Source organism: Dioscorea cayenensis, chromosome 8 (assembly GCF_009730915.1).
Source record: "Dioscorea cayenensis subsp. rotundata cultivar TDr96_F1 chromosome 8, TDr96_F1_v2_PseudoChromosome.rev07_lg8_w22 25.fasta, whole genome shotgun sequence".
In the NCBI taxonomy this organism is placed as follows: Eukaryota; Viridiplantae; Streptophyta; class Magnoliopsida; order Dioscoreales; family Dioscoreaceae; genus Dioscorea; species Dioscorea cayenensis.
Genome location: NC_052478.1, coordinates 19347010 through 19419098, shown reverse-complemented (window position 1 = coordinate 19419098; position 72089 = coordinate 19347010). Strand labels below are relative to the sequence as shown.

The 72089-nt window shown below is 32.0% G+C and overlaps 2 protein-coding genes across 2 annotated transcripts; both read left to right on the top strand.

The window, feature by feature from the left end:
• Positions 1–36780: 36780 nt before the first annotated feature.
• Positions 36781–53369, top strand: LOC120267352. Its single transcript, XM_039275003.1, has 23 exons — positions 36781–37187; positions 39074–39136; positions 39353–39424; positions 39530–39637; positions 39763–39843; positions 40378–40431; positions 40514–40639; positions 40753–40842; positions 40982–41101; positions 41185–41298; positions 42044–42157; positions 42342–42398; positions 42472–42546; positions 42622–42684; positions 42858–42864; positions 44722–44872; positions 46880–47114; positions 48334–48457; positions 48880–49226; positions 49327–51076; positions 52034–52299; positions 52827–52921; positions 53139–53369. Exons 1-22 carry the CDS (start codon positions 37017–37019, stop codon positions 52896–52898), a joined length of 4260 nt encoding a protein of 1419 aa, XP_039130937.1. The 5' UTR covers positions 36781–37016; the 3' UTR covers positions 52899–52921; positions 53139–53369.
• Positions 53370–53398: 29 nt separating this feature from the next.
• Positions 53399–54613, top strand: LOC120266907 (transcription termination factor MTEF1, chloroplastic). Its single transcript, XM_039274561.1, has one exon. It carries the CDS (start codon positions 53534–53536, stop codon positions 54464–54466), a length of 933 nt encoding a protein of 310 aa, XP_039130495.1. The 5' UTR covers positions 53399–53533; the 3' UTR covers positions 54467–54613.
• The last annotated feature ends 17476 nt before the right edge of the window (positions 54614–72089 follow it).

Genomic DNA, 72089 nt, shown 5'->3' with positions numbered 1-72089 from the left:
CAAATGACCAAATTGTTCAACTTCCAGATCCAGAAATTGAAGATGTCCCAATCATATCTCAGAACCGATCCCAACGTGAACAAAGAGAAGAAAATAGATTGTGGGTTGAATTAAGAGACAAGATTGCCAATGAGATGTGGTTACGTTATACAACTTCTTAGATTGGGCCATTACTATTTTTATTGTAATCTATTATTTTGTGATTATAACTATGTTTATTGTATTAGAGAATAAACAATATTTGATATATTTGATATTCATGTTTATTTTCTTCATGTCAACTTTGGAGAATAATCATTATTTAATCAGTTTAATATTCATGTGTGTGTTAGGATTATACCCTCGAATGCCAACGAGGATACTTGTATTAGGGCATTTCATTTGTATTATACATTCTTATTCTTATTAAATAAACATTTATTTTGATGTTCATACTTGTGATGGCATTATAATTAGTTTTGAATATCATAATCCATGTGTATTAAGTTAAACCTTCTACTCTTTGTGGGATAAAGAGGAGAGCACTAGAAGGGTTTGGTACTTATACACTTAAATAGTTTGCAAATCGGAGAATCTTTAATTGGGAGTTAAAGGTTCGTAATGATTTGTATGACATATACTTTGACAAAGTGTGCTAGTTGAACACTATGGAATAGTGGGAGCATATGTCATAAATACATCATTGGGAATTGGTGTATTCGAATATGACTCGCAACAATAAAATCACATGGGTTTTACTCTGTGATATTCAATGATTGAGATTGTTGGTTATGATCATATGAGTGGACCTTAAACTTGAGGTATCATGATCACAATGTACTCGTGACGTCTAGTCTGTTACTAGAGTTGTTAGGCTTAGTTTACCTTTTGGAAGGGCCGACCTCGAAGTGCGACTATGTCAGACAAGTAACAATTGTGAGTGATCACCAAGAAGGAATTCGTTCTCTCGGAAACAAACAATTCAGTATCCTATGCGATTATAAGTAAGTGAGATTAGAAGACTTTGGCCAAGGCAGTCAAACTAATCGTTTGGGACACGAAGGGCAGTTTAGTGATCTCACCCCACTATAGTTATTTATATATGATCGATTTCAGTGAGTTTGACAATTACCATGGCTCTCACTCAGTTGGGATACAAGAACCAAAGGTGTATACACATATAATAATCATAATCGGAAATGTTCGTAATAATCTACTCATTCGTGTTCGATTGGGTTATGACATGAGGCCACGAGGCTGGCTAGGTGTCACCCACATCCTTTGGTATCCTTCCATTGCCAATCAGAACGAACCTAGGGAGTCACGCTTAAAGAGATAAAGAATCAGTCTCGTTTTGAGTACAGGGGTAAAATTGTCAATTTATAATTTTACTTCATGGGATGAGTGAAATTGTAAATTGGTCTAGGGTTTTGTCTTAAGTTTAAATTTTGATTTAAATTTGATGGAGTCGAATAGATAATCAAAATTATAAGGACTCAAAGACAAAAGTGGTTTTAGTTAGATTATGACTTATATTTCTAATAGAACTTCTATGGTAATGTTTATCATATTATAAAGGTTCATATTTTGAATAGGACTTTATACTTGAATGATGTTTATCATATTATGAAGGTTCATATTTCGAATAGAACTCATAATTGAATAATTTTTATCATGTTTTATAAAATCTCTATAAATATGACTCCTCTCTAACCATAGGATGACTCAATTAATCCTCTAGTGAGAAAATCCCCAAGCTCTCTCTTTTCTTCTCTGCCCTAGCTGCTATTTGGAGAAGAAGAGGATATTGTCTCTTAATTCTAGCATGTGATCTAGAGGCGTGGGACTTTCGTTCGGTGCTAGAAGACCTACGACAATCCGAGTGATAAATTCGGCGCATCAAAGAGAAAAAAAATCATTAAGAGGTAATTTTCTAGGCCTTTTAATTAAATTACGGTGTTCATTAAAACAATTAGAATATATCACAAATTTATTATGCTTCCGCATGCCTTTGATGATGTTATTTGATTTTTGCGATATAACCTAACAATGTGATTATGGTTATTTATATCATACATGATCATCATTGATAATGCAGGATTTTTATAGCTCATAACAAGATGGATGGCACCACAGCGGAGATTGGTAGCTTATTTGGGCACGTGCCAGACGTGGCACACCCAATATGCGCTAGAAAACTGAGTATGATGATTTTCTCATTCATGTACTTGTTAAACAGGTAAAGAAAGGCATGAAATGTGATAAGACTCTCAAGAAACCAGCATTTGTATATGCTTCAAGAACTGTCAATGCTAGGTAAGACAGATTACATAGCTAACAATGTTGAGAATCACTATAGAACATTGTAGGCAAGATTCTGTGAGATAAAGAAAGCAAAAGGATTAAGTGGTGCTGGTTGGAATGATGCAGAGAAGATAATCACCCGTCCCCCAGAAGTGTACAAAACATACACATAGGTAATTTAAATACAAACAAATTTCAATGCTTCCACATATTGATAATAATTGTATTATATATGTTAACTTTGAGTATTGCATGCTCATTCAGCGGCAATAGCATTTATTAACAAGCCACTAAACAACTATGATGGGTTATGCATTATTTGTGGAGATGATAATGCTACTGGATCCTATGCGACCTCTATGTTTGCAAATATTGAAAAGTGATTGGAAGATAAAGACATGGAGTTAGAAGGCGAGCCAAATGAAATACCTGTTAACAATGAAGATAATGGTGACCAAAACATAAGCCCACCAGTTTATAGTAGCTCATCAACTTCGGCTCCCATTAGAACCCAACGAGGGGCAAGAAGAGGTAATGCTCAAGTCGATGGTGCTTTTATAGAAGACTTGATACGTGCAGTTGATAGAATAGGAGCATCAATGGAAAATCCTGCACTTATGACATCCATGATCTACAACAAGGTGTTTGAAGTTAAGGGATTTGAGGATAATCAATTGGAGGTGGTGTTAGACTACCTTGATGCTCATGAGGGGGAAGGTCTGAGGTTTGTGCAGAAAAAGCTTGATATGAGAAAAAGCCTGGATCGAGAGATTCCTTAGTTCTCGCATGGCCTGATATGCTGTGTAATATAGGATGGTTTTATTTATGTTGAACTAGTAGGCATGATGATGTCATAGACAATGCCTATATAAACTTTAACTATCAACTCCTTTGTGTTGTTTCTAATATTTTGTGTTTGAATGACTCAATGGTAACCTATATGCATCCTATTTTTGAATTGTTACTGGATAAATCAATCAATGAATGGATGAATTTATTCATGTTTTTATGATGGTTGTTATGCAGGAAGTGTTGAGCCATGTTGCCATATGTCTCCACTTGGTATTATTTCTTATTGTTTGTGACATGGATATAAAAGATGTTCTAGGGACATTGATGGTCAATGAAACGATGCTCGAGTCATATGTGATCACAAGAGATAGGTTTCTTGTTTCAAATGGGAGTAGAATTATATTCTTGTTTAAAATTGTCTATCATATAATTATTATATTTTCTGTTTATGTGCTGAAAACTAGTGTATGTTTACAAATTCAACACAGAGTTTCGTGGTGTTTTTAGTTATTAGTGCTTGGGTTGTTGCTTTTAAAACCTGGATGTCTCATAAAAAAAAATTATGAAATTTGAGTGATTCCAATATGCTGATGTTTACTCAGATATTTGTTTGCATCTGAATACCATATCACTACAACAAAATTGATGATAAGTGACAAATTTAGTTATGACATATTAGTTTTTTGTCACAAATAAATGACATTAAGTGACAAAAATATGATTTCGTCACGCATTTCATTAGTTCGAGTATTTTATGTGACAATATTTTAAATCGTCATATGATGGTGTCACCAAATATTTGATGTTGTATTTTCTGACTAAATGGAGATGGAGGGAAATTTTTTTAGTGACAACTTAAACATTGGGTGACAATTATATTAAGTCATTAATGCAATATTTTTTTGTGACGAATTCTAAAATGTCTTGCTTGTAAAAAAAATTAATATAATGTCACTAATATTAATATTTACTATCAGTGATAATTTAAATTTGGTCATGTATCTTAATTATTTTTTATGACATATAAATTCGTCACCTAAATATAAGTAATATTGACATTATATTATTCGTCACCTAAATGTAAGTAACATTGGCATTATATTATTGTCCCAGATACATATGGCATTAAAGGATGATATTAGCGAATGTCATCATTTATTAATTAATTTAATGACATTAACCATATGTCACTAATAAATTTTTTTAGTGAAAAATTATTAAATATTATTGTAATATTTCATAATTTGTCTAGATAAACATATAAAGAAAAACAAAAACGTCTAAAAAGACATAAAAATGACCCCGGGGAGTACAAGCATACAGATTTAATTGATCAAATAATTGAATAACATAGTAGTGTCTACGAATAGTTCATCACAACTCATCCTCACAAGCATTTCTCAATTTAGAGGTAAGACTTTCAGAAACCAAGAACCATAGTTACACTATTTTGTGATTTGCACATATATATATATATATAAGAAGCATAAATAAATAATAGCTCATGAGTCACGAGAATCACCAAAGGTGGCAGATATCTTACTAGTTGCTACATTATTTAAAAACTACACATAATGTCAAAGCATGAGATCATCAAAGATAGCATTCATTTGGATGAAGGCACGAATGATGTAGATTGACATGCTTGCTAGGCACTATAGTACAAACACTTTGGGAGCTGATAGCTTTGTTTTATCTGGCATTTCAACAACGAACCCTCCAATAATTGACAAAACATTTCCATCCGCATTTGTGTAAGCATGAGATCATCAAAGATAGCATTCATTTGGATGAAGGCACGAATGATGTAGATTGACATGCTTGCTAGGCACTATAGTACAAACACTTTGGGAGCTGATAGCTTTGTTTTATCTGGCATTTCAACAACCCTCCAATAATTGACAAAACATTTCCATCCGCATTTGTGTAACACCACATCTTCAACCTTCTTAACTTTGCATTGTATTCTATTTCAATCCAAACCAAGCTGCAAACAGAACTTGTCGCAATATCTCAACCCATGTAAGATAATTAAGAGATTAACACCAAAATTTTACATCAAATTCTTGTTCTTTCACCTGCAAAACAAACCACAGTTAGGCAAACTATTCAAATATTTTAAATTATATTTTTAGCCCAAAAAAAAAATGTGAGATAGAATGTTTCTAATCAATTGTTTCAGTATCACAGCAAATCAATAAAGATAAGAAAATTGGATTTGATCAAATCAAAATAAAAAAAAAAGGGATAATCAAGCTTGCTAAGGAAGTAACACAAAAGATTCATTTAGTTTGTATATTTGACTTACAACTAGATTCATGCTGATCTTGAGCTTAAGCATTGCATTCTTTAGTTTTACATTTTAGAAATTATGCAACTAAAAAAGTATTTAAACAATTATAATATATAAATAAATAAATAAATATATATATATATATATATATATATATGACAATTCTTTAGCAAACTTGTGTTAAATTTTTTTTTAATAAAAAAAACAACAAGAAATAGTCCTAAATCTAACATTTAAAATAAAATAACACAAAATCTATAATAAGTCATACATAAGTAGGGACCAAACAGATTTTCATAGCTTCACCTAAATATCATTTTAGATTGATATTAAGATTATCATCAACACAAGGGGAAAAATATATTCCTCTATCATTTTATTCAAGCTAGATCTTTCACCTAAATAATACTTTCCTAAAGCACCAGCTCTATCCATTGCAAACATCTAAAAAGCATACTAAATAAGGCACCACTTTTACTATTTCAAGAATCTAAGGAAAAAAAGGACCATCATTAATAATAAAACTTATAGTCTTCCTATGAATAATGAGAAATAATTTTGTAACAACGAGTCACATGTTCTATTGATATAGACACATACAATGAGAAATAATTCATCCAATAATTCATGTAATTTATGGGTATTAAAACTATTCATGTTTCTCACATATCAAAATAAATCAATCAAAAAGTTTATTTCATCACATGATGCTAAATTTTAATTGATGAAAACCAAAGGACATGGAAAACCTGATTATTACGAGTGATGGAATGAATCACATAAAGATAAATCATCATCATCATCATCATCATCATCATCATCATCATCATCCTATATATGCCATTTAAAACCCAAAATAGAAGAAAAAACAATCAAACCCCATCAAGATAAACACATCACAAGCTCAATGATCATCAAGGAACGTCTAATGAACTCTCGTATCGCTAAAAGTTTTAAAAAACTAACAACTAAATAAACAATTACAGAAAAGGCAATCTCACATTTATCAAACCTAGATTGTTAAAAAAAAATTAAATCCCTCAAAAACCAGGACAACAAGCTTGGGAATAAGGTATTCAAAGAAAACAATTCTGAATCAATTAACAAATTGGGGAAACCTTACTCTAATTAATGGATCAATTAATGGATTAGAAAAGATTTTTGCCAACAAGTTTCAAAAAAGCGAGCTTTAAACTACAAGAGGGAAGGAGAGTAGATCACCAAATGATGCTTGAGAGAGGAGTTGCAGGTGGTGTTCAGGAGTGGTAAAGAGTCAGATCTCACAAATTAACAAATCCAATTAGGAAACCATGTCATATATATAGGCAATTTTTTTTTACAAATAAATAATAATTATATTCCTATTAGGATAAAGAGAGTAAATAAATAATAATTCCATACCTATTTTGATAAAGTGAATTAATATACAATACTTCTATTCCTATTTGGATAAAGAGAGTAAATTGATCTTACCATTGCCCTTATCATATATTTTAGTTATTTATTTTATTGTTTCGGATGATATAGGAATGTGTGGCAATTAAAGGTTCAACTTTACAAATAAAAAACAATAATTGTGGTTTAGTGAACATGGGTTGTTAAGTACAATATTTTTAAAAAAAAAAGTTTTGTGATTGATATAAATTATATATTAAAAACAAAATGAATCAAATACTGTGATGGTAAGTTCTACACTTATCAAGATTTTCAACAGAATCTATCAATACAATATAGAGAGATTCATGTACGAGTGGTAAATTGGTAATATATGAACTAAACATTGAAATTTGTTTAAAATAGATATATCCAAATCGAATAATTTTTTTAAAATTAAATATGAAAATAAAATTTGAAATTATTTTAATATAGTTATATTCAAATAACTTTTTTTAAATTAAATATGAAACTAAAATTTGAAAATAATTTATATATATTTATATTGATGGTATATTTTTTTAGATTGAAACCCCAATTTATTTATATCTTTTTATTAAACCCTAATTTATATTTTTATATAGTTATCTTTCACCTATATTAAGATTGAAGTCCTACAAATATTAATGAAGAATCTTGTCAGGCATATCTCTCTCGACTATTATTCGTTCATAATTTTTTTTGATATTGCAATAGTGTATGCATTCAAATTATATGAGCATGCAAGTTTTATTTTATTATTTATTTTGTAGTTGTAATGGATCCATATATTGTAATGAAATAAGCTGAAGATTTTTTTGAAGATGGTTCAATGGAGGTTGTCTCGCACCCACTAGAAAGTGTAGTAGATGAGGTAGAATATGACCCCATTGAAAATGATGCCATAATGCATGATGAAAAGGAAGTTTAGTTCGAACAAAAAGAAGAAAAAAAGAAATTAATTTCAATCATTGATTTGAACAAGTTCGCTGAGGATGAGTATGAAGATGACAATGTAGAAGAAAAGGAGAAAAAAAAAAAGGGATAAAGAGTATGTTAAAGATTTATCTTGATAACTTCTATTGAATGTTTTATATGTTGGGTCTTTGGTAATTATCATAATATTTTAGTCGTGAACTATGTAATGATTGGCCCATTTGATTTTTAGAGATGGTCTTTTTTTTAGTTTTCCTTTCTTTATCTTTTAACACCTTATTTTACTTAAATTATCTTTTATTCTTTCTCCTTACTTTTTTCTATTATTGATTCCATATTCACACATCATCTCATAATTTCAAATAAACAAAAAAAATTAAGCTAAATTAATTAATTAATTAATTAATTAATTAAAATTATGAATATAAACATATAATAGTCCAAAACCAATATTTTTTGTTATTATAAATATAATTAAGTCAGCATATATTTTTTATTTTAAAAAATTGTTAAATTTATTACAATAATTTGATAAATAATTAAAATAGATTTTAGTTTGCTTAGGGACATACCCAAATATAAACGGCTTCAAAATTGGGATAATCATTTACTTTAGGTAATTTAATAAATAATTAATATAATTTGTGCATAATCATTTACTTTAATTTTTTTAAATTGAATTATAGATAATGACTATAGATAATTATATTTATTTAAATATATTATATTATGTTATATAAGTAAAAAATCGGTTCTATCCTTTTATTTAACGCTAATTTATGGTAGGCATGATTGTAATTATAAAAATTAATACGATCAAATTTACTAATGATTTAGAGATTATTATATATTTTAAAATTTTAATTTATCTAATTGCTTTATGCCTATCATATTACTCAAATATTTCTATAAAAACAAATCTACAAGAAAAACTCTATTATTCATACTAGTTATTTAAGAGTATTGGTTTACACATCGGAGGATTTTGCACTTGTTGAATTTCTAAGGTAATTTTAATTTACTGCATATATTTTTATATATTCATGTAATTCATCTTTGATATTTATTTAATAGTTGATTAAATATCAAGTAATAAAAATTGTTTGCGTTAATTTGATATTTACCAAAGTTGTTTTCGACATATGTCTAAATAATGCAAGTTTTCATATATTTTATTGACATAGGCACAAATTAATGTATTTTTTAAATGTTTAATCACTAAAACAGTTCCCCTATTTTCCTCTCTTCCGTTTTAGTTCCTATACTTTCATTAACTATTAATAAAACAAATAAATAAAAACCAATATTAACTTATTAAATTAGTTAGCTTCTGATTAGGTACCTAGGAAAAAATGTTTTTGATGTTAATCCACAAAGAGGAGTCGCCAGAGATCTTTGCTCACCTCCTGGACGCTGGCTTAACGCCTGATCACCGCCTGATCTCGGTGCTAGCGTTGATACTAAGAATCCACAGCCGGCGTAGACCAAGTGGCCGGCCGTCCAAACTCTCTTCCGACCTGTCCTCGGATTAGGCCTCGCTCCAACCCCAACACGATGGCGTCCAGCTCAACAACGATATTCAACAACAATGCGGCTCAAGGCGGTGGATTTTGAAAGTTTTGGGGAACCCTCTCGTTGCTTCTTAGGTTCCGGGTTAGAGGACGATGATGGCTTTCGGGAGGAAGTAAGGTAGGCTTCCAACGGGGGAAGAGGCTGCTAGCGGGTTAATTGTTATAGAAATATTTGCCATTTTCTTTGATTTTTGCATTAAAATTTTAGTTTGGTGTTTTTAAGCATATATTTGTAAATTTTTTCTTTAGTTTTTATTTTTCTCTTAAAAAAAATTCTAGCTTGCCCTTGTTCTATAGCCATATTAATGATCTCAAAATTTGTGCATTATCTACCATATTAAGCTTTTTAGTGTCTTGAATGGCCAATCCCACAACTTTAAACTTTGATTTCTTCCCTTCCTCTTTGATATGGTTATATACCTTTACGCAAAGCAAACAACACTTGATTATTTTTAAAGAATTTTATAATAACAACATCTTCATTTTAGCTTTATTGGGCACCTAACATGTTTTTACAAAGCAAAACATACTGTACACCCTTGTTATGTGCACCATTTTGTTGACCATTATAATGAAAACAAATAATCTCTATTCTAATACTCATGTAAGTTTGTTGATTTGTACTGCATTCAAGTTATTATTGATTTCAATTGGCTATTTTTTTTAATTAAATAGAATAGTTATAAATGTATATATTTACTATTTTCTCTATTTTTAAAGTTGACACCAAGAAAACAAGGTAAGAAAAGGACAACTATAGAGAAAGTACAATCAAGTAGCACTCATAACCATCAAGTTCATATAACTAATGATCAAGTGGTGCAACCCTCAATTGAATTACATCAAAACAATCAAATTGAATCATCACAAGAAGATTTTGAAGATTCACTTGGTAAAAATTCTAGTATGTTTTTATAAACTGAGTTAACTTAGTTTGTTTTAGACTTTTATTCAAGTGAAAATATTTATCTTTTTTTTATTGATGTAGCTTCTAGCCCCCCTAAAAAAGTAGGGGGGGCCAACTAAGGGTTTGGGACTTGAAAAACTCATAAAAGGAAAAAATAAACTGGCAATAGACATAGCAATAGGTAAGGGGAGACCTACTTTAGAAATTCAGTCAGCTAAGTTATCTTCTGAACTTAGAGTGATTTCTTGACAATTCATTCCCATGCCAACAAAATAGAAAGGTTTGAAGAATGAAGATAAATTTCATGCCTTGGAAAGGCTTAATGTGAGTGATTATTATTTATTATTATTTTAATAATAAAATCTTACATTCAAATCTAATTATTTTTTTCATTTCTTAGACAAAGTTTGAAATGAAATTGGATGATGACTACGTCAAGAAATCAGTAATGTCCATCCTATCAAAGTTGTCCGGAAACCAACGTTTTAGATTGCATCATCACTCTAAAAGTTTTTTGAATGATGAAACGGCACGCCAAAGTAATCCTCCAAAGTTCCATTTGATGCAAGAAAACTAGGAAGATCTCTGTAATTTATTTACTGATCCCAATTAGAAGGTATTATATCTTATCTATTTACTAATTAATATACACCATATGATTTTTTATTTTTTTTTTACTAAAAAAGTTTTATTTAATGTAAAATCTTCTATCGAAGTGGGAGTTCTTGACTTTCTAACTTCCATCCCACTTCTATAAACTAAACAACCCCTAAGTTCAGGCAAGAAGAAGGTTCTGCTTTAAGTGATCCTCAGTCCTATCATGCTATGGTTGGAAGTCTTATTTACTTGACTATCACAAGGCCTAACATTGCCTTCTCTATTGGTCTTGCTAGTCTATTTATGCAAGCACCAAGGAAGCCCCACTTAGAGGCGGTTAAAAGAATTGTGAAATATGTGAATTCCACTCTTGATATTGCACTACTTTATAAGAAAAGGGCTGGTGTTTCCTTAGTTGGCTATTCAGATGCAAATTTAGGAAGTAATTTGGATGATAGAAGATTTACTTCTGGTTATGTGTTTTGTGTGGAGGAACAAGCATCTCGTGGTGTACTAAGAAGCAAGATTCAGTCTCTTTATCTACTACAGAAGTAGAATACAAGGCTGGCTCTAGCTACACAAGATTATGTTTCGCTTTGAAGACTCTTTGGTGATCATCATCTACCTATTCACAAGCCAACAACTATGTTTGGAGATAATCAAAGTGCTTTGCAACTAGTTTTGAATCCTGTGTCTCATGCAAGGACAAAGCATATTGAATTGAAACATCATTTTGTTAGAGAAAAGTTTTAGATGGCACAATTGAAGTAGCTGGGGTGCAAACTCAAGAGAAAGTTACTGATATCTTCACTAAGACAATGTCCATGAGATCCTTAGGGTTGATTCAAGCTAAACTTGGGCTTATTCCCAAATAATCACTTTAAGGGGAAGTGTTAAAATTATTAAAGATGATTTTTTTTAGTAGTTAAAAGTAATTGTGTTACTTTTTTAGACTTAAGTTGGGTTTACAGTTTCCAATAAGTCTTAGATGTTGACTATGTACTTGTAGTATATATATATATAGTCTCCTTTGTTCTATTAGCTTTGTAACTTTACTTTCTCTTCTAATTCACTACAACAAAATTGGATTTTTGTGATATTTGTCATTTGTCGTAAAATAGCCAAAAACCATTGCAATAGCTCTATACTAACTTTTGTAACAAATGTCGATTATATGTTGTAATTGCCATGTCGGTATACTTTTTTGTGACATTTCCATGAAACTTCGGTCCCTATATATTCCAACATTTATTGTGATATCTTCCGAATATTTGTAAACAGTCTCAATATGAATTTTATTCCAACATTTGTATATGGCTTGAGCAACACTTTTTTTATTTTGTGCAATATTTACAAGTGTCACCATAAGTTTTTATCACATTAATTTTGAAATATTGCAATATTTGTAATTGTTGTTATAGATATTATATAGTAACATTTGTTAAAGGTCTCTTGAATTACTTATATTGACCTTTTGTAAATATTAATTTAACAAAATAGAAATTGTGAATCCCAATTTAAGTTGATATTTTTAAATGTTAGTAAAAGTTATTCATCATATCTAATTTTAAAATTAAATTTCATTTATAAATGTCTGTACAAAAATTATTTAGTAACATTTGTTAAGTGTTTTTTAATACTCTTATATCGACATTTCATTATTGTTGTTTTAACCATATAGTATTTGTGGAAAACAACGAAATGCAACATTTGCAAGTGTTGAAAAAATATTGTATAATTTATCGCAATACTAATTTAAATATTATTTATATATAATTTAAATATATATATATGAGATAAAATCTAAATTCTATAAAATTAATTTACATAATTTAATAAAATAGAAATTAAAATTTTTATCAAAAATACAAAAATCCCACCTAGAACTAAAACTCTAATTAAAATACTGTTAACAGGATCTACAAATCTTAAAGTAATAACTTTCAAATATTATAATAAAGCTAACGCTTCAATTCTTCGAATTGTCTTCAAATTTATCATGGTGGTCTACTATCAGCAAAATAAAATATGCAAATACATTAGTTGATATCCAAATCAGTTTAAAAAAATAATAAATAAATAATAAAATTTTAAAATTTAAAATTTTAAAATATAATCACTAATTAAAATAATGTTAACATAATCTACAAATCTCAAAAAAATGGTTTTAAAAAATTATAATAAAGCTAAGTCTTCAATCCTTGGAATTGTCTTTAAATTTATCATGGTGGGCTCTTATCTGTAAAAATAAAATATTAGAAATCCAAATCAATTTAAAAAGAAAAAGTTATAAATAAATAATAAAATTTAAAATTTTGAAAATTTAATTATTAATTAAAATAATATTAACATGATCTACAAATCTCAAAGAAATAGCTTTCAAATATTATAATAAAGCTAAGGCTTCAATCCTTGGAATTATCTTTAAATTTATCATGGCGGTCTCTTATTTGTAAAAATAAAATATACAAATACATTAGTAGATATCAAATTCAATTTTAAAAAAAAATTGACTAATAAATAATAAAATTAAAAATTAAAAAAAATTGTAATTAGAAAATATTAGAAAAATTATAATAGGATCATTATTGTTATAATGGAATTGAGAAGTAGTTAATTGAGAACAAGGACTACTACTATCTCCAATCTACAACAATTTTTATTGTTTATATAGGAAAAAAGAGAAGACTTTTAATTTGAATAAAACCCTAATCTTTATCTCTACCAGCATTAAATTTGGATTTAAATAAAATTTAGGGGAGATAAAGGTCATTTTGAGCTTATCCATGCTTAAAAAAAGGAGAAGGGAATTTTAATATTTTATTCCCAATTCAGATTTAAAAATAAATAAATATATGTAAATTTAAAATTTGAGTTTTAAAAACATATATATCCGGATAATGCTAATCAAATTCAAATAAAAATCCGTATATTTGAAAAAATAAGGAGAGATTTTTTTGGTTAAAAAAAATCAAAACAATATGGTGGGCCCGGATTTTTTTGTTTGATGAGAGGATAATCTTCAAAGGGAAGACGGCCAGGTAAAAAAAAAAAAGAAGGAATGAGCATGGCATGAAGAAGAAGGGAGTTTAAACAATTGATACATCTCTTCTGTCCATGGTGGGCCCGGTCAGAAAAAAAAAATATTTCAGCATGGCATGAAAAAGGAGGCTCTTTCCATGGTGGGACCGAGGTGAAAAAGAGAAGGAGGGCCGGTTTTCCCTTCCATGGCGGGACCGCTAGGATATAAAAAATATATAAAAAATAGCATGGTGATGCATGATTGGAGGATCCTTTCTCCATGGTGGGACCGGGAGTACTAAAAAAAAAGTCAGCATACCCATGCAAGGATGAAAGGCTTTCTCTCTTGATGCGGGACCCGGGTAAAGAAGATGAAGGTATAAAAATTATGCACGTGGGAGCTCTTCTATGCTTTTTCATGCTTCTTCCCAAGTTCTTTCTCTCACTCTAAGAACTCTCTCTTACCTGCTGGACGATCCTCTCTTGATATCCAAATATTGACTCTCTTCTTCGATCCCAGATTCCCAAATTTAATCGGACTATATGTAAAGAAGAAAGGATGCATGTTCTCTCTTATTTTCTCTTTCCATCTCTTTTCTTCCATTGTATTCCCTCTATATCTCTCTTTCTCTCTGAGAATCCATGAAGAGAACCATTGTGGTGGTGTCCGAAGTGTTACTGGCGACCTTGTTTGTTGTTTCAGCATGCTCCTCCTCGTTGCCACCTCTTTGCATACACAAAAAAAGAGATACTGGAATGATGATATTGGTGTTGTTGTGAAGTTCGAAGAAGAGAGTGAATATGATCAGATCCAGGAAAAAAAAAAAGATGAAGAAAAGCAAGAATAGAATAGATAAGATGCTATACAAATGGATGGGATGGATGACGATGCAAAACTCCTTGCGAAGCTCATCGACGTTGTGCCATTTCTCACATGATGCATCTCGTTGTACAAGCTAGACTTCTGTACATGATCAACAACCTTAGCTCCTACATGCACAACAACATTATGAGCCTTGTCATCTTTTTGAAGACCTGCAAAGTAATGGATTCCCAGCCAGCGATCGTCTGACCGTCATTATCCTCCGTCTAAGGCCTCAACAAGAAAGTCCTACTGAGATGCTTGACGATGGTGATGCCCCTTCATAAATCTCGAAGCATGCTTGAGAAGTTCGTCACTCCAAAGAGGTAGATGACCTTATAAAATCTCATACCAAGTATATATATATACAAGTATGTTTTGGTTTTGTTCAACCCATGCAAGATGCCATGAAGAAAAAAATCTTAGATGAAAGTTCATGCAAAATACCTACATTTTGTTGTCAATCCCATGCATAATGCCATAGAAAAAATGTCATCTTGATGAGGTAGATGAAACTCTATAAGAAATGTATAAGATGTGTTCTAGTTGTACACCCCATACCCATGCCATAAAAAATCTTTAAATATTAATGCTAGACCTTTCCCTCTGCATATTTTGTCTCTAAATCATGCGCATAAACAAGAGCATATGCATGTTGTTCGTTTTCACTCACTGTGAACACCATTGTAAAAAAAAAAAAGAAAGAAAAGAAAGAAAAGAAAATTTTTGAGGACACATATGCAAAAATGTGAAAATGTGTAAAAATACGAAAGTTTGAGGGTTTAACTGCAAAAAATAATAAATATAAAAAAATATAAAAATGTGAAAGTTTGGGGGTTTATTTGCAAAATTTGATAAAATATGGAAAAAAAAATGAAAAGTTAGAGGATCTAAATGAAAAAAAAAGAAGAAAAAGAAAGAAAGAAAAAGAAGAAAAAAAGGGTTTTTAGCGATGATAAGGGATATTTTGGTAATTTCACAAGACCTCCCTCCCTTAAGCTTACCGTGATGTCTAATGCATGTCGACTGCTCTCCCTGAGAGGGCCTCTTCATTGCCTCTTAATAGTCACGGAAGTGGATGGGCTATTGAAAACTTTTAAAGACCCTCTTGAAGCTAATTGCGATGTCCAATGCATGGTGACTGCTCTCCTGGAGAGAACCTCTACATTGTCTCTTGACAGTCACATAAGCTGAAAGAGTTGAGGAAGACTTTTGAAGAACTCTCGTGAAGCTCACTCTAATACATGGCGATAGCTTTCTTTGAGAGAACCTCTCCTTTGCCTCTTAACAGTCACGGAAGTGGATGGGCTATTGAAGATCCTGTTAAACTCCCTTTGAGCTCATGGATCCTATTTGAGGCCATTGACTCTCTCAGGAGTGATGAAAAATTCCAACAAAAAAAAACCTTTAAAACTCTCTTTGAGCTCATGGACCCCGTTTAAGGTCATTGACTCTCTTTCGAGTGATGAAAAATTCCAAAACCCATAAAACTCTCTTTGAGCTCATGGACCTTGTTTGAGGTCATTGACTCTCTTTCGAGTGATGAAAAATTCCAAAACCCATAAAACTCTTTTTGAGCTCATTGCCTCTCTTAAGAGTGATGAAAAATTCTAAAAAAAACCATAAAACTCTGCTTGAGCTCATGGACCCTATTTGAGGCCATTGACTCACTTAGGAGTGGTGAAAAATTCCAAAACCCATAAAACTCTTTTTGAGCTCATGGACCCTGTTTGAGACCATTGACTCTCTTAAGAGTGATGGAGAAATTTCAAGATCTTCAAAAGCCAAGAGTTCTAAAACAAAAACAAAAAAAAAAAGAGAGGAAAAAAATCAAATCAAAATCAAGGCATTAAAAAAAATGATGAATCAACAGATGAGCTCAACAACCTCAGAGTTAAAGTGTTGAAGAGTTCACAAGTTAGAAAAAGCTTCACAAGCATGAAAGCATAAGCTTATAAAAAAAAATCAAATCAAGTTCCAAATCAAATCCAAAATGCAAGTTTCAAAGTTCAAGATACAAATTTCAAACAAATCAACAAATAAGCTCAATAACCTTAAAATTAAATTGTAGAAGAGTTCACAAGTTGCAAAAAGCCTCACAAGCCTGGAGGCCGAAGCTTATAAAAAATCAAATCAAGTTCTAAATCAAATCCAAGATGAAAGTTCAAATGTCCAAGTTTCAAGTTTCAAATAAATCAACAAATGAGCTTGACAACCTCGAGACTACAGCGTTGAAGAGTTCACAAGTTACAAAAAGTTTCACAAGCCCAAAAAGCCGGAAGCTTATGAAAAAGTCAAATCAAATTCCAAATCAAATCAAAGTTGCAAATTCCAATATCCAAGTTCCAAGTTTCAACCAAATCAACAAATGAGCTCAACAACATCAAGACTAAAGCGTTGAAGAGTTCACAAGTTGCAGAAGCCTCACAAGCCTGAAAGCCGAAGCTTATAAAAAAAAAATCAAATCAAGTTCCCAAATCAAATCCAAAATGCAAGTTTCAAAGTCCAAGTTCCAAGTTTCAAACAAATCAACAAATGAGCTCGACAACCACAAGACTAAAGCGTTGAAGAGTTCATAAGTTGTAAAAAGTTTCACAAGCCTGAAAGCCAAAGCTTATGAAAAGTCAAATCAAGTTCCAAATCAAATCAAAGAAAGCAAATTCAACAAATGAACCCAACAACCTCAAGGATGAAGAGTTGAAGAGTTCACAAGTTATAAAAAGCTTCACAAGCATGACAGCCGAAGCTTATGAAAGGTCAAACCAAGTTTGTGATTCATCAACCTAGGGAATCCACAGCTTGAAATCCAAATTAAATCTAAGATGCAAATCAAAGATCCAAGTTTCAAATAAATCAACAAATGAGCTCAACAACCTCAAGGATAAAGCGTTGGAGAGTTCACAAGTTGCAAATAGCTTCACAAGCATGAAAGCTGAAGCTTATGAAAAATCAAATCAAGTTCCAAATCAAAAATCTAAGATGCAAAAAGTCAAATGTCAAAGATCCAAGTTTCAAGTTTCAAATGAATCAACAAATGAGCTCAACAACCTCAAAGCTAAAGTATTGAAGAGTTCATAAGTTGCAAAAAGCCTCACAAGTCTGAAAGCCGAAGCTTATAAAAAAATCAAATCAGGTTGTAAATCAAATTCAAGATGCAAACTGAAAAGTCCAAGTTCCAAGTTTCAAACAAGTCAACAAATGAGTTCAACAACCTCAAAGCTAAGGCGTTGAAGAGTTCACAAGTTGCAAAAAAAAGCTCTACAAGCATGATAGCCGAAGCTCATGAAAAGTCAAACCAAGTTTGTGATTCATCAACATAGGGAATCCACAGCTTCAAATCCAAATCAAAATCTAAGATGCAAAATCAAAGATCCAAGTCTCAAATAAATCAACAAATGAGCTCAACGACCTCAAGGATAAAGCATTGGAGAGTTCACAAGTTGTAAAGAGTTTTACAAGCATTAAAGCCGAAGCTTATGAAAAATCAAATCAAGTTCCTAATCAAAATCCAAGATGCAAGTTCAAAGTCCAAGTTCCAAGTTCCAAGTTCCAAATAAATCAACAAATGAGCTCAACAACCTCAAAGTTAAAGTGTTGGAGAGTTCACAAGTTGCAAAAAAGTTTCACAAGCCTGAAGGCTGAAGCTTATGAAAAATCAAATCAAGTTCCAAATCAATTCCAAGATACAAATCCAAATATCCAAGATACAACTTCATAAGTTTCTAAATCATGTTAAGATGCATATTTCAACCGTTGACGAAGACTAGAAGTCAACAAAAGTCAAAGCACGTTTTTCGGAGAAATAGTCGGAAGGGAATGAAATGCTACCATCATTGTTGCGTCAAGATAATTAAATTCCAAACTTCTTGTACTTTCAATGAAGTCTATGAATTCATGAATAAAATTTATTTGTCAAAATCTATTCTTTCTTCACACTTATTTTCTTAATCAGAGTTTCCTGTGACAATGTCCAGGGTAATTAACATTAGGGGCTTGCCCCTAATGGAAGTCATGAACCCACAATCCCTTCAAGTCTATAAAATATTAAAATTTGATTTGTGATCCATGCTTTTTATCCGGTCAATCCTAATTAAAGGCCAGGTGGAAAGAAAGGAGCCCACATTTATATTTAACAAAATCAACATAATACAATAATAAAAATTAAATTAAATTAAATATCAACATATATGATATATTAAAATAAAAAATATACTAATTTGAAATATAAAAAAAAACTATGTGGAGGATATATAATTTGCATAAAGAATACAAATAAACTTTTTTTATTTAAATGGATAGTATATAATTATTACTATAATATGAACCCTTAAAAGAATTTAACTTAGAAAAAAAAGGATAAAATATAAAAGTTCAACAAATCTATCCCTGTGTGGGTCATAACTATAAAGATAACCCTATAAAAAAATAAAAAATTATATAAGGGGCAAATTGTAAAATTTCACCAAAGATAGGAGTGTCTCATAGCAAGAACCTTATAAAAAAAATAAAGAAATTAAAAAACGGAGTTAATTCTAAAACTTCAACAAAACTAGGATTAAATTAAAAAAAAAAAAAAAAAATCTCAAGGGTTGAAGCCTTAGATCCATGCCATGACCACCGCATGATATCATGACCTTTCCATCATCACATCGACAAGGAGAAAAGCCAAAACACATTTTAATTTCTAACAAAAAAGAGGATATTTTGGGAGATCTCATCCCAATTAAATTCAATCTTCTTTTTTTATATAAAAAAAATATTCTCAAACCTTAGGATTAGCTTAATTAAAATTGTCATCTCCAATTCGAAGTTGTTGATGTTTATACTGGTCGATCATAGAATAGAAATTCTGATTCATTCAGATCAAGCTTCCTTCCTATTAATCTGGAAATTTTTTTCGAACACGGGGAAATGATTCAGTTCCAGAGCCAAAGATCGTAGTTCTCGAACGAGCAATCGAAAGGATTCTGGAGCATCTTCGGGGTTAGGTACTGTTCCTCCAACAATTGTAGCACCAAGTACCTCTTGACGAGCTCTAATATGATCAGATTTATAAGTAAGCATCTCTTGTAAAATATGAGCAACACCAAATGAAACTAATTAAAAAATTAATTATCTATCAACATCCATCAAAATAAACAATAAAATAAATATTTAAATAATATTACAAGAAAACAATGGAAAAAATACTATGGAATTAAGAAAATTTGAGATACTTTTTCCTCGGACAAGAATTTTATTTTTGGTCTTTTACATTATTAGGGTTTCTTTCTTGTCGAATAATCTTGTATATATAAGCCACGCGCGTAGGTTTTGGTGCTCATAAATAAATTGCCGCCTAATTTTTGGCACTCTTGAAATTCAAAATATTACTGATTTTATTTTTCCTTAAATACCCTTTTTTATTTCAAATTATCTTTCATATTTTTTGAATATATATATATATATATATATATCTTAACTTAAAATTACGTTTTCAAATATGTTATAACCAATTGATGCAATAAAAGTCATTGAATTATGACCTTTGTTACATAGGTTGTAATAAACGTCTTAGCAAATAATATTGTACCAACATTTCTTTCAACGACTCTAAAATATTCAAAAATATCGCAAAACAAAAACCTATTGTGACTATAATTACAAATGTCATTATAAACGTAGGAACAAATAAAAATATACCAATATTTATTACAACTATGGCTTAAAAGTCATTTTAATGATTTACAGTAACACTTATCAAAAATGTTGTTTCAAAAATGTCATAATAAGTTTTTTTGTTGTAGTGATAAAAGATTGCCCTTTTATCGGTTATTCTTCCCTACTCCTTGAATGCTCATCTCTATAATTTGTAGTTTTTGCTAGAATTCTGATCCTAGTTACAGTAAATTCAGCTAGTTTGTATGTCTCACATGATTATGTGCATCCTTCTAATCCTTTGTAGAATATTCTGAACATGTGAGTGGATTATTTAGGGCTAGTTTCTTATGTGGCCCTCACTTTTTTTATTATTATCAAAAATGACCCTAGGACTATTGTATTTGTCAAAATGACGCTTGGGCTATCAAATCATAGCTTAGTCAACATGTTTAGCCAGAACAAGTCTGCTGACTTGGTATTTTATAATTAAAAAACTATGGTTTTTTTTTTGCATTTTTAACCCTTTATTTTTTTATAATTAATAAATTTATTTATTTGTGGCTTTTTCAACCCATTTATTTAAAAAAAATTATTTATTTTTTAAAATTTATTAATTTTTTAAAATCCTTTTTATTTTTAAATAATATATTATTATTATTATTATTATTATTATTATGGAAATAGCAAGGATTATTTGGAGAAAAAAATTTGGTCATCTCATGTGTTTTTTTTTTAATTTCGTTATCAACTTATAATCATAATTTTATTTCGCATTTACATACGTAAATATTTTTTTTAATTAAAGTTATTATTATTTTAATATACATATATATAAAAACAGATGATATGAAATAAATTTATAAAATAATTCATAAAAGTAGCATATCTTGGTGTGGGAATCTCATCATGGTGAGTAAATATCCTAAATATCACAATCACTTCGTTAGTCTTTTTATAAAATAATTTATTTATTTATTTATTTTTTCCAAGATAGCGGCTAGACCGCTATAAAAGATAGGGACATGCACAAATCTCGACAGAATAAATGGGAGCGAGACCCGTGCATACATGGGCCTCGAAACCACCCACACACGACTACTACTCACACTCCCAAAAATATGCTCCCACCCTTAATTTGAACTCTCGCCACTTGTGAAGGGTTCTAATGAGAACTTGGCTACCAATAAACCATTTGGTCATTGGTTATTTAAATTAAGACATGCTAACACGCGGTGTAATGAAGGCTTGCAAAGTACCCCAAGATGATATATCAGGCAAGGATCATAACCCCACAATAGTAGATCCCCCTGTCATGTAACTCTAGAATAGTGGAGAATACAACTATTCTAGAGCATATTTTTGTTGAAGTGCTAGTTTGAATACTTATAATGTTGTGAGTATTTTTTTTTTTATATAAATGTAACAACTACAGTTAAGGGCAAATAAATACAAAAGTGTATCACTAATATTGCGTTAATGATCCTTTAAGGATTTACCATATAAGAGAGGCTAACATGTGGGGTAATGAAAGCTTACCACGTACACCCAAGATAATATATCAAGAACCATAACCCCCACAAAGGTAAATCCCCATATCATGTAACTCTAGAATAGTAGAGAATATGACTTATGCCATAATGGACCATACTGAGACCTAACATATAGTGAATAAATAATATTCTACAATACTTATCCTATAATAAACAGTGCATAAACAATACCAATAGACAATGGAAATAAGATTTCAAATTTTTACTTTTTTTTTATTTATTTTGTGGTGAGTTATTACTGTATTACTAATGGTTTGTCTTGTGAGAATATAAATACCTCACTTACTACAATGCAAATTACCTTCTGATATTGGATTGATGTTGACTTTGAGTTTATCTTGTAAACTTGAGTGCTTTCTTTAAAAATAATTTCAATCGTTGGGGATTTACTTTTTTTTTTTAATAAAAAATACTTTATTTGCTAAATGCATTTTTTTTCCATGTTATATGTTTGAACCAGTACTTGATGTGTTTTGTAAAGCTAGCAAATTGATGTTCATGAACCAAGTACCTCTAAAAAGAATAAATTATTTTGACCATATTGCTGTCCATAAAATCACATTATTATCCTTGTATTTTTATTTATAAAGATACCCATTATTTTTTTCTGTCCTCATCTTCTCCACTTTTCTGATAGAAAACTTCTGAATTATTATTATTTTGAACAAATTTTCGTTAAAAAACACATTATTATCCTATATCCTTTATATAAATATAAAACCATAATTTTTCTTTTCCAAATTTGATTTTTCCTCATCTTCTCCACTTTGGTTATTAATACATTATTTGAACATGGATTCATATTAAATTTGTAATAAGTAAAATTTGATTGTAATTGTATATATCATTCATGGTAAATTTCACATTTTACAAACACTTCCACATGTACACCAAGTGGTGAGTTTTTTTGTGTGTGTGTGTGGGGTAAAATAATGGCCAAAAGGTCAAACAAAACACCAAAAAAACACAGCAAATTAACTAGATGGTGCTTAATGTAGCAGCATTAGAAAGCAGCATATCAAAATAATGCGGAGGCTCCTTTAAGTTAGTCAAATCAATGGAAGATCTCAGTTGGAGATGAGTGAACCAGTGTGCACAAGTATTTGCTTTTCTGTAGATATAGTTAATTCTCACTTCTTAGTTCTCATTCATCAAATTTCTAATAATATTTATTTGGGAAAGGTGTTGCTACCACTTGATGTGACGAATTGAACAGCCTCTATTACAGGCAATGGGACTGGAGACGTGAGGACAAGTAAACGCAACAACCGCTCGGAAATGAATAACTAGCATTGTGATTAGCAAATGAATGAAAACCATTGTAATTCAGAGAACAATAGTTGTTAAAGAAAGGGATAGCCAATGATCAATTGTCCTGGCAAAAATGGCACACTGACATGGTTGTTACAATGATTGTAGTAATCCCTATAAAAAAGAGTACAAGTAATGAAAAATTAAGGAATCTTTTCATCAAATGATTCAATTTTATATCTTCGTTTCCTTCCCTTCCTTTCTTATCTTCTCCCTCCTTCCTCTTCTCTGCAACCAACTCATCACTGCAAAAGGCTTGACAAAATCCAACCCAAGGATAACTTTTGTCAAACCTGCATGAAGAGCAAACTTCAAATTGCTATATGCACATGAAAACTCAATCATTTTAGTAGAATAACTACTCAAATTATAAGCAAAACATGAAAATAAAATTTCTAGTCAGTCTCATTGCGAAGAATTACCCTTGCCACTACAACACTAGAAACTCTACATAATGCACCGTCTACATTTATTTTAATTCATCCAACATCAGAAGAACCTCAAGAAAGTTGTTCTCTTGGAGGGAATCATTGCTTGCCCAGATGAATATTCATGGAGTAATGATTACCCTCATAGAGATAATCACCATTTTACCCGGTTAATAGAGGGAGATATATATGAAATACCAATTTTACCATCTATATATATAACAATATAGTAACTAAATATAAATATGTTAATATTAAAATAATTAATATTTAATTATAATCATTGCATAATAATTATGTATTAAAAAATATTTATTCCAAATACAAGTCATGAATTGAAATATTAAATTATAATAATTACAATGATTAATAATTAACATAAATTACTTAATTTACATATTTAATTGTAATGATTAAAGTGAAATTGTATTTTTGGTCGAGGTGATATATTTAATTAAATAAAAATAATTAATTTTAATAATTAATTATAATAATTAAAATAAATAATAATATTTTAAATATTTTAAAAATAAAAAATTTATTTTTTATATCAAAAGCATAAAAATAATTTTACCATATACTCTTTAGTTACTTTTTTATTCTTAAAAAAATATTTTTTTCACTCTTTTTTTTTATTTCTATTCGGTGAATCAAACACATCCACGCTAAATAGGCTCAATAGAAAAAACAGATGGTTGTGTTCATGCACCATAGCATTATGCCATTTTCAGGCTAAGAGGCGGTACCAAACACTAATCTCTAATCAAAGTGATTCAAATTTGCTTTTTTTTTTTTTAATAATCAAATTAATTACTAGCAAACAATACATTAATGTTATCATTGAAAAATCTATGAATTTCATATTTTTTGAAAAATAAGTGAATAAACAAATAATACATTAAAATAAAAGAGTTACAAAGAATATAACAAAAAAAAAAGATAAACAGAGGGTCTATTAGGCTTCAAGAAATAAAAATAAAATAAACAGAAAAAAATGATGATACTGAATGTTTACCGAATAACATTTAAAAAAAATGAGCAAATGATTAATCCTATAAGATAACCCGAGTACAGGATTTGTGAATTTCATCAACTTTCATAAAAAAAAAAAGCAACCAAATAACTTATAAAAGGTACTAATAAATTATACTCTTAAACATATAAATCCTGTTGTGGGCCCCACACATTTTTAATTTAATTCATTTAATTTTTGCATGCATAGCTGTTACGGAATAGGAATAGAAATCTTTCTTTTTTATTAAATTTTATTTTTTTTCTTAATCTTTATATTTTATTAGATTTTCAAACCCTAGCCGCCACCTCTTGTTTCTCCCAATTTAGATTTTCGTTTAGACCAAGAAAGAGGGAGAGATCTTGCCTCTTTCCTCTTCTCTTTTTCGTTTGGTGTGTGGTGCTGGCGGCGAGGACGGAGATAGGCCTCTTCGTCAAGGGTTGTGTTGTCATCATTGTGAGATAAGCGTTCTCTTCCTAGATCTAGGGTTAAGTGGTGGAATTTTTATTTCCTAGATCTTGTCGTGGCATCGTTTATTGATCTTGATTAGGGTTATATTTTATGCCTAGTGGATTGGTTATCTCATGTTGATGCTAGCCATTGCACAATGAATTATCAACGTTGATTTGCAAGTTTGATTTGGGAAGAATCAATATATATATATATATATATATTTCTTGATTCTTTCAAATCCATTTTTTTTTTTATTTACTTGTTTATTTATTTTGTTTGTCATTGTTGGGAATTAGTGTGCAGGCTGTGGCGTCCATTATTTTAGCACATATAATATATGAATATATATATTAAGTGTATGGGTTATGATGCTGTGTTCAGTGTTAAAAGATATATTGTTTATATGTTGATATTATATGTTGTTTTTTTGCTTCATGTATATGTTTATAGAAATTAGATTGTTAGATGTAGATGTATTAAGTATTATGATAGTGTAGAAATTAGATCCACTGTATATTCCTGTGTATTTGTAGCATGTTTAGCGTTTTAATACATTGGAATGTACTCTCAAATATAGGGTGTTCTGTGGAAGCCTAATTTCGTGGTGCTTGTAGTTTTGGTGTTAGCTAGTCAGGTAAGTAAACCACATATAAATCTGTATATATATGTATAACCAAATTTCTTATCTTCAGTGATGGTTTACATAATTATCAAATTAATTTGGATTTTACCGTTAAAAAAAAAACATTTTTTTTATATACTATTCAAAAGTTTGTACTGTCTGTTGACCATTACTTTGTAATTTAGTATATTTGTTGTTTTGTTATTTAGGATTTTTCCGTAACTTGGCTCATTTGTTATTTTTTATTTTGTTTTGTTATTTATCTATTTTAGGAAAATGCAGATTCATGATATATATATATATATATATATATATATATATATATATTTAATTGTCTTATTTGTTAAATTCATGAATATTTGCATTTACTTGAAAGACTGAGAAATGATATATTTGTTTTCCAGATTTAAATAATTTTTTTAAAATGTGTGGATTATTCTGTCAATTGACAGTTGATTATTTGATATAATTGGATTAATTTTCACTAAAAAACGGGATCACTGATTTCAGTATTATTGTGTTGACAATAATTTTGGATGTACCAATATATTTTTGTATAGAAACTCGTAGTCCCCAATTAACAATGCAATAACCCTGTCACTGGGGGTTAAACACTGACCGTGTCGACACGTACTTCTGACATAGAAACTATAGTTTCGCACCGTTCCGTCGGTGAAGAATAACGGCTTCTGATATTCTGGCTCGGGTCACCGAGGGTAAACCTATGAGTTCTGAAATCCGACTCGGGTCACCGAGTTTAAATAAATGAGTTATGATATTTTGTTTTGGCATTAGTTGTTGAGGGACATATATGCTTGTTGTTTTGATAAAGGAAATCTGTTGTGATTTATTTTTGATTCCTGAATTTCACTTTGTTGTTTATTCCGCTTTGTTACATATATATACTTTTAGAAATTATTGAACATTTTTATGATCCCGATATTTTTAGTGGTTGCTTACTGGGCTCTCAAGCTCATTAAGTTGTTATCTCTCTCTTTCAGATCAGGAGTAGGGTTGGGTGGTGGACAGCTTAGCGGGGTCGTTGAGCAAGTCGCTGCCTAGTTATATTTCAAGTTAATAAACTTTCTTTGTTGTGAACTTAGAATTTTTGTCTTATGTTTAATGTCTTGTGAGACACTTGTTATTTGTTTTTGTCGTATTTCCGGCATTGTGCCTCTATGTTGTTTTTGAAAGTTAATGTCTTTGTTAGAGGTTATAGTATCTAGTGTGAGACAGGTTTTGAGGCCTTGCGTGCCTACTTGGTCACGACCTTGTAGGTATGCTGTCACACTCACCCCTTCTACTGAGGTAAATGTGGCACCCATCAGTTAAAACTCCCTTTTTAACCGAAAGCCCGACTACCTGTTTTTAAACAAAAATCGGGACCTACAAATCACAATTTACAACTTTACACCAACTACGGGTTCAAATACATAAATACCATGAATACTAATAACTCAAATTTTGCAGGGTACAACCGCTACTAAGATCACGACACCAATAAATAGAAAGAAAGGAAGGGGGACCCACTGCAATCCTCGGATTCAACCCTCGACTAGCTCTATACTCAATCGAGCGATCTAGGGGTCCTCGCTCCTGCAGCTCTGACAGACATTCGAGTTGGTCGGTGAGTGGCTTAATAATTTCAAATACTTAATTACTGATATATATCAAGTATATAAATACCAACCTGCTCAAATAATTTTTCCAACTTTTTCCAAAAATACCGGAATTCTAGCAAAAATACAATCTTTAAAGAACTTTTTGAAACATAAATTCAACATAGATCAACATCAATTGATTTTCTCGGAAAAACACAAATTTTGTAAGAGACGCGCCTCATCACAATTCAAAAAAATAACATAAATTTCAAATTCAAAAATAAAGCAATACCCAACACTCACCCAAAGATAACATGGTCTAGAAAACTCTCTAAACCTTCGCGTGGCACGGCTAGGGTTCGAGCCGTCAAGGAACTCATGTCCCTAACGTTGACCCATCGGTTCACCGGTCGGTGACCCCGGCTACCCGATGAATATCCAATCAGGGCTCTCCGCTCCCACTCGAAGCGGCCCTCGTAGAAATCAATACTCGAGTCCACCATGCCACCTCTAAAGGTCGGCCCGTGGGGACCCACTATCGCAGATAGTCGGGCCCTTAGCCCGCGTCACCGTCCAAACCATCAAGTAAATATAGCAATAATACCATCTGTATAAATCATAACACGGGATCCTTTTTCCAGGGACAAGTATTCACATCACTGAAATAAACATTATTTTCCACAAAGCCAATGCCAAAAAGTATAACCATGCATAATGCCAGTAAAGATCCATGATACCATTCCTATACCAGGAATGAAAACCAATTCTACTAACAATGCCGATAAAACATCTTTAATATGCTCACATGGTTTCGCAAATCACTCCAAATCAAAGCATATATACCCATCAAAAAAATAAATACAAGAATTGAATAATTAAATCACATATACATGTATTTTTCACTATTCACAAATACGTATAATTATACAAAACTGATGTATCAATATGGTTATCATGGCACATCGTAGGAAAATAAATATAAGTATATTTCGACCTTATACGCAATTAAACATGATAAAATGAAATACTTAAACATTTATTTCCAAAATACTAGCCATTAAACAATTATTTCAAAATAATAATAATAATTTATTTATTTAAAATAATAGCCACTACCAACTCACCTGGTGTCCTTGGGTTCCTTGCTAGACCTGGAACTCCCTCCCAAGACTGAACAACACCTAATAGAATAATATAATAAAAATAAATTACATATTTAAACTCAAAAGAAAATACAAAAATAATAATCAACTCTCTATTGGGCCCACTCACTCCAATCGGTTAAAACCCGACCTCGCATAGTCCAATTGGCTTTCAGTTGTATTTAAACCAACTCAGTTTAGACTAAACACAGCTAAACCAATCTGAACCAATCTTAATTCCCCTGAACCAAGCTTAATTGCACTGAACCAAACTCAATTTCACTGAACCATCTTGAACCAATTCAATTCTTATTCAAAATCCATTGAACCAACTTGGTTCAATCCAAAACCCTTAACCTAAAATCAACTGAACCAAACCCAACCCATTTCAACTTGATTTGATCAAGCTCAACTCAACCAAATCAACTCAACTCAACCAAATCAACTTGGCTAACTCAACCAATTCAATCTAACCATCATCATTAACACATTAATCATCATCATCATCAATTTAATTAATCAAACCAAACCCTAATCTCGGTGCTACAGTGATTACTACAGTAATTCCGGCAATCTCATCTCCATTTTCAAGGAATTTCATCACAAATACAAGGTTTTTCCAAACAACTTCAAGTATTCAACATCAATCAACAATAAACCATGCTTTTACCATTCAAAACCAAACTAAACTCATAAAAACAAACTAAAAATTTAGCATGGTTGCTCAAGCTTTTTAATTAAAAATTTATACATCATTTAAAACCAAAAATAAACCTTACCAAGGACTCACATGAACTCTCTCCTACGATCTCCAAGTTCTCCACCTCAAATATCCTATTTTCCTCCGATTTCTTCATTTTTCTTCTCTCTCGGGATCTGTGAGCACAAAAGATGGAGAAGAAGATGAACCATCAAAAATCTAGAGTTTTCTCCAACTTAAGTTTTCAGCCGAAATTCACTTTTTAGTCCCTCAAAAATATAATTTCTTACAAAACAGTTCCCTGAAAAAAACTCACAAATGGTCCCCTGAATTATAAAAATAATATTCTCAAAAGGTCCTTTCAAATTACCCAATGGTCCTTGTATTATAACACAATATTCCAAATGATCCCTTCCATCTTACCTTTCGGGTCCCTCGGTTTCCATAAACATTTCATGTCCATCCTTTTTTTATTTATTCTTTAACCCAAAATCTTTTAAAAACTTTTACACTTAGGTCCTTATTCTTTCCACTTGGGGTTTCTCAACAAGATTACTCTGTAGAAAAATCTTACTGCAACTATAGTAATACCCTGAATATATTTTCCAACAGGTATCCAAAGGTTCAGGGTATTACAATTCTTCCCCCTTAAGAAAATTTCGTCCTCGAAATTTCTTAGCATACATTAATCTGATATCACCGAATTTCGCTTACTTGTTCCAAGACCCTGTTTCTCTTGCTACAAATCAGCTCAATAGTAAATAATCACACTGCAAATCACTATGTATCAGTCAACAAACAACATGCCAAACACACTTCTTTGGCATCTTCAAGTCAACTCATTTTGGATAAAAACAATTCCGTCAAATATCTCAACCCATGATCCTGATCACAGTACACTACTCAGCTCTTTATCTCAAATGTCAAAAGCTACTATCAGTTCTCAATCCCAACATGCAACTTAGGTTTTAACCCGATTGGAGACTCTAAATACTTCTATTGGGCCCTTAACTTTCTGTCTAATCACTACTAAACCTTTAAGTCTAGACATGACTTCTAAACTTAGGCTCAGATCACAACCCGTGATCTCTACCAAACCGGGATATCTCAACCCTACGACTCGATACTAAAAAGATGTCACACTCACCCCTTCTCATCGAGGTAAATGTGGCACCCATCGCTTAAAAACTCCCTTTTAACTGAAACCCGACACCCTGCTTTTAAACAAAAATCGGACTCTACAAATCACAATTTACAACTTTACACCAACTACGAGGTTCAAATACATAAATACCATGAATACATAACTCAAATTTTGCGGGTACAACCGCTACAAGATCACGACACCAATAAATAGAAAGAAAGGAAGGGGGACCCACCGCAATCCTCGGATTCAACCCCTCGACTAGCTCTATACTCAATCGAGCAATCTAGGGTCCCCGCCTCCCGCAGTCTACAAAGACATTCAGTTGGCTCAGAGTGGCTTAATAATTTCAAATACTTAATTACAATATATATCAAGTATATAAATACCAACCGCTCAAATAATTTTTCCAACTTTTTCCAAAAATACCGTAATTCTAGCAAAATACAATCTTTAAAGAACTTTTGAAAACATAAATTCAACATAGATCAACATCAATCGATTTTCTCGAAAAACACAAATTTTTGTAAGAGATCGCCCTCATCACAATTCAAAAAAATAACATAAATTTCAAATTCAAAATAAAGCAATACCCAACACTCACCCAAAGATAACATGGTTCAGAAAAACTCTCTAAACCTTCGCCGTGGCCGGCTAGGGTTCGAGCCGTCAAGGAACTCATGTCCCTCATCGCTGACCCATTTGGCTCACCGGCCTGACCCCCTGGCCACCCGATGAATATCCGACCGTGGCTCTCCGCCTCCCACCGAACTGGCCCTCGTAGAAATCAATACTCGAGTCCACCACGCCACCTCTAAAGGGTCGGCCCTGGGGACCCACTCATCGCAGAGTCGGGCCTTAGCCCGCCGTCACCGTCCAAACCATCAAGTAAATATAGCAATAATACCATCTCAGTAGTAAATCATAACACGTGATCCTTTTTCCGAGACAAGTATTCACATCACTGGAAATAAACATTATTTTTCCACAAAGCCAACGCCAAAAGTATAACCATGCATAATGCCAAGAAGATCCACGATACCATTCCTATACCGTGAACGAAAACCAATTCTACTAACAATCGCCGATAAAACATCTTTTAATATGCTCACATGGTTTCGCAAAATCACTCCAAATCAAAGCATATATACCCATCAAAAAAATAAATACAAGAATTGAATAATTAAATCACATATACATGTATTTTCACTATTCACAAATCACGTATAATTATACAAAACCGATGTATCAATATGGTTATCATGGCACATCGTAGGGAAAAATAAATATAAGTATATTTCGACCTTATACGTAATTAAACATGATAAAATGAAATACTTAAACATTTATTTCCAAAAATACTAGCCATTAAACAATTATTTCAAAAATAATAATAATAATTTATTTATTTAAAAATAATAGGCACTACTAACTCACTCCGTGTCCTTGGGTTCCTTGCTAGACTCGGAACTCCCTCCCAAGACCCGAACAACACCTAATAGAATAATATAATAAAAAAATAAATTACATATTTAAACTCAAAAGAAAATACAAAAAAATAATAATCAACTCTCTATCGGGCCCACTCACTCCAATCGGTTAAAAACCCGACCTAGCATAGTCCAATTGGCTTTTCAGTTGTATTTAAACCAACTCGCTTTAGACTAAACACGCCTAAACCAATCTGAACCAATCTTAATTCCCCCGAACCAAGCTTTTAATTGCACTGAACCAAACTCAATTTCACTCGAACCATCTTGAACCAATTCAATTCTTATTCAAAAATCCATTGAACCAACTTGGTTCAATCCAAAAACCCTTAACCTAAAAATCAACTCGAACCAAACCCAACCTATTTTCAACTTGATTTGATCAAGCTCAACTCAACCAAATCAACTCAACTCAACCAAATCAACTCTGGCTTAACTCAACCAATTCAATCTAACCATCATCATTAACACATTAATCATCATCATCATCAATTTAATTAATCAAACCAAACCCTAATCTCGGTGCTACAAGTGATTACTACGAGAATTCCGTAATCTCATCTCCATTTTCAGCGAATTTCATCACAAATACGAGCTTTTTCCAAACAACTTCAAGTATTCAACATCAATCAACAATAAACCATGCTTTTTACCATTCAAAACCAAACTAAACTCATAAAAAACAAACTAAAAATTTAGCATGGTTGCTCAAGCTTTTTTTTAATTAAAAATTTATACATCATTTAAACCAAAAATAAACCTTACCAAGGACTCACATGAACTCTCTCCCATGATCTCCAAGTTCTCCACCTCAAATATCCTATTTTCCTCTCATTTCTTCATTTTTTTTTCTTCTCTGCATCAGAAAGCACAAAGATGGAGAAGAAGATGAACCATCAAAAATTTAGAGTTTTCTCCAACTTAAGTTTTCAGCCGAAATTCACTTTTAGTCCCTCAAAAATATAATTTCTTACAAAAACAGCTCCTGAAAAAAACTCACAAATGGTCCCTGAATTATAAAAATAATATTCTCAAAAAGGTCCTTTCAAATTACCCAATGGTCCTTGTATTATAACACAATATTCCAAATGACCCCTTCCATCTTACCTTTCAGTCCTCGGTTTCCATAAACATTTCATGTCCATCCTTTTTATTTATTCTTTAACCCAAAATCTTTTAAAAAAACTTTTTACACTTAGGTCCTTATTCTTTCCACTTGGGGTTTTCTCAACAAGACTACTCGTAGAAAAAAATCTTATCTGAACTATAGTAATACCCTGAATATATTTTCCAACAGGTATCCAAAGGTTCAGGGTATTACATATGCGGCTGTTTGTCATTGCTCCAGGTTCGGGGCGTGACACCTGTATAAGCGCTTAAAATAGTTTCCAAAAATAATAAATTATTCTTATTTTTTTCAAAACACCAAACGGGCTCTAATGCTTTGCACGTATTATTAATTCATAAAAGACAAGACGTATTACTACCTTGAATATTATAGCATCAATAATAGTGCTAATAATAGATTATATATCCTTTATTTCTAACCATAGTAATCCAAAGTAAAAATATATATATATATATATATATATATATAAGAAAAGCATAGTATGTTCTCATGCTTGGTTAATTTAGTAGGAGGCTAATGGATAGGATAAGAAGCATTAACAAACATCTTGTGGAGTTGTTTATTAAATTTAGGATTAAACAAGTGCATTATTGACATGCATTAAAGAAAGAAACCAAATAAATTATGTGAATTATTAGTGCAAAGATAAGATTTTTTAAGGTAGACCAATCACATACCCTTTGACATTAGTTCTTGATGTTTTTATTTATTTTTCCTTTAGGAAAATAACAATAGTGCCCTCCAAGTTTTCAATTTTCCAAAAATTACTTGGAATTTATCTAAATCCTGAAAGTATTTTTAATTTTCAAAACTTGAACTTTTAAATTTAAATTAAATTAAATTAAAATTATAAAATTATCTCTATTTTACTTTTTTGCTTACATTTTGCCCTTTTGGTGTCTACACTGGTGATTTGTGTTGCGAGTTATTAGTGTTATGGGTATTTTTGACATTCTATTGAAACAGTAAAAGCATAGGACTAGATGGGACAATATTTAAAAAATAAAAATTAAAGATAAATACAAATCAAAGAGATTATATAACCTGAATAAAAAGGTAGAATACCTATATTAGTCCCTGTACTTATTTTATTTTGCGCTTTTAGTCCTCTTACTTCAATTTAAGTTCTTTCAATCCCTCTACTCTTTTAATGAATGCAATCAAGTCCCCTAAAACTATTCTAATCATAAAAATAATTAATATACTACACAATTCATCTATAATAATCATTTTAATATACACAATTCAGGGAAATAATACAAATTCTTTATTTTTTATATGATTTATAGAATATATGAGCAATAAAAATTAGTAATTGGTATGTTCAAAATGTATATAGGGGACTTGATTGCAATCATTCAAAAAGTAGAGGGATTAAAGGGGTTTAAATTGAAATATGAGAACTAAAAGGGTAAAATAAAAAAATATATAAGGACTAATATGAGTATTCTACGGAATAAAAATATACAATAATTTTTTTTTAGTAATTTTCTCTTATTTTTTCCTTTTTTTTTCAAAGTCTTAAAGAGATTCCGGAGGTCTGATTTTGCTGAAGAAGTGACAAGCTTGTGCTTTCAAATTATTTTGATTTTGTCCTTCATCTTAAAACATAATGAAAATTATTATGATACTGGAATACATATATATGATTTTGAGAAAGGCGAAAAGCACCGAAACCCAGGGATGAACACGTGAGAAAGTAGCGCTCACCACCAAACTGTGCCCTCATTTTGCGCGAAATAGGGATCGAACTCGGGGAGCCACGTTCGACACTGGAGACATACCCCTATCTGAAAGCGACCCGATCGCCAATGACTAGAAATGGTCGTTGATTATATGATTTTGTCCTTTATCTGGAAACATAAAAAAAATTATTATAATATTAGAATACATATTCATATATATATATATATATATATATATATATATTAGAATACGTCAACGGACTTTCACATCACAGTAAAAATTATTGAGATACAGTGAGGATTAATTAGGTTTTATTGAAATTTGGTGAGATACTATGCGTTATACACAGTTTATTGTTTGAAATAGTTTAGAAAGGAAATTTAATATGAAATAGATACAAATTTGATTTAATTAATCTTCATCTAAATAAATGTTTTAAATTTAAAATTTTATTTTATAAGAAATGCCAAATTCTTATAAACATTAATTTTTAAAAATTAATTTGGTTTTTTTATCATTTTTATATAATTAATTTTACAATATAAAATCAGTGAGATAATATATTATTTTTAATATATTTCCATTTTGGAGGGGTGATTTTTAGCTATTACTCAACATTTATTTAAATAATAGATTAGTTATTAGTTGATGAAACTCAAATTGTATTGTTAAATGGCTTATAGCCTAATGGTATTTAGTCATATTATGAAAATCAAAAGTGTGATATTTAAAAATGTTGAGTTCAAAACTTGATGAAAGTATCAATACTCTCACCCCTGATATGTGATTTGTCCATATTTTATTAAAAAAATAATAACACTGAATTGTTTGATTTTATACAATTATAATTTTTTTTTTGAAAATCTAAAATTTTATTAAAAGGTAAAAAAAAGACTATCAAAAACTTATATAGAAAAAAAATTGAGAGATCAACTCAGAAATTTCAGGGATGGATTTTTATATATTTATAAAATAGGGTCAATATCAGTAAAAATAAACAAAATTTCCATACTTCCATCTATAAAAATTGCCATAATAAGTTCTAAAAGCAAAATTAACACCAAATTTAAATAAAAAGTTTTTTTACTGATAATTGCTAAAAAGACCCATGGAAGTTTCCTTTATTTATACTTAATCTCCCAAATTTGAGTATTCTAAAAAAAACCTTACTTTCTCTGAGGAATGGCTCACAGTTTTTAAGCGCAAATGTATAAAATTAAACGGGAATGTTATATATTAAATAAAAAAAATATTAAAGAAAAATGTAACATATTAAGTAAAAACTTATGTGGTTACACGTAAATACTGAATATTAAACAAAAACTATAATTATTAGGTAGAAAGTTCATGTTGTGAGATAGAATAAACTGATGGAGTGAGTTACGAAAAAAAAATGTACTGTTGGGAAAATTCAAATGTTACATGGGTGTTTAAGAAGTTTTAAAATTGTTATTGGCTAAGGGGTCATTTTGTTCGGGGTAATTATATATTACCACGTAATGGGATTACCGTGGTAATGTGATCAGAAATACTATATGCCTAGAAATATTGTAGTATTTATAATAACCATGTTTGGTTGAGAACTTATATTACATAGTAATCAACTTGGTTATGTTCCAAATTTTCCAAAATACCCTTGTATCCACAAATTTTTGTAAGTTTAAATTTAAAGTAAAATAAAATTTAAAATCAAAATAATTGAATTATAACATCAAATATTAATTTTGCATATTTTTTCCAAAATACTTTTTATATCTAAAATTTTTAACAAATGAAAAATTAAGATAAAATAAAATATTTATATGCAAAAAAATTAAATTTTCAAAGTTGAAAATATTTTTAAAATAACGTTATTCAAAATTAATTTTTTATTTAACGAATAAAGTATGTAAATTATTATTTTTAAATAAAAAACATATTTATTTAAACAAAATTCAAATTATTATATATTTAATAATCCAACATAACAACCTATTTTAGTAATAATAAGATTATTAAATTTTTTGATAATCTTTTAAAATTTATAATTATATATTACTATTAATATTATCACTATAACCAATTCAAATTTGGTTCGTAATAGACGGACATTACCAAGAACCAAACGAAGTAATTTTGCTCTTTATTTTAAATACCCACTAATATTTCAAAGTGACAAGTGTGTTCACAATCCGCGTTCCATTCGCCAGTTTTATAACCACCTTTCTTGTCTCCTCTCTCTCTCTCTCTCTTCTCTCTCTGTCTGTCTCTTTTGGATCGCTCGGCAGCATCCTCTTCTAGACGCCATCGCCGAGCTCGAAGCTTAGGTTCGTGGACGAAGATGAGTGTGGAGAAGTCACAGGTGTGGCAGCCTTGCAAAAAGAAGAGATCTTGACGGCTAGAGAAGGCGGAACGGTCTTCTATTGTTCTTCGAATTGGTGTGTGGTTGTGAAGATGAGCTCCGGGGGTGGAAAAGTGAGGGTGGGTAAGTATGAGCTGGGGAGGACGCTGGGGGAGGGGACTTTCGGGAAGGTGAAGTTTGCGAGGAATGCTCGGACTGGGGAGAATGTTGCCATTAAGATTCTCGACAAAGAGAAGATCATCCGGCATAAGATGGTCAATCAGGTATAGAGCTATTTCTGTTCTTATTTCTGTTCATGGATTTTGATTGGTGGAAGTGAAAGAAAATTTGAAGTTTGAAGGGGTGAAATTTATTTATTTATTTTTTTTATGTTTAATTTGATAAAAAAAATGTTCTTTTTCATCAGTTTTTCCTTAGTTTTGGTTTGATTTGGGGAATCATTAATAAAAAAATTATGTTTCATGAAAGATGGTTTGATACTTTGATATGACTAGTTTTTATTAGACTCTATCTTTCTCTTTCTTTCTTTTTTTGATAGAAATCTTTTTTGAATTTATGACTAGTTTTTATTGGTGGTCTCATTTTAGGGCTCGGTACGGAATGCTATAGTTGTGATATGATGTGTTTCAAGTGGATGATTCATATGTTTCACCTGTTTTGCTTTTGCTCTTTTGAATGTTGTGTCTATATGAATGCTGTGTACTGGTGGTCAATGGCCAGGTTTTTCAACTTTCTTTAGTCATACTTGGCTGCTGATTGTTAGTTTGATAGTTTCTGGTATAGTCCTTCAGCACTGAAACGTTTTTGGTAGGGAATAGGAAGGACGTGTAAACCCCTGCATAATTGCACTTGGATTAGTAGGTGCCTCTTAATTGGAGGTATCTAAGTTTTTCTTTGCAATCTTTGAATATGACATGTCAATCTTTTTAGTAATATAATACCCAAATAGTCCTTTATATTTCGGGTTTGGAAAAAAAAAATCCTACTAAATTGGAAATGTAATATAGAGATGAAAGTTCTCTCTGATATCCTCATTGTTTACTTTTCTTCTTCTTCTTCTTCAAATTTCTCTGAAGTAACAGCTATTTGATTTTCTCTTTCATCTGATATGAATGGGTTTCTCTTTAGATGTTTCTATGAAACTATGCTTAGTTCATAATAGTTTGTTTTGGAGAGTATCTACAACACGTGGGAGCTGCAAATGACCTATGGTGGGTATAGTATATCATCCATAACCAGTGAGTGAACAGTATTGTACAGTTAAAATCTCACAATTAAAAATTTCCCACCCCTTCAACGTTTGTGGGTTGGAGAATACAATTCATGAGACTTAATAAACAGTGAATGAACAGTATCATACAGTTTTTACAGTATTGCCTTGTAAAGTAGATATTGTGCTTTATTGTTACTTTGAGATCTGTAGTTTTAGACATATCATATGCCTTTATTTGTGAGCTTGTTGATTGTTTCCATATTGTTGCTGGTAATTTGCTGCTGTGATTTGGGAACACTTGTTAACATATAGTTGTGTACTCTCATTGATAGCTGCCTAGAAAATACCTCCTCTGGTTCAACAAATTATTGGCTTCACAGGTATTGATTTGGGTAAAATATACAGTGGGAGATATTGTCTTTATTGTGCAGATTTTCTACTTTTTATCCAACACTTGTAAGAACCTTGAGATAACATGGAGGTCTTGAAGGTCCATTATCTTATCATGTATAAGATTCATTACTGAAAGGGATAAAAAATGGAATGGTCTTATAGGCTGTGGTTCACAATACCAAATGGGTTCCTCATTATAGAAAAGAACCCTGTCACCAATTGTACTAGAATTTGACTTAGTCTAGGCCCAATTGACAGAAATTATACTGTTATGGAACCTTAAGTGTATTGATTTAAATGGCCTCCTAGTTCCCAAGATTATTTGGCTAATTAATTATTTAGTCTAGCTACCTTATGGAATTATCTATTTTCAATGTTTATATCTTGAATTAAAATGGCCTTGATTAATCAACTTAATTTTCATTAGAATTTTTTCCCTTTAATGTTAGTTACATTTTGAATGGTGGATATTAGTTTATTGAGTGAGACTTACTAGGCCTCCATCTGAATTTGATTCACTAAAAGCATCCTTGTATCTTGCAGATCAAGCGAGAAATTGCGACTATGAAACTGATTAGACACCCAAATGTGATTCGTATGCATGAGGTAAGCCTGATTTCCATTTTCAGCTAACTAGTATGTTTACTCAAAGAAATAAATTTAAGGCTCAAGGAACTTAAAGTTGAAATGCTTACCCCTGTTCAAAGTTTCCACAAGATCACATAAATTTCACAGATATACACTGTCTGAAAAATGTTACAATGAACCCCATAAATTCATCAAGTAACATGTTATTCTTAACATTGGTATGGTCATGTGCAGGTGATGGCCAGCAAGACAACAATATACCTAGTTTTGGAATTTGTGACTGGTGGTGAACTCTTTGACAAAATTGTAAGATGTTTGATAGCATCATTTAGCTTTTCGCATCTGAACTTAACATGACAATTTCAAATGTTCATTACAGTTCTTATGTTGTTGCTTGTATTTATGCTGTAGGCTAGTCTCGGAAGGTTTAGAGAAGTGGAAGCTAGGAAATATTTTCAACAGCTAATAAATGCTGTGGATTACTGTCATAGCAGAGGAGTCTTCCACAGGGATCTAAAGGTAACATAAGAGGTCTGGCCATGTAGCCATTAATGGCTCTTCTCTATTTACTTTTGGCAGTTCTAAAGTTATTAATTATATGAATTTTTCTTGGTGCTGTTTTCTGGATTCCACCTTTCATGCAGCCAGAGAATTTATTATTGGATTCAAGTGGCATTCTTAAAGTCTCTGATTTTGGACTAAGTGCACTACCTCAGCAAGTTCGTGTGAGTCCAAAAAATCTTTATTATTATTTTTTTGATGAAAGCATGAAAAACTGCAGAAATGTGTGAAATCAGGAAATCACTTCTACCTGCATTCCTGTAAATACTAGTTTATACTTTAATAAAAGCATATATTTGCATATATATATATATATATATATAGAAGTAAATTATGCTTAATATATATATATATATAGAAATAAATTATGCTTATGTAATGAAAATGATGACAGGGCATTTGTTTAAAAATATCAGATGATTGTAAGTTTACTCATGCAAATATTTATTTTACAGAGGTATTTAGGCAATTAACTTACTTTACATCTGTATTTATGCTGAATAAGAAAAGGAAAAAATGTTTTACTCCTCTCTTTTTCTTAGTGGAAATTATAATTCAATTTTGACTGTGATATTTTTTTGACTCTCTTATTATCAAGAAGTATGTCAGATATTTACAATCGGCTATGAAAAAACAAAATTTTGTAGAACTTCCATTGAAGAAAATTTCCTGATTCTTTGACTTGGTATTTAAAACAGGAGGATGGCTTACTTCATACAACATGTGGAACACCAAACTATGTTGCCCCAGAGGTATATTTTGATGTGCATATAAACTAGAGGTCCACAAATATGGTACGCTTCTTTTTTGGTATTGATTACACACAATCTGCAGGTAATCAATGACAAAGGTTATGATGGAGCTAAGGCGGATCTCTGGTCATGTGGAGTTATACTTTTTGTTCTTATGGCCGGATACTTACCTTTTGAAGATTCTAACCTTGCATCGTTGTACAAGAAGGTCAGCTACAAGCTTATGTTTTACATGATTTTTTAGATCTATATAAGTGTGTGCTTCAATTGTGTGCTTTTTGAGGAAATTTTTTTGCCAATATTGACATAATGTGATTGCAGATCTTTAAAGCTGATTTCACTTGTCCTTCTTGGTTTTCCACAAGTGCAAAGAAACTTATCAAAAGAATTTTGGACCCCAACCCCGAAACTGTTAGTATTATTGTCACTCTATAAAATACAATAAATTGTTATCTTGCTAATTGAATTTTTATGTACAACATAAAAGAAGCTGGGCTGATTTATGGGATCAGTTTTGTGTAATGGATGCTTCATTTTGGGCAATCTGCAGCGCATAACAATTTCTGAAGTTCTAGAAAATGATTGGTTTAAAAAAGGTTATCAGCCACCAAGCTTTGAAATGGCAAATGTGAATCTCGATGATGTGGATGCTCTTTTTAATGAGTCGGAGGCAAGTTTATGAACAAGTTTTTTTTTTAAAAGTCCTTTTGACATTAGGAAGTATCTCTAAAATTTATTTTCTATAATATGCAGGATGCAGGGAATTTTGTTCTTGAGAAACGAAAAGAAAGGCCTTCAATAATGAATGCATTTGAGCTTATTTCTACTTCTCAGGGTCTGAACCTTGGAACACTCTTTGAGAAACAGGTGATGAGTTTGAATCTCCTTTTCAATAAAGTTACTTATATTAAGTTAAAAGGATGACCTACATGAAAGATGCATTCCCAGACAAATGCTCAAATGAAACAGTAATCCTTGAAGTTTATCGGTGGCCTTTGATGAAACTTAACCTAGTTTTCCACATCAATGCTTGTTCCAGAATCTAGTTTACAGGAAGCATTAACTTCTAGGAATTGTATGAAGGACACTAAAACAATTTGGAGATCCTTTTTCCTTCCTTTCATTTCACATTTTCACTAATGCATCTGCATGTCTTTCCCATAATACTAATATTAAGCATGCATGCTCGTATCAATAATCATATCCAAATATTGTTCATGGTACTGTTTGTATACGTTATAGCCTAAGCTTCTATGTTAATTTTTCTTAAATCCATATATAGCCAGTGGCCTTAATCATAACTTCAAAATTCAGAGACTAAATTTGGGTCTTCTATATCAAGAAATTCCGAGCTCATGGCAACCCGTACACATCAATTTTGTAAATAGGTCTAATTTTTGTACCCATGTTCTACTTGATGGAACTTAGAGTGGCGATTAATTCTTTTGCTAGTTGATCAAGAGACAATCTGTCTATATAATCAATGTGCATGGACATTTTGTAACTTTGCTCTAAGAATCAAGTTTTTGCAGAGTAATCAGTTCCTTTGCTGGTCTTTTGTCTTTATCAGTACTCCTATAATTTTTACTCAATCAAAAGAAATATGGATCAGGGTTTCAAACGGGTAACGAGATTTGCATCCAAACTTCCTCCAAGTGAGATACTGTCCAAAATTGAAGCAGCAGCCACACCTTTGGGATTCGATGTAGAGAAACACAAATACAAGGTTAGATCATCTTCCATCAGATGCTCACTTTATGTACAAATAGAATCGAACTATTATTATATGATTCCGGTGATTCTATCCAAACCATCCAACATAATGTTTCAGTTAAATTATGTAAACCATGTATAATCATCATTTTTCCAGTTTTTTTGCACTATGAATGTCATTTTTTTCATCATCTCAGCTAAAACTTCAAGGACAAAAGACGGGAAGAAAAGGCCACTTGTTCATTGCAACAGAGGTATTAAGTTTTGTTTAAAACATCATATACGAAAATTGTTCGATGTATTCATTTTTTATTCACTCTTATGAAGGTGTTTGAAGTTGCACCCTTGCTTAACATTGTGGAGCTTCGTAAGTCAAACGGCGATACTCTTGAATTTAACAAGGTATATATTCTATTATCTCGTTTAGATCGTACTTTTTAGTTTCGTATAATGAACATTTGGTCTATTCTTATTCAGTTTTACAAAAATCTTTCAACGGATCTGAAAGACGTTCTGATAGTCACCGGTGAAGCAAATGGAGCTGAAGATAATTAGAATTATGCATGTTCGGCATTGTGTTCAGAAAAGCTCTTCTAAGTACAAGAACTTTTTCGAAGACATTTCATCGACTGAAATGTGGATTTTCTGCTTCAATGGCGCAACTAAACCTGTTATTTCTGCAGAATTAATGAAACTTGTGTGCTGATTTCTAGACTATTGGTACTATATATATATTTTTTAATTTATTCTTCTTTGTTAACAATTTTTGTTGGTTTTTTACTGGGCTAGTACTTTGCATGAAACTTTCAAAAAAGTCCAATATTTCATCACTAAATTAAAAGCCTGAACACCCTTCAATTAATTGAAAATGCAACTTTAAACGGAAATCTAATGAATTCCAGGGGCTAAAAAGTCTTTTTAATGAAATATCAGCAGGTGTAAACCATAAAAACACAAAGGGGTTTGGTATGTGATAATGCCTTAAGAGGTTATAAGTTTATCTTCTTATGTTTTTCTTTTTCTATTTCAAGTTTGAAGTTGTAAATATTAATAAAATGAATATATAATTTGAAAATTGACTTTTATATTTAATTATTATTTTTAAATAATTGTAGGGATTTGAAGAAATATAAATTTCAAGATACCTATTTTTAATAAGTTGGTTAAAAATTATTTAGTACAACAACACATTATACAATATTTTATTTATGTATTGTGACAAAATGGATAAACCATGTCATACGTCACTAATGTCTTCTCATGAATATTTTGCATACAAGAAAATGATGCTGATATCAATAGATTAAGATGTTGCTAATAATAGAATTTGTTTCACATATAAATATCTAAAAATAGATAAACACAAAAAACTTTGTTTATGGAGCATATAATGCATTTTTTCTTTAATTATAAATAATACATGCACACAATGTCAGATTATGTTTGGGTATATGAAATTATGAGATTTTTATAAGGGATGTGATTGCAAAATCTAAAGAAATAAAAAATTTTTTAAAATATTGTAACTGTATGGGATTTTCGTTATTTTGTACATGAAAGGTCATTTGTGGAAGTACTTGACACTGTCCAATGATTTTGCTGCGTCTTTGTAGGGGTTGGAAATTTTGATTTTTTTTAATAAATAAAAATCAAGAATATTTATAAAAAAATATATATATTGAAAAATTAAGTTAGAATATAAAGTTTTTTATTTAATTGTTTTATTTTTATTAATTGTATTGATCAAAATAGTAAGGCCTACACTTGTTTAAGTAAATGGTTTCAAATTCAAATCACCCATCAAATCTATTTTTTTTAAAAAAATATTTGACGAATAAAAAAAATTAAAAAGTTATGGGCAGATATTTTCATAAAATTTAATAAAATCAAAGAAGAAAATTTTTTTTGACTGTCTTTTATTGAACTCATCAATATTATTATTTTGAGCTTTGATTTATTTGGACGATTTATTTTTTTATTTGTATTTGTAACATGTACAAAGAATCAATAGATATTTATAATTATTTTATATATTTTTAAAAAAATATTAATTAGCCTAGCCCTTTAAATTTTGATGAACATCTCTTATTGTTGCATTCTTAAATTTGATTTTTTTTTTTAATGCAAAATCTTACTATATGATATGAATATATATCTCAAAATACTGTCCCAATTATTTACATATTTTTAATAAATTTTATAAAATGTTAAGAATAATATCAAGGGTAAAAATGACATTTCAAATATTAAGGTTTTTTTTTTTTTTAAAAAACATATCCCAATTATTTCACATTTTATGTCCTTTGTCCCACTTAACCATGGTTAGTGTTATGGTTAAGTGGCCATCAGAAGCAGCGTTAAAGCATCCTATGGGCTCAAAGACTCATCCGACGGTCAAGATCCTCCTTCTCCCTATTGGATCACGCTAACCGTTGGATTGGGATTACGTGATGTACGGTCTGGATTGGTTGGTTCAGCTCTATTCATTTTGACGGTCCTGATTCGTTGCCCGTGGCGTCAGCACCCGCGGTGCACGTTAGCATTGGTCCTTTCTCTCATTCGTCACTATATAACCAGGGCTTGGTGCTACGCGAGATAGAGTTTCGCTTGGGAGAGAGAGAGAGAGAGAGAGAGAGAGAGAGATGAGGGAGGAGGTGATAAGCTCGGGGACGGCGGAGGCGTTCGTGCTGGCGAGGTCGTCGTCTCCTCCTCCGACGCCGGCGGCGAGGTATTGAGCTGGTCTCCTTCTCTCTGTCTTTCTTTCTTGCTCTCTGTCTCTTGGTTGATGTGGAATAGGTTGTGGTTTGATTGTTGCTTGTCAATTGATGGGGTTGTAGCTCTAGGTTGTTAGTTGTGATCGAAATGGGGGGTTTCGTTTGTTTTGGGTGAGATTTGTTGCGATAGTAGCGTTTTTTTTTTTATCGGGAAACCCTAAAATTGAGATGGGATCTGTTGGGTGGTTTTGGGTGTTTGGTTGGAGGTATTGATTGGTTTTTTTGTGAAACCCTAGATTTGGAGATAGTGAGGGTGGGGGGTTTTGTGTTTGGTGCTATTGAATTTTTTTGGGGATTTTAGTTGGGTTTTCTTCAGTGTGATGGTTTAGATTTGTGGGGGTTTTCAGTGTCTTGAGGTTTGAGATTAATGGGGTAAATTTCTTTGTTTTCGTTTATTTGTCATCTTTTGAATTACTAAATTGTTTGGGGATCTGTTTAAGAATTTTTGTCCCTAGTTCGGAGGTTTGAGATCTATGTAAGGTTGTGACTGAACTCATGTGTGTTATCAGTGCGTATTGTGGCTATATTCTGTTTTGAGCTTGCAAATTAAGGTTGCCTATTTTGATTCTTTGACTAAAGTTCTGTATTCTGTTTGGCTGTATTTGATATGAGTTGCCGTGAAAATACTGTAATTTTTTATTGGAATGCTTTGACTAATCCACAAACTCTGGAAATCACTATGCGTGAGATATTCTTTACTAGTAAACTATGACCATTCTAATATGCTATTTATTGTAAAATATTGGTCTTTTCAACATTGGATGGTTGTTTTCAATCATAAATTAGATTCAGTCAATTCCTTTGATTTTTCTATTGAGAAATGATCCAATTCTACTCTGTTGGATTGAATTGATGATCCCTTATCTGGTTGTTGACTTTCTTGAGGTGGTATATAATTTTGCTATATTACTATTTTTCTAAATGAGGTTGTATAGAACAAAATGGGTAAAAATGATCTCAAAGACCGATAAGCAGCCCACAAAGAACTGGCATCCGTTCTCTCCAGTCCTGAGTTAATCTGTAGTATGTTGTAGTTTGTTGCTATGAGATGCGTGGTTCCACTCTTTCAGTGATGATGGAAAACTTTAGAGAATTAAGCTTGTGGGCTGACCTTGTTTGGTTAAAGTGAACTTTTCAAGATGTTGTTTTAAGCATACTTCAAAATCACAGTTGTAGGAAGCTGCACTGTTTCTTTGTTATAAACCATTTAAATGTATTTAGTGGTTTGGTCATATAAAATGCATCTTTATGTATTATCTTATACTTTGGAAACTGAATGGGGTGGGCAAGTTAAACTGACACACTAATCAATCACTCATAATATTTTGCTTATAACTGTGAATTTGGATTTTCCCCTTTAGTACAAGTAATCTGCCAAAGTTCTTTGTTTTTAGTTTATGTTGCAATATTCAACACCTCATCTTATTTATAATTCACTATAGATTGAATTGTTTGTGAACATTTTGTGAGAACCAGATTAACTAGAGAATAATTCTGTTTTGATTATTTTAGGTATTATGTGTTCTCTAACTCAACCATCTGTAATATGGCTGTTTGACATGTGCTGCACCTTACATTGCCAATTACAAACTTAAAACTCTTAACTTCCAATTGAGATAAGCCCCCAAAGCTTGTTTGCACAATTTGCTTATTATGTTATTTTCCTCTTTGACCAAGTCACTTAATGGATATGATGTGTGGGTTGCTATCTTTTATCTTTTTTAATTCAATGTTTTTACCATCTGGATTTCACTGATGAAGCCATTTTGTGATAGATGATTGGTGCTTATTTGTGAAGTGTTATTGTTATGTAATCAATATGATGGCAGCTTTTATTATATATAGATTTACAAGAATGATGTTGCTAAATTTATGAGCTCATACAACCCTTACTGTTAATTTTTCTAGAATTTATGCTGTTGTGTATTCTTACTTTGAGAATGGTATCATGTATGCATCAGTTCTGCTGGAGCATCCTCTCCTGCGTTGCCACCAAATGTTGGTAGCACAGATTGGCTTGGTAGTAGTGCTCAGGGTTCTAAAGCAGGTTCATGTCCTGGTCAGAGAATTCCCCGTACTTCTTTAAGTACAAATGCTGGTGGTTCTTCAGAACCCTTTTGTAGACCATGGGAAAGAGGAGATCTACTTCGCCGACTTGCCACATTTAAGCCTTCAAATTGGTGTGGAAAACCAAAGGTTTGTGTTCAAGTGTGTTATTGGACTAATATAACAACCTTGTCATTTAAGTCAATGGTCATTTAGGTGCTTCCCGAGTAATTTTGGACAGCTTCTAAAGTTGGATGTTGTTCCTGAGTTTTGTTTCCACTTAATTTAAATTTAATATTTAATCACAGAATATTATTATGATTTATCCAAGTATTCTTCCTGAAGATGCGTTGTCTACATGCATCATAATTTATGGTAATATATGAAGATGCCTTCTGTTTGGTCAACAAACAATAAGGTAATATAAGTCCAACAAACATAAGTGCTGAATATTGTCAGTAGTGTGTTCAACAAAATTTTGAATTGTCTATCCCACTAGATGTCATGGCTTAGTTTGGTCTCTTTGGTTAATTGATTGACTTCTATGGTACGGATTAAGCATATTTTGATGCAAAACAGTAAATTCTGTGGATTCTTGGTGCAAAACAGGAAATTCTGTGGATTCTTGGTGCAAAACAGGAAATTCTGTGGATTCTATAAACATATAATGGCATGAATCTATGTCTACTCCAGTGCCTTGTGTGCGTGTGTGTTGTCGTGTATATATATATATGTATTTGGCTCATCCTGTCAACACCTGCAAGAGCAGAGAAGTTAATTTTGAAAGTTTTTCTCCATGGTTTTTTTCCCCTCTCTCTTAGCTATTTACTGGTTATGACTTATAACTCTCACCTTGTCTATGGACAACATGGGCTTAATTTTTTCAATTGATTTTAAATGCCATTTGGTCCTGAGACCTGTTAAGTTTTTTTTTTCTGTCTGCATGCTCCTCATCCAGGCTAGAAAAGAAATCATCTCCGTATTCCATATTTTTTATTGACCTGAAATTCTACTCCCATTGCATATTTTTTTCTTTGTCCGCTCAATAAGAAAATATTTTCATATGTTATTTGTATACAATATAAATAAAGATGTATCACTTTTTCTGTTTACAACATAATGGTCAGTGTGTGAAATTTATCATCCATATTTTGGTTTAGATTGCCACTATGTCTGTTAAACCTATTGTAATTATTCTAAACTTGTGAGTCCTCTTTTCTTTGAAAACTTGTTTATATCTTTTTCCACCCCCATATGCTTTTTGTTTCAGAATAATATTATGTACAGTTGATTCTATTTTTTTTTTCCACCAGTAACTATCCTTTTTTGAATTTACAGTATAATATATTTTTTATGCTAAAATTTGCAGGGGGCCACTTCACTGGACTGTGCTCGAAGGGGTTGGATAAACATTGACACTGATAAAATTGAATGCGAGTCATGTGGTGTGCAGTTCACATTTACTATATTGGCATCTTGGACACCTGCTGATGGTACAACTCTACCTTGTGCAGCATGTATACTGTCTTTTATTCCCAGTGTTAGTTATCTTCTAATTTTTGGAACTTTTTCTCTTTTATGAGAATTTCAGTGAAATTTGGTTGATGTTGAGATTACTTTGCAGGGCACAGTGAAATCATCACATTTAAAATTTTAAAGAAATCATATATTCTATAGGAATTAGGTTGTTAATGGTCAAGCTGTGGTATATGCAATTTGGGTTCATGGGTATTATACTGTTTGTTTTGAATCAATACCATGAAGTGTTAATTTTATTTTAAATGTTGTCGTTGGAGTAATATATTAGAGATTCTGTTTTAGCATCTCTTCATTAATAATGCGCCATATTTTCCTTCCTATATGACAGTCTTTAAATCAATATCCAAATTAATTTTGTACTTTTCATGTTATTTAGTTGATAGTGCAGGGGAGGCTTTTGCCGACCAGCTTGACTCAGGGCACAAAGTAACATGTCCATGGAGAGGTAACTGCTGCGCTGATAGTCTGGTGCAATTTCCTCCAACTCCTCTTTCGGCAGTTATGGGGGGTTACAAGGATCGATGCGATGGGCTCTTGCAGTTCCCTGCACTTCCTGTAACAGCTTCATCTGCAGTTGAGGAAATGCGCCTTTCAAGGGGTACACAGATCGATCGTTTTCTGTTACAACCAAATTCAATATCATCCGGGGAGTTGAGCTACAAAGTGGATCATATGACAGCTGTTGAATTTCCTCATGATGATGGCTCAGATGTTTACTATCATGTTGGTTACTGAGACTTATATTCGTATTTTGTTGTTTGATAAACTATTTTTCTACATGCTTACATTCCATTTGCTTAGGTTTTTCTTTTATTTGATGCAGGCCCAAAAGCTTATTAGTTTATGCGGTTGGGAGCCTAGATGGCTTCCGAATGTTCAGGATTGTGAAGAGCATTCAACTCAGTCAGCCAGAGTTCCATCCTCATTTGGTCCAACAGAAGACGAGTTCCCAAATTCCAATTATCGTGGAACACTTAAGAATACATTCTGTGTCTCAGCAACAAGAGACACTGGAAAGAGAAAGAAGCGTGCTCAGGAGTCCAGGTGCAATTCAAGATCTCCTTTATTGGACTGCAGTTTATGTGGTGCTACAGTCAGAATTTGGGATTTTATCACTGTACATCGTCCTGCCCGTTTTGGCCAGAACATTGATGCCCCAGAGACAACCAAGAAACTTGTTAGTGGTATTAATGGATGGGTTGCTGCTGATGGTAATGAGAAGGAGCGAGTAGAAGGTCGGGGTGAGGCACCACCAAATGATGGTGGCAAATCACTGTCAAATGCTGGTGTTGATTTGAATCTTACTATGGCTGGAGGATTGCCATCTCAGCCTGGGATACCAGCAATGACTGAACATTTTAATGATGGTGACATGGGGAGGGATTTAATGATTGGGCAGCCTTCTGGAAGTGAAGTTGGTGATCGTGCTGCATCATATGAGTCACGAGGTCCTAGCATGAGGAAACGGAACCTAGAGGAGGGTGGTAGCACTGTTGACAGGCCTCAAGACAGGATTCAGCATGTGGATAGCATGGAAGGGACAGTGATTGATCGTGATGGGGATGAAGTTGATGATAGCATACATAATTCTGATGGCCCCTCCAAGCGCCCTCGTGGGTTAGATATATTTGACACATACCACTCATCTGGAAGGGCGGAATCTTCTGGTGCTGGTCTTAATCGTACTTTATGTTTTGATATAGATATCGATGTTAACAGAGTTGATTCTTGTAAAGAAGGGAGTAACATGGCTGCTGGTATCCCATCCACTAGAGACTCTGCTCGAGCATCCTCTGTTATTGCAATGGACACAATTTGCCGAAGTGCTGAAGCAGATTCCATGGAAAGTGTTGAAAATTATCCTGCAGATGTTGATGATGTACAGTTCCCCTCATCAAGCATGGGTAAGAACCTTGACATGAATGATGCTTTGGAACAAAACTACAGCAATCCTGCACAGCAAAGCACCTGTGTACAACCTGCTGCTGGAAGTGTTGCCAGAGAAATGGGAGTGAGCAGTACAAATGAAGAAGAAGAAATTCTCAATGCAGAAACTGCTTCTGCTCATGCTAGGGATAGGTTCAGTTTCGGGATTAGTGGAGGAAGTGTAGGTATGGGTGCAAGCCATGAAGCTGAAATTCATGGTGTTGATATATCTATCCATAGAGCAGATAGCGTTGTGGGTGATGCAGAGCCGATAGCTGAAGTCACTGAAAATGTTGGACAAACAGGTGAGTCTGCCCCAGGACCTGGCCTAATGGATGAGTTTAATCCTGAAGAAATGGATCGCGAGGATCCTCATGGTGATAGCCAGGATATGATGTCTCGATCTCTAATTAGGGCAGATAGTGGTTCAAAAATATATGGTTCTACAAAGGCTGATTCTGTTGAAAGTGAGGAGAAGATAAGCCACACATTGGGTCATGAGAGCAGTGCTCATCCTTCCCTTTCTTGCAATGCAGTAATTTGCTCAGGTTATGAAGCATCAAAAGAGGAGGTTACACAGAAAGGAAAGACTTCTGCAGTTGATGACTACCCCCCTGAATCAGATTATGTTCCTAAGAAAGGAACAGGTAAATAATGTCCAACCTCTTCATTAGCTACATGCCTTAGCTTTGTGCACTGTTATGCAAGTATGCATTGCTGATGGCCTGTATCTCAAAATAGTTTTTGCCTCATTTCCATTTGCTTTTCTCATGCTGATCTTACACACACAAACCATGTTTTAAGGCACTAAGATGTCTAGGTCTGCATGTTTTACCAAATAATTGGGCTAGGTTTAAATAAAAGAAGTAAATCCATTTTATGATATTTTGCTATTCTATGCTATAAGCTTTACTCTTCATCCTCATGTCAAGACTTAGAGCTTGTGACTTATATGCTATTTGCATTACTACATAAGACTGGAATTACTAATATTATCATTATTATGATTTCTTATCCATTTTAGATCATTATGTATTGTGTATCTTTGAATCCATACTTGGTATGCTCTGGGCATATCAACATCATCTGCTTAATCTAGCCTGGGCCAAGTTAAGCTATATGTGAAAGGAGTTTAGGACCCAAGGAGCCTGCTTGAGCTTGATCTTGAGCTGGGCTTCTTGATTGAACTTTAAAAAGGCAAACTTGCTCAATTTGTGTAGCTTGCCTAGTTTGGTTTATTTGAACAGCTTTGTGTGAATGAAGTTTAGGACCCAAGAAGCCTGCTTGAGCTTGAGTTTTGCTTTTTGTGGTCTAGATGAACTTCCAAAGGCAAATCTTGCTCGATGTGTATATTTCGTTAAGCCTTATTTGGTTGGGTGCTTGACTCTCTTGACCACAATCAAGTTACCTTTGAGGAGCTTTTAATTATTTGGGCCTCTTAGAGTGCATTTTTCATTTTAAGATATCATTCCCTCATTTTTGTGAGGATAGAAATGTATATTAAGAAATTGCAATGGCATTTTTCTCCTATTGCTTCTTTTGTTTTCTTTTTCTCAAATAATACCTCATTTACTTCTTGCATTAATTGTGAACTTCTGTTTTAGCATTACCAGGGCCAGCAAATGGAGAAAATGAATATGAAGGAGAAGTTAGAGAATTTGATCCAATCAAGCATCACAACTATTATTGCCCTTGGGTAAATGGTAATGTTGCTGCAGCTGGTTGTGGCAGCAACACTGTGTCTAGTTCAAGCAGTTTCACTGCCCTTTCTGGTTGGCAGCTGACATTGGATGCCTTGGATACCTTACAATCTGTTGGGCATGTTCCCATCCAGACAATGCAGTCCGAGTCTGCTGCTTCTCTCTATAAGGTCAAATTCAAACTACATACGTATTTTAATATCATTTGAAGATACAAGATTGTTGTTTCATATTTCATCTCTTGTTCTTTTATTTATTATTTTTTATGTTTGCAATTTTTAATTACTGCCTTGTGATTTAGATATGTCCAATCAAGAAGTAATGAACATTTTATCTATGCTATGTTACCACCCTTCTGTTGATTAAATTTAGAGATCTCTTTGTCAGTCTTATTATTTTTGATACAATATGGATAACCCATCATGTAAAGACGTTGGATGCCCATTAGTGTTGCTAACTGCTAAGTACTTTGAGTCTTGCCAAAACAAACTAAATGGAAGCTTGTAGAGGTTCTTTTGATCTTTTGAAATACTTGTGTTGGTCTTAAGGTGGTGGATTTAGTGCTCATTATTTGGATTTATAATCACATAGATATCAATCCATGTTTCTCTGGGTCTTCTGAAAATGACTTAATTAAATTATTTATTTATTTATTTATTGATGTCTGATAACTTTTCACTCACATGAGCTCCTTCAGGATGAACACTTGACTCCCAGCCAAAAACTCCTGAGACACCACTCTACCAGTAAAAGCCATGGACATCGCTGAAGCACCGTGAAATGCGCACACAGGTATCTTTTCTCTTCAATGTTAATTGGTGATTCACATGATATTTATATCTATACATCCATATCAATTATGGAAAATCCAAATGCTCTACTAGTCTATTCATGCAGATGTTTTTAATAATTGATGTTCATGTTAATCTGCACTTGTTCTCCTTCTAATTTAATCATAGTTTATCATACAGAAAATAACTTTGTTCTCCAAATCAATGTCCATGTGTAGGTGCCAAGCGCTGGATGTGCCTGAAAGAACAATGCATTGCAATCTTCAGGCCACTTTCCCAGAGTGAATTGTAATAACTTCAATATATGTTTGACATTTCTCATAATGCTGTGGCAGATATAAGTGCAAAAGACACTTTAGATTGCTCTCTACTAGTTATATCAATTCAATGTTTCTCTGCTTTGTAACTAGAGTTTCCATTCCTAACTTATTGAAACATAATTGCTCATAGCTTTTCATCTGGCTTGATGTTGTGCCACGTGTCACTTTGGAAATCCAAACACATCCTTTATTAGCCAATCATCATCTTCTAGATAGATAAGCAATGACATGCTACCCTCTTTCTATTTGGATAAAGAGGGAAACCACAACCACATGTGGTTCACCAGCACAGCATGTCAGGCCTTCGTTCTCTATGCCTTTCTCCATCTTCTATGCTCCCCAGCAACAGCAACAACAGCAGCAGCATCAAAGTCACTACAAAGCCAGCAACAACATTGAGTTTCAGTATCAAAGAACAACACCAGCAGCAGCAAAGCATTGATGACCATCTACCTCTTCCACTGCCTGACCTGCCATCCCATGTCAAAGAGAAGATCCTCTTCCTTGAGCTCTTGGGCATAGACTCCGGCCGTGCCCTCTCTCTCAACCCTGATCTCCGCTCCGCCTCATCAGACTCTATCAACTCCATTGTATCATACCTCCTCTCCAAGGGAATTCACCACAAAGACCTCGCCCGCATTTTTGGCATGTGCCCCAAGATCCTTACTTCCAGCATCTCTGCCGATATCGCCCCTGTTTTCCGCTTCCTCTACAGCGATCTCCTCGTCCCCGAGTCAAATTTTCGGAGAGTCATCAACAAGTGCCCCAGATTACTAGTTTCAAGTGTCAGAGACCAGCTCAAACCTGCCCTCATTTACTTGCAGAGACTTGGTTTCTATGACAAAGAGTCCTTAGCGTATCATGATACTATACTGTTAGTTTCCAATGTTGAGAAAACTCTCATTCCCAAGTTGCAGTATCTTGTAAACCTTGGTTTTACTCGCGATGACGCCGTCGCAATGGTGCTCCGGTGCCCAGGTTTGTTCACCTTCAGCATTGAGAACAATTTCAAGCCGAAATACGAATACTTTGCCGAGGAGATGAGTGGGACATTGGAGGACCTCAAGGAATTTCCTCAGTATTTTGCCTTTAGTTTGGAGAAGAGGATCAAACCCAGGCATCAGCAACTGATTCAGTTTGGTGTCTATGTTCCTCTCCCTGATATGCTCAAGACCACAGATGAGGAGTTCAAGGATATGATTCATAAACAAAAGGCGAAATTGTAAATAGAATAATTCACCCTTGCTTGTTATTTTGTATATAATTTATGCAGTTCGAAATGATGAAAATAATGGATTTGAGGATTTTTCAAGCCATTGTTAGCTTCTAATGTGCCATTGAAGCAGTTTTAAGCATAGTATACTCTACTTCTTATAAGACGTTTAACTGCACAAATGTACTCAGTTAGGTTAGGCAATATTATGATTAACAAAGAAATAATTACCACATACTTTTTGTTATCTTGATTTTAAATTTATATCATTGTATGCCAAACTTATCTACCATTGGTGGGGTCATCTCGATTCAATTGCTTGCAATGTTGCATGCTTGCATGTGATTTATAGTGGAATTGTAGGCTGTACCGGCCTACGCATAAGACGGCCCACCCCCTGGGCTCATGTGAGCATGCCAGCAGCCTACCCAAATGGGTAGCACGTGACGAGGTATCTATATATGTTTGTGACTTATACTACTGTGGTCACAATCATTTTTTTGTAATTGGATGGTGGCATTTTTTTTTTTTTCAAGAGCGCGTGCGGCCATGATGGCCTGTTTGGAGCCTAATTCCCGTGACTTCGTTGACGTGAAGGCCATCATATATTATAAAATCCTTAACCAAATTGATGTGGCATTCCAACTCAAAAATGTTTTAGGGCTAATCTAAGTCATTAACTGAGTCATGCCACTGCCACTAAGCTTGCCCCACCACCCCGCACCCCGCTTTCATGTCCCGTCCGTCGATCTCCATCATCTTGACTTCTGAAAATCTCCAGCATTGCTACAGGTAAGAAAATCCCCACTAAAAATGGTTATATTAATCTGTACTGATTTCTTTGAGAAATTGTTCTTTCTCATATAATATATATTTCTATCTTGTAGGTAGCATAAACCCTCCAGAATTCTTTCTCTTGAAGGTAATATATATTGTGGCATTCAATTTAAGCTAGTGCAGAGTGAGTGAGTGAATGATTTTTTATTTTTAGTGGCATTCTATTTTAATGTGATTTAAGCTATGACATTATTGTGGGAAATTCATTTATTGTTTCCTTCTATAGATTCAAACTTAATGGTTAGTGAAAATCTATTACATTTGTTGTTGGAAATCTGATGGCAAAGCAGTAGCATTGGGTCTTGAAAATTGTTCCATTTCAGAAGATAATGCTGTAATTTATTTACTCACTCATAATAATTTCTCAGTGGGGGGGTTTTATGAATGTTGGGATTCTATTTTATTAACGGTTCCATTTTTTGTTGTTTCTGGTTGTTTACTCACTCATAGAAATTTACTTACTCTATGCTGAAATAATTAATCACTCATAGAAATTTACATACTAATAATAATTTCTCAATGGTTCCATTTTTGGTTGTTTCATATTGAGTGGCATTCTATTTTAATTTTAGTAATGTCTAATTTATATTTCAGTTTCAAATTTTTATGGATGTTTTAGACATTTAGATTGATTGCTTATATAATTATGAATGTGAACTATTGATAAACATATTGAATGAATTTCTGCAAGATATTGAATGACTTCAAGAACATTATGAATATAATTTATTAATTGTTGTTATCTCTTGTTGCTTGGTTTTCTAATTTAGCTAGTTTGTTGTCCCATATTGAGTGGCATTCTATATTAGTTTTAGTAATGTCCTGATTTGCATTTCAGTTTCAACATTTTTTGGATGTTTTATAAATTTTGATTGATTTTTTATATAATTATGAATGTGAACTATTGATGTTGATCCCATTAGTGCAAATTTAGAGTGCCAATTTTCATCACACATGTGGGAAGTTTTTCCACTAATTTTCATGTTAATTCAGGGTGGTTTGCTGATAAATTCAGGGTTGATCCAAACTGGAGCTACAATGGGATAATTAAACAAGTTAAGGATGACCATGGTTTCACAATCTTTGGTATGAAAACTTGGAGAACTAAAAATTTGGCAATGAGGTGGGTCAATGGAGATGAAGCTAATTAAGCAATATACAAAGCTTACCAGGTTTGCAGCTGAGCTTAGGCAGAGCAGAGACCACAGTGATCTTGTGGAGAGATAAAGGTGTTTTTAAAGGGTTTTATGTCTATCTGAAGCCCTTAAAAGATGCATTTTGGTCAGGGTGTAGACCATTTATAGGCTTTGATGGATGTTTTTTAAAATGTCTCTATGATGGGCAAGTGTTGTCAGCAGTAGGGATTAATCCGAATGATTGTATTGTTCCCATTGCATATGCAATGGTTTTGACTGAGAATAGAGAAACTTGGACTTGGTTTATGGAGTCTTTGAGGGATGATTTGGAGGTTTGGAACAACAGATATGTCACCATAATGAGTGATCGGCAAAAAAGTTAGTTTACATGCTTCAAATAAATTCTAGTAATCCTAACTATCAATTAATTTTTGGCTTGTGTTTGCAAGGATTAAACAGGGTTGTTGAAGAAGTATTTCCAAATGCAGAATATAGAAATTGTGTTAGATACATCTACACAAATTTCAGGGAGAAATTCAGAGGTAAAGCCTTAAAAGATTTATTATGGAATGATGCAAGGGCAACATATGTACAAAGATTTAACTATTGGCTTGGAGTATAGGAGAAAGAGAACCTAGATACCAGAAAATGACTTGATTATGAAGACAGACCCTATGCAAGCTGGACTAGGGCGTTGTTCAGAACTTCAAGTAAGTTGCATCCTCTTGAACAACATTTGTAAGTGCTTTAACAGGTATATGCTTGATGCAAGAGAAAAGGGAATCATCACAATGCTTGAGATGATCAAGGTGAAGTTGATGAGGAGAATGAAAAAGAAGAAAGACCAAATGCTAAAGTACAAGGGAAATATATGCCCAAAAATCCAAAAAAAAAAAAATACTTGATAAGATGAAGGACGAGGGACAATACCACACACCAAAATTTTCAAGTGGGCCCAAAGTCCAGATCATAGGTTCTAGACGGGAATCCTATATTGTTGACATGGTTGAAAGAACTTGCACATGCAGAAGATGGGAATTGAAAGGATTGTCTTGCCCTCATGGAATCATTACCATATATTAGAATAATCAGCAGTCAGAGAAATCTGTACATGCTTGCTATTTGGTGTCAACTTACTTGCAGGTATATGATCACTATATAAACACCACCAACAATGAAGAGCTTTGGCCAAAAGTTAATGATGGAACAAGAGTGATCCCACCTCCAATTAGGAGAAGACATAAGGGGAAGGAAAGCAAAAGGAAGAAGAACAGAGCCTGAAGAGATTGAAAATGCCTTGAAGGCATTAAAATCCAATTCCATAACTTCTGGGAAAGGCAAACAGAAATTAAGTAGAAAGGGGTTAAATGCAGCTGGATGTACAATATGTCATGCAGAAAGCCATGACAAAAGGCATCATGAGAAAGTAAGTCTTTTGGTATTAATTTATTTCAATTGCAATGCATACTTTCAATTTGAAATTTTATATGTTATTTATGTTTGTTGCGAGTGTTAGTCAATATTGCTTAATGAATTTGAGTTAAATGAAGTTTAATGATTTTAGATCTCATCAGTGACTGTTTGTTCTTTTTTTTTAATGATGGTAGGGGAATGGAGTGTTGGCAAAAAGACAAAAAAACTTAATCATGTAATGGTTTATATATATATATATATATATATATATATATATGAATTGGGGTGAATCGTAACTCTGTAATAATTTAATCCAATTATGTTTTCTCATAGAGGAGAAGAAGTAATCAGTCTCCTCCTCTAGAAAATATGTCAATTAGCAATAATGTAGCTGCCAATGAACCAACTCAGCATCATGAATTGATAGGTACTGAACAATCTCAAACAAGGCAACCTAATGACATTACCAATCAGGGGCCAACACTCAATGTCAGCATAAATAGGTCTAGCAATGTTAGTATAGCTAACTTGGGCAACTTGATCTACTGCATAAGGACACCTCAATCTCCACCTGCAAATAGGGATTTTTTACCTGACAGGGGTGGTAGGGAACTGGAATGTTCTGATGGCAAATTCATTTGATACTTTTGTTATGCACTTTGTAATCAACCTTAATGTCTAAGTTGAATTGCCAGTACTGTTGAGTAACTTTGTTGTAAGCACTGATAATTTTGTTTATGGTTTGCTTATGTAGTTGGAGATTAAATGTCAATTGTATATTGGTTTATGTGTTGACTTGCAATGGGATGCTAATTAGATGTCAGTTGTGTACTTTTTCCCCAAATTTCTGCAACCCATATAATTATGCCAATCTTATGGTTCAGTTTGTTTATGGTTCAATTTGTTTCAACTTATACAAATTTGTTTCAGGTCATAAGTCTACAACTCACGATAGCTACTTGTGCAGACTTTTTTTCCCCCCAAATTTCTACAACACATAATTCTACAATGCATGTTGTTCAATTTGTTTCAGCTTTACAAATCTGTTTCAGGTCATAAATATGCAACCCATATTAGCTACTTGTGCAGACTTTTTTTTTCCCCAAATTTCTACAACACATAATTCTACAATGCATGTTGTTCAATTTGTTTCAGCTTTACAAATCTGTTTCAGGTCATAAATATGCAACCCATATTAGCTGCTTGTGTAGACTTTTTTTTTTCAAAATTTTGTAACCCATATGAATCTACAGATCTTCTGCTTCAATTTGTTTTAGGACAATTCCACCTCCACTCTTATAGGTAACATGAACTGAGTACTTCATTCATACATAAAGATAATATATGAAAATTTCAGTATTGTCTTTATTCAATTAAATTAAATTACAGTCTCACAAGCCACAATTATATCATGGCATTCATACACTGAAAAATTCAGGTCACAATCATTTCCTTTAGTAAATCATTAAAACAAAGATACAAACTAAATATTTTCCCAACTCCATTATAGACATACATTATACATTCAATCTACACTCACCACCTACACATTAAGATCGAAACTTTGGGAGCATCTCCACCATCCACTATACAAACAATGATTCCTAATGAATCATCCAAGAAGAGAACAACACCCACCTGACGAGATGGAAACCCTACCTTTGGGAGCATTTCCAGCATTTGACTCATGATTATATCTGGGAGATTGACACCGTGAGGAGGCCATATTGGGAAGGCCATCATTGGGATTTAGGGAAGGAGAGGAGACCATTCTGGCCTGAGGAGGCACCTTTGATAAATGGTCGGAGTGATGGCCTATTCTAGGGTTTTAGTGAGCTTCGGCATAAGAGAAGGGGGAGAGAAGGAAGCGATGGCTCAACCGATGACTTGGATTAGCCCTAAAACCTTTCTAAGTTGGACTGGTACGTCAATTGGGTTAAGGATTTTATAATACATGGTGACCCCATGTCTGCAAAGTTGCCAGAATTAGCCTCCAAACAGGCCATTATGGCCACGCGTGCTTCCAGAGAAAAGATATGTGGTCATCCGGTTACAAAAAAAATGTTTGTGGCCATAGTGATATAAGTCATAAACATTTGTGGCCACGAGTGAAATGAAGCATATATATATACCCTTTATCAGTTATAAGACAACACTAATTTTAGAATTCTTATTATCCCAAGTAGTTAAGGGATTTCTGTTGAATCAAGCTGTGAGGCTGATATGGAAGTGTTATAGATAGAGGAGAGCATACCCAAACAAAAAACCTGCATGATAAGGAAGGATGCCACTACGAAAGGCATTGGCTCCATTATGAAAGGCATTAATTTGAGGAATTAAGAGTCCCGAGTTCAAGTCCCACTGAATACAATGATAATAACCAGTTCTCGATTATGGGTGTAGGTTTGTAGTCCAAACCCCGTGTCATAGATTATAGATGCACAAGTTAGATGATTAATTCTCCATCCATGCATTCGCCCCTGATTATATTGCACTTGTTACATTTGTTAAAAAGAAAAAAAAAACAAAACAAAACAAAACTTAGGTTTTCCACTTTTTGGGTTAATATATCAACTACCTTTTTTGCTCTTTTAATTAAAAGAAAGTCTTGACAAAAATACAACAAAATTGATAATTAGTCACAAATTTAGTTATGACATATTAGTTTTTTGTCACAAATAAATGACATTAAGTGAAAAAATATGGTTTCGTTGCGCATTTCATTAGTTCGAGTATTTTATGTGACAATGTTTTAAATCGTTATATGATGGTATCACCAAATATTTGATGTTGTATCTTCTGACTAAATGGAGATGGAGGGAAATAGTTTTAGCGACAACTTAAACATTGGGTGACAATTATATTAAGTCATTAATGCAATATTTTTTTGTGACGAATTCTAAAATGTCTTAATTGTAAACAAAAATTAATATAATGTCACCAATATTAATATTTACTATCGGTGATAATTTAAATTTGGTCATGTATTTTAATTATTTTTTATGACATACAAATTCGTCACCTGAATATAATTGATACTGACATTATATTATTCGTCACCTACATGTAAGTAATATAGGCATTATATTATTGTCCCAGATACATATGGCATTAAAGGATGATATTAGCGAATGTCACCATTTATTAATAAATTTAATGGCATTAACCATATGTCACTAATAAATTTTTTTAGTGAAAAATTATTAAATATTATTGTAACATTTCATAATTTGTCTAGATAAACATATAAAGAAAAACAAAAACGTCTAAAAAGACATAAAAATGACCCCGGGGAGTACAAGCATACATATTTAATTGATCAAATAATTGAATAACATAGTAGTGTCTATGAAGAGTTCATCACAACTCATCCTCACAAGCATTTCTCAATTTAGAGGTAAGACTTTCATAAACCAAGAACCATAGTTACACTGTTTTGTGATTTGCGCACACACACACACACACACACACACACACACACACACACACACACACATATATATATATATAAGAAGCATAAATAAATAACAGCTCATGAGTCACAAGAATCACCAAAGGCGGCAGATATCTCACTCAGTTGCTACATTATTTAAAAACTACACATAATGTCAAAGCATGAGATCATCAAAGATAGCATTCATTTGGATGAAGGCACGAATGATGTAGATTAACATGCTTGCTAAACACTATGGTACAAACACTTTGGGAGCTGATAGCTTTGTTTTATCTACCATTTCAAAAATGAACCCTCCGATAATTGACAAAACATTTCCATCCGCATTTGTGTAACACCACATCTTCAACCTTCTTATCTTTGCATTGTATTATGTTTCAATCCAAACCAAGCTGCAAATAAAACTTGTTGCAATATCTCAACCCATGTAAGAGAATTAAGAGATAAACACCAAAATTTTACATCAAATTCTTGTTTTTTCACCTTCAAAACAAACCACAGCTAGGCAAACTATTCAAATATTTTAAATTATATTTTTAGCCAAAAAAGAATGTTAGATAGAATGCTTCTGATCAATTGTTTCAGTATCACAACAAATTAATAAAGATAAGAAAATTGGATTCGATCAAATCAAAATAAAAAAAAAGGGATAAACAAGCTTGCTAAGGAAATAACAACAAAAATTCATTTAGTTTGTCTATTTGACTTACAACTAAATTCAAGCTGATATTGAGCTTAAGCATTGTATTCTTTAGTTTTACAATTTAGAAAAATTAGGCAGCTTGAAATTTATCAATCAGAAGAAAAAAGAATTGGAAAAGAGCTGTAAGTCAAACATCAATATCTATTTCATCAGCCAAATTTGTGAAAGTATCTTAAGCAAAATGGCAGAAGCAAACTATTAAAAGACAAATAATGCACCAAGTTTACATATGACTGAATAATAATTTATCAGGATATCAAACTTACAAAGTGCAAAAAGACCAAAAACCTGCAGTCCTTTGAAACTCGGGGAATGAATTCAATAGATACCACTTTTTCTACATCTAATTGGAGAAGCTTCAGGAGAGCCACATGAATCTTGGCCAATAACAATGAGCCCTAGTATAAGCATATGAACCAAAACAATTTAACAAATTAATGTAACCAAAAGGTAAACAATGAAAAATATTGGCAACGTTTTGACCATTTTGGTCTTGATTCTTTTAGTTAAATTAAACTGAATTTCATAAAGCCAAACCTTGTCACAAAATGCATGTGCAAAATCATCAAGGGTGAAAGGGTATATTTCTGCAGTTGAAGCATGAGCATAGAAGAACTGAAAAACCTGACGAGAAAATAGCTAGTGTCAGTACTATAAATAGTAGACATAATTACACCAATGAAAATTCACATTTCATCCAGTGCACCAAATCCACTTGAAAAAGGTGAGTGCATTGCTTCAGCAAATTTCCTTCCAAACATTTAAATGACTTTTCATTCATTACTCTAATAAACCTATTAGAAAATTGAACATGTATGTGGAGATATAGAAATTGTTCAAGAGCAGCAGAAGACTGAAGTTAAAGTTCAAGTAACTTTGGCTCCTCAATGGTAGCTTAATCAATCTTATAAAACCAAATGCAAAATGTCCAGAGGCATTGCTTAATTCTAAATTACCTTTCTCTTTTCAACGAGAGCCTTCCTTTTCCCAGGTAACTTCTTCTGTAATGATATTTTTGGCTGTATACATATACTAAAAAATCTTAGCCTACAAAGACAATACAGGATACATAAAATGAGAGCCGACTGTTTTAGCAATTCTTCAAAAGTATGATTTGCATAAGTGTTTCCAAACAAATACATGCCTATGTACAAAGCCTGGAATGTTAATAATTCATTATAATATTCTAAGCTAGGAGACAAATGAAGCTATATAAAACCTCCAAATGCACACTATGGGCACATTCTTTGGCAAATTCATATCAAAGAAAGCATACCTCCTAAAAGAAAAAGACACTCTACCTTGTCAAGGTTTAATCTCCATGCCCAAAAGTGAGCTATGTGCTCGTGTTTCAAGATTTGCAAATATGATTAAGTGATAAAAGGCGATTGTTTATTACTATTAAAAGAAACCATACCCACTAAATAGTAAAGAGGCAAAACAAGAATGCACGGAAACATAGGCGTATTTGCATATCATAAGAACGTTTTCGAAAGCGAGTTGTGTTTGTATTGGAATGACAAAGCCTGTTTTCACATAACAAAAGGAAGCATAACTGGGTTGTTATCACATAACTAGCATGCATAAGATCATACCCAAATATTACATAAGCATGTTCCACAATAAGATTCTCGCAATTAGTAAAACATAGGATCTATATCGCTATCATCATCATCATTACACTCAAACTCCTCTTCATCAATGTCTGCAAGGCCTTCTTGTCTCTGTTCAGCAAAGATTTATACAGAAGCATCCTCAAATAATTTATTACTTCTTTTGATAGAATCATAATGAATGACCTATGGAGCAACATCATATCAATGTAGTGGTCCTTCTTCAAAATCCTCTACATGGATGGTTCTATCACTCCCTTCAAATTCAATCTCTTGATCTACGTTATCATTCACATCAAACATTTTAGAACTTTCAATCTGTTCAATCTCCGGAACATCAAACAAGTGTTTATGATAAAACTTCTGTACTACTTTTCATTCTTTGCCTAACTTGATATCATCCAAGTAAAAAACTTGCTTTTCTTGAATTGCTAATACAAAAGGATCATTCTCATACCAGTATTTAGTAACATTAATGCTTACTAAATTACCTTCTTTATGAATTCTTCGCCTCCTCTTATAAAGGTCAGAATAATCACACTTAAAAATTATAACTTGATAATCTTTTATATAATATAATTGAATAATGTCAGTCAAAACACCATAAAAGTCAATTTCCTCCTCTTCACGCATTCCTTCTACTACGACACTACTATTTTTACTTCTCAAATGAAGATCACGTTCTTTTGTGTGAAACCTAACCCCACTAACAATACGCCCTATATACTTTCTACCACATCTATCTGGACCACAGGCTAATGAAAATAATCCATCTGATACTTCTTGCGTACCTTGATTTCGCAATGATGCAACCTATAATTTAAAATAAAAGGTATAAAAGTTAGAAAAATCACTTATCAATTTTTGTTGCCATTCATTTCAAAACTATACTTACATGAATTTTACACCAAAAAAGGAATTGCTCTTGATATCTTTCTTCAATAGATAATATACTTTGTGACTCAAGCTCCATTTTGTGTTTTCTACAATTAAAAGTAAAAAAAATTTAATAATATAAATGCAAAATGAGTAATGTAAATATGAAAAATAAAGGCTTACACAAAAAATGGTTCGACGAGTTCACAATTGTTCAATATATACCACTGAATCATCTCAAATTCTTGCTCTGACAAGACCTCATATTTTGATGCACCAAACGAGTGAAAACTTCTTGAAAAAATTAATAATTCTAGACCAATTATTTCTTTCCCACCGTCAAAGTTTCTCTCTGCCCGATTCAAGTTAGTCTTAATTCCCGAAAGATACATGGAACAAAACGTCAAGCATTCATTAGAAATGTATGACTCTGCAATACAACTCTCTGGGCGAGCTTTATTTCTCACATATGCCTTTATTTTATACAAGAACCTAGCAATAAACAAAATAATTTAATTAGACTCTTTAATTAGCTTTGTCAAAAAACTTTACATTTGATGTATCAAATAAAAAGTAACCTTTCTATTGGATACATCCATCTATAATGCACTGGTCCTCCAAGCATCACCTCACGTGGCAAATGTATAGCCAAGTGCACCATCACATCAAAAAAGCTGGTGGAAAGATTTTCTCCAGCTTACACAAAATAATGACAATATCATCTTGTAAACAGACCACATCCTTTCTCTTCAATGTCTTACAACATAATTGCTTGAAAAAATTTCCTAACTCGTCCACTGCAATTGGAAGTAGTCTTTGTAACATAATATGACAAGCATGACTCTTCAATCCTGAACTCTGACCATCACTAGCATTTACACATCATGAGATATTCGATGCATATCCATCTGGAAACTTCACTATTTTTAATAAATCACAAAGTTCTCTTCTTTCATCCTTTGATAAGGTATAGCATGCTTGAGGCATCAAGTAAGAACCATTTGACAAACGTTTTAAGTGTAATTCTTTTTTTTATGTTCACGTTCTCTAAATCTAATGACATAACAAACTGAAATATCATAAAATGTCCTAATGACATTAAAAACTTAGAGCTTTTAAAGATTCATATCAAACTAGATAATTTCCTGTAGCCTCCATTCAAACTCTTAATTTAACTCTTGTGTTGATGGTACTTCTGTCGAGCTTGTCTCATTATGACCTTAAATCAATATTTTTTAACAAATGATAATACTAATTTATAACAAGGGTAAATTAAAAAAAGTTGAACTTTAAAAAAAAAACAAGGAAGTTTAATTATGCATATACCTGAAAATTGAGGAATGGGCACTTGGATTCCAGCAGCTAATAAAGCTTGAGTCATAGCTTGCATTTGATTTTGAATCACTTCATAATTTGACTTATATTGTTGGAGCTCATCTTGTGTCTCTATAAGAGTTTTTTTTTAACTTAGGAAAGCTTACATTTGAGACTTTTTTAATAGGCTTAGGTCCATATCCAAGTCCTTTAATGTATCCAGAGGTAGTACCAAGTACTCCATCAACTATTGCATCAATGTTTTCTAGTTGTGATCCTTCTTCGCCAAGTACTGCTAATTTATCCTCCATCATTTCCTAAAAATTAAAAAAAAATATTAACTAACAAGCAATCTTATTATAAATAAATAAATTCTTCTTGTGAAAGATCTTACATAAGCTATTTGAGCCTCAGATGTTGACCATCATTTACTCTCTGGATAGTGAGTCGACTTGAAAAATCCCATCCTATTTGGTTCTTGATCATCCTTAAGCTATATAGTTCCAAAATTAATAAACATTAATTATTACATAGAATTAATCATTCAAACAAAAACTGAAAGCTAAATAATATACGAAAACAATAATAATTTACCAAAGCATAGCGACTTGCAACAAATGCCCTCGATCCTTGATTATGAGTAAACTTTACTGCTTGTCTAGCCCTTTGGTTGAGTTCACACCTCCTCTTTATTTTTGAATGAATGAAAAAACAAATATAGTCATGATATACATAATTATTAAAAAAAAAAAAAATCAACCCCACTATTATTTACTTCATTATAATTTTACATTAAATAAAACTTTTTTAGTAAAAAAAAATAAAAAAAATCATATGGTGTAAATTAATTAGTAAATGGATAAGAAATAATACCTTGTAATTGGGATCACTAAATAAATTACAGAGATCTTCCCAGTTTTCTTGCGTCAAATAAAACTTTGGAGGATTACTTTGGCATGTCGTTTAATCATTCGGAAAACTTTTATAGCGATGATGCAATCTACAACGTTGGTTTCTGGACAACTTTGATAGGATGGACATTACTGATTTCTTGACGTAGTCATCATCCAATTTCATTTCAAACTTTTTCTAAGAAATGAAAATAATAATAAATAATAATCACTCACATTAAGCCTTTCCCAGGTATGAAATTTATCTTCATTCTTCAAACCTTTCCATTTTGTTGGCACAGGGATGAATTGTCGAGAGATCACTCCAAGTTCAGAAGATAACTTAGCTTACTGAATTTCTGAAGTAGGTCTCCCCTTACCTATTGCTATGTCTATTGCCAATTTATTTTTTCCTTTTATGAGTTTTTCAAGTCCCAAACCCCTAGTTGGCCCTCGTACTTTTTAGGGGGCTAGAAGCTACATCAATAAAAAAATATAAATATTTTCACTTGAATATTAAAAGTCTAAAATAAACTATGTTAACTCAGTTTATAAAAACATACTAGAATTTTTACCAAGTGAATCTTCAAAATCTTCTTGTGATGATTCTATTCGAAAGTTTTGATGTGATTCAATTGAGGGTTGCACCACTTGATCATTAGTTATCTGAACTTGATGGTTATGAGTGCTACTTGATTGTACTTGCTCTATAGTTGTCCTTTTCTTACCTAGGGTGCCATCTTTAAAAATAGAGAAAATAGTAAATATATACATTTATAACTGTTCTATCTAATTAAAAAATAATCAATTGAAATCAATAATAACCTGAATATAGTACAAATCAACAAACTTACATGAGTATTAGAATAGAGATTATTTGTTTTGATTATAATGGTCAACAAAATGGTGCACATAATAAAGGTGTACAGTATGTTTTGCTTTGTCAAAACATGTTAGGTGCCCAATAAAGGTAAAATGAAGATGTTGTTATTATAAAATTCCTTAAAAATAATCAAGTGTTTTTTGCTTTGTGTAAAGGTATATAACCATATCAAAGAGGAAGGGAAGAAAACAAAGTCTAAAGTTGTGGGATTGGCCATTCAAGAGACACACAAAAAAAAGCTTAATATATGGTACATAATGCAAAAATTTTGAGATCATTAATAAGGCTATAGAACAAGGGCAAGCTAGAATTTTTTTTAAGAGAAAAATAAAAACTAAAGAAAAAAATTACAAATATCTGCCTAAAAACACCAAACTAAAATTTAATGCAAAAAATCAAAGAAAATGGCAAATATTTCTATAACAATTAACCTATCGGTACCCTCTTCCCGCCCCGGAACCTTAATCCCCGCTAAAAGCCTACCCTACTTCCTCCCAAAAGCCCTCATCGTCCTCTGACCCGCAACCTAAGAAGCCGAGAGAGGGTTTCCCAAAACTTTCAAAATCCACCGCCTTGAGCCACATCGTTTCTGAGCCGGACACCGCCGTGTTGGGGTCGAAGCGAGGTTTAATCCGAGGACAATGCAGAAGAGGGATTGGACTGCCGGTCAGCTTGGTCTACGCTGACTATAGATTCTTAGAATCAGCGCCAGCACCGAGATCAGGCGGCGATCAGGCGCTCAGCCGGCGTCCAGGCAGCGAGCAAAGATTTCTGATGACTCCTCTTTGTGGACTAACATCAAAAAAATTTTTTTCATAGGGACCTAATCAGAAGTTAACTAATTATTATTAAGTTAATATTGGTTTTTATTATTTGTTTTATTAATAGTTAATGAAAGTATAGGAACTAAAAGGGAAGAGAGGAAAATAGGGGAACTGTTTTAGTGATTAAACATTTAAAAAATACATCAATTTGTGCCTAGGTCAATTAAATATATGAAAACTTGCATTATATAGACATATGTCGAAAACAATTTTGGTAAATATCAAATTAACGTAAAATTTTTTTATTACTTGATATTTAATCAACTATTAAATATATATCAAAGATGAATTACATGAATATATATAAAAGTATATGCAATAAATTAAAATTACCTTAGAAATTCAACAAGTGCAAAATCCTCCGATGTGTATACACCCAATACTCTTAAATAACTAGTATAAATAATAGAGTTTTTCTTCTAGATTTGTTTTTATGGAAATATTTGAGTAATATGATAGCCATAAATAGGGGTGAGCAAAAAAATCCGGATCCGATATCCGGTTTTTTTCCCCGAATTTTTTGGGTACCCGATCCGAAAAAGAGGGTCGGGTACCCGGTCCGAATTTTTAAGGTGAAAACCGGATCGGATACGGGTCGGGAGAAATTAAAAACCGGGTATCCGAATCCGATCCGGTTTTTAATATATTCATTTATATATATATATATATATAATTAGATATAGATATATGATTAGATATAATAAATTTAAATTTTATATGGTTTAAAAAGTAAAAAAGAAAAAAAATCCAAATCCCTCATTTAAACCCTCTAAGATATTTTTTTTCTTTTTTACTTTTTTACTTTTTAGACCATATAAAATTTAAATTTATTATATATATATATATTAATAAATTTAAAATTTTACAAGGACGTAAGTAGAAAAAAAAAATTAAAATCCCTTGTTTAAATACTTAAAGAGTTACTTATATAGTTACATTATATATATATATACATATTAATAAATTTAAACTCTTATAGGGTTAAAAGTAAAAGGAAAAAAATTTCAAATCTTTATGTCTAAGATCGGTGAAACTCTTTATTATTTTTTTGAATATTTTTGTGGGTAGAATAATGTAAGATTTTAATCCTCTTTATAAGTTACAAGTTTCTCATATTTGTTTTTTTTTTTATGAATGTTGATGTTGTTATATAAAAAAAATCCATGGAGTAGATGAAAAATTAATTTGGATCCGGATATCCAATATCCGATCCGGTTTAAACCGGGTACCCGATTTTTTTAGTATCCGGTTTAAACCGGGTCGGATCTGAGTCAAGCTTTTGCCGATCCGAAAAACCGGGTACCCGATCCGGTTTTAAAAACCGGGTCGGGTACCCGGTTTTGCTCACCCCTAGGCATAAAGCAATTAGATAAATTAAAATTTAAAAATATATAATTGTCTCTAAATCATTAGTAAATTTGACCGTATTAACTTTTATAATTACAATCATGCCTAGCATAAATTAGGGTTAAATAAAAGGATAGAATCGATTTTTTACTTATATAGCATAATATATTTAAATAAATATAATTATCTATAGTCATTATCTATAATTCAATTTAAAAAATTAAAGTAGATGATTATGCACAAATTATATTAATTATTTATTAATTACTTAAAGTAAATGATTAATCCCAATTTTGAAGCCGTTTATATTTGGGTATGGCCCTAAGTAAACTAAAATTTATTTTAATTATTTATCAAATTATTGTAATAAATTTAACAATTTTTTAAAATGAAAAATATATGCTGACTTAATTATGTTTATAATAACAAAAAATATTGGTTTTGGATTGTTATATGTTTATATTCATATTTTAAAATTAATTAATTAATTAATTTAGCTTAATTTTTTTTGTTTATTTGAAACTATGAGATGATGTGTGAATATGGAATCAATAATAGAAAAAAGTAAAGAGAAAGGATAAAAGAGAATTTAAGTAAAATAAGGTGTTAAAAGATAAAGAAAGGAAAACTAAATAAAAGATCATCTCTAAAAATCAAATGGGTCAATCATTACATAGTTCATGACTAAAATATTATGATAATTACCAAAGACCCAACATACAAAACATTCTATAGAAGTTATCGAGATAAATCTTTAACATACTCCTTATCACTCTCTTTTTCTTCTACATTGTCATCTTCATAGTCATCCTCAGCGAACTTGTTCAAATCAATGATTGAAATTAATTTCTTTTTTTTTCTTTTTATTGTTCGAATTGAACTTCCTTTCCATCAACACCATTGCTTAAATCTAATTGATGCATTATGGCAGCAATTTCAATGGAGTCATATTCTACCTCATCTACAAAACTTTCTAGTGGGTGTGAGACAACCTCCATTGAAGCATTTTAAAAAAAATCTTCAGCTTCTTTCATTACAATATATGGATCCATTACAACTACAAAATAAATAAATAAAATAAAACTTGCATGCTCATATAATTTGAATGCATACACTATTGCAATATCAAAAAAAATTATGAACGAATAATAGTCAAGAGAGACATGTCTGCCAAGATTCTTCATTAATATTTGTAGAGCTTCAATCTTAATATAGGTGAAAGATAACTATATAAAAATATAAATTAGGGTTTAATAAAAAGATATAAATAAATTAGAGTTTCAATCTAAAAAATATACCATCAACATAAATATATATAAATTAATTTCAAATTTTAGTTTCATATTTAATTTTCAAAAAACGTTATTCGAATATAACTATATTAAAATAATTTCAAATTTTATTTTCATATTTAATTTAAAAAAAATTATTCGATTTGGATGTATCTATAATAAACAAATTTCAATGTTTAGTTCATATATTACCAATTTACCACTCGTACTTGAATCTCTCTCTCTACATTGTATTGATAGATTCTATTGAAAATCTTGATCAGTGTAGAACTTACCATCACAGTACTTGATTCAATTTTTTTAATATATAATATATATCAATCATGAACCTTTTTTTTTTAAATATTGTACTTAACAACCCACGTTCACTAAACCACAATTATTGTTTTTATTTGAAAAGTTGAACTTTCAATTACCACACATTCCTATATTATCCGAAATAATAAAATAAATAACTAAAATAGATGATAAGCACGTTGCAATGGAAAGATCAATTTACTCTCTTTATCCAAATAGGATTATAAGTATTGTTTATTTATTCACTTTATCAAAATAGGTATAGAATTATTATTTATTTACTCTCTTTATCCAAATAGGAATATAATTATTATTTATTTGTAAAAAAAATTGCCTATATATACGACATGGTTTCCTAATTGGATCTGTTAATTTGTGAGATCTGACTCTTTAGCACTCCCGAACACCACCTGCAACTCCTCTCTCAAGCATCATTTAGTGATCTATTCTCCTTCGCTCTTGTAGATCAAAGCTCGCCGTTTTGAAACTTGTTGGCAAAAATATTTTCCAATCCATTAATTGATCCATTGATCAGAGTAAGGTTTCCCTAATTCGTTAATTGATTCAGAATTGTTTTCTTTGAATCCCTTATTCCCAAGCTTGTTGTCCTGGTTTTTGAGGGATTTAATTTAATTTTTTTTTTTTTTGACAAGCTAGGTTTGATAAATGTGAGATTGCCTTTTCTGTAATTGTTTATTTTGTTGTTAGTTTTTTAAAAATTTTAGCGATACGAGAGTTCATTAGATGTTCCTTGATG

Bases quoted from the DNA above. Each gene is read 5' to 3' on its own strand.
- LOC120267352 (XM_039275003.1), top strand. From the start codon at position 37,017: ATGAGCTCCGGGGGTGGAAAAGTGAGGGTGGGTAAGTATGAGCTGGGG. The intron at 44,873-46,879 runs GTATTGAGCTGG...TGTATGCATCAG, and splicing joins CCTCCGACGCCGGCGGCGAG to TTCTGCTGGAGCATCCTCTC. The intron at 52,300-52,826 runs GTCAAATTCAAA...GAGCTCCTTCAG, and splicing joins CTGCTGCTTCTCTCTATAAG to GATGAACACTTGACTCCCAG.
- LOC120266907 (XM_039274561.1), top strand. From the start codon at position 53,534: ATGTCAGGCCTTCGTTCTCTATGCCTTTCTCCATCTTCTATGCTCCCC.